Source organism: Pempheris klunzingeri, chromosome 7 (genome assembly GCF_042242105.1).
Source record: "Pempheris klunzingeri isolate RE-2024b chromosome 7, fPemKlu1.hap1, whole genome shotgun sequence".
In the NCBI taxonomy this organism is placed as follows: domain Eukaryota; kingdom Metazoa; phylum Chordata; class Actinopteri; order Acropomatiformes; family Pempheridae; genus Pempheris; species Pempheris klunzingeri.
Window position 1 is genome coordinate 17,325,176 of NC_092018.1, and position 72,089 is coordinate 17,397,264.

At 41.5% G+C, this 72,089-nt stretch overlaps 1 protein-coding gene across 1 annotated transcript; it reads left to right on the forward strand.

Moving 5' to 3' along the window:
• The first annotated feature begins 3,523 nt into the window (after positions 1 to 3,523).
• LOC139204379 (drebrin) lies at positions 3,524 to 34,301 on the forward strand. Its single transcript, XM_070834399.1, has 16 exons — positions 3,524 to 3,831; positions 20,575 to 20,630; positions 20,836 to 20,948; positions 21,908 to 21,982; positions 27,773 to 27,916; positions 28,231 to 28,308; positions 28,493 to 28,644; positions 28,797 to 28,851; positions 29,885 to 29,959; positions 30,097 to 30,205; positions 30,380 to 30,904; positions 31,449 to 31,871; positions 32,009 to 32,092; positions 32,220 to 32,353; positions 32,998 to 33,049; positions 33,164 to 34,301. The coding sequence occupies exons 1-16, from the start codon at positions 3,740 to 3,742 to the stop codon at positions 33,298 to 33,300; spliced, it is 2,304 nt and encodes a 767-aa protein (XP_070690500.1). The 5' UTR covers positions 3,524 to 3,739; the 3' UTR covers positions 33,301 to 34,301.
• The last annotated feature ends 37,788 nt before the right edge of the window (positions 34,302 to 72,089 follow it).

Genomic DNA, 72,089 nt, shown 5'->3' on the forward strand with positions numbered 1-72,089 from the left:
TCCAGATCAGGGCCTCTCAAAGCAAAGTTTATGAATACTTTGTCATCCTGACACCATGGTCTAATTCAAGGGCTATTTTGAAAAGCAAAGCAGACATGGAGCTGCTTTTCTAATAGAGATTTGTGGTCTTTTTTTAAATTCCGCATAAACCTGCCATTTCTTTACGCTTATCGTATTTCTCTGAGGCAAAGCAACCTCAAAAATGATGAGGAAGTATATTTATTCAGATTGAATGAGTAAAAAGGGAGACAAAGTGAAGAAAGAATAGGGCTGCAGTTTGGAAAACCTTGTTTTTCAGTACTTGTGTTTGTGTTTACAGAGATAAGAATGTGATCTAAAATTGCACACAGCACACGGACAGACCCAGAGACTCACACACACACACACACACACACACACACAGACACATGCATGCAAACGCTCTACACTCTGAGGCTCAAGGGGGAGATATCTCAGGGTTGTTGTGAAGGCGCATAGCTGAGCAATGACCTCACCTGGAAGCCCATTGAGAAGACACCCAGATTCAAAGAGAATGTGTGAACCGTCTTTGCTTTTTGTTTCCAACATTGCCACATGTTCTCCTATCACACCTGCATGGCACCTCATTTGACCTCAATTGTCTGCCAAGGCTAAAGACCAGCTGCTGGTATGTTTGTGAGTTCAGCTGTCAGATTAATGTGTGTGCACCACTGGAATATCACTTGTCGCTAGCTAATTTCCACTCAGTTGTATCATCACAGTAGAGAGTTCTCCCACATCCACCTCATTATCTACCTCCAGGAAAGCAATAACATGACTCCTCCACTGAGCTCAGCATTACCATGACAGGAGGAGGTGAGACAGACGTGTCTTCAGTCTGCTGCAGTAAAAACACATTTCCCCTCTCAATGAAACAACAAGTAATATAGGAAATTGAAAAGTGACTTGCCACAGTTAGTTACGTTATTTGTCCAGCCCACATGAACTTAAAAGACAGTAATGTACCTCAGTGGAACTTTGTACGCAGAGATCTTTGACCTTTGATTAAATTCACTGCTGGCTTTCACAAGCTTGCAATGCTTGATAATTTCCATGGGTTGAAATAAATGATACCATGCAAAGCATTCTTACTTGTTGACACAAGCGGCACTTGAAAGGTTGGACACGTTCCGGCAGCTCATACTGTAAAGCTGTAAACTCACAAGCAAAAGGAATAACGTCATTCAACTTTAACAGGCGATCACAACAGTTACAACTGTTCATACACACGCAAATATGACTGAAGCACCCATAAGGAGGTTATGCACATGCAGACAAGAGCAGACAAGAGCAATGAAATACACATTATTAGTGAAGTGCAGGACAAGAGGAAGACAAAGCTCATGCTGTGACCCCTGAACCCAAGCACATCTCTGACCTTTTAACACCACCCATCAGGCCTGTGAACACATAAACCTGCCATTCAAGTCATGATATGCACCAGGAAAACCGGATTTGTACTAATCCATGCCTACAAGGAAGTGGTTTGTTTGGTGGCAGAAGTTTTTAGTGTCAATTCAGTCGGAGATTATGTTTTGTGTGTTACGCAACACCACGGATCATGATGGCGGAGCCCTCACATGTACAAGGACTTGTTAAAAATTAATGAATTATCTCGGAGACTTGTTCATAAATGGAGTTTGCTAAGAGACTGTGAGAGGATGTCCGTGTGACTGGACCACTCAACACTCTGTCACCCACACTCTGAGAGTTTAGACTATGTCAGGAAGGCAGGAAGCTGAACAGAAAGCCTGTAACAATTAGAGAAGGAGTTTCAGTAGATGAGAAGAAAATCCCCATTAACACACACACACACACACACGCACACACACACACACACAAATCCCCACTGGACATACAATCATTCCCACATTTAGACCCCATCTCCAACAACAGCTGTCACCGCACCCCAGCAGAGGAAATGCCAAAGTCCTCTGAAGTGGGGCACAACAGTACTGCAGTTCATATCCACAGTGAAGGGCTGAGAGGCTGGAAGGGCAGGAGAGCCTCTAATAGCAGGAAGTTGTAAGAATAATAGCGGCATGGGGATGTCATGCCCCTTGTCCTTCTGGCATGCAAACTTTGTCCAGAGCAGAGTCTCTGTATGCTGTATGCTTGTTTATACAACTAATGCAGCATTTTTCACACAATTTACAGTCAGGATTTACCAGATATCCTTTAAGTACTAATCTAAGTACTGAATGTGTTGAATTATTATTCTGCTTTGCATTTGCAGTGGAGACCTTTGAATTATTTCCCTGACTCTGGCATCATTGAAAAACAATCCTGACACTGAAAAATGTACCCAAGGAAGGCGAAAAACAAATGTGAAAATGGAAATTCTTTGCCTTAAAAGGAAATGGTTATTCCGTGGGTGATTGTGTCGGGTGACCGTGTCAATCCAGTATTCACCAGAGGATTACTCAGCTAAATCAAATCTTAGCAGTGAAAAGCATGGCACGGTTTACCAAATGTTAGGAAAAGTGATCTGAACTGAAATTTCACGAGGTCAAATCCTACCAGAGCCTGACACCTCAGAAAATAAAAACCTGTGACTTTTATCCTCTACATCTGTCCTGGATTATCTAAGAATGGCTGCTAAGTAAATTACAGAGCTCAGGAACATTCCCATAATCCAAGATCTTAAACCCCCATGCCACTGACCCACAGTCAAATACCAGTGCATGAGTGTGTATGTGTGCGTGTCAGTGTGTGTGTGTTTCCATGTCTGGGGGAGTTTGTCTAGAGTTCACAGCTTGTGAGCATGTGTGGGCCTATGCACGGACGCACGGCAGCATTTGTGTGCGTACGATCGTGTGGTCAGTTTGTGTGTGGGTGTTTGTGTGTGACCCCCAGCCGTTCCTCAACACTGAAACAGCCTCCCCTGCTCTTTTTTTTTAAATGCGCTGCCTGCTTCAGACTCAGTTCCCATGAAATTGGCCCTTCTTTGGCTCGTTCAGAGATTGCCTGCACTGTAAATGGCTTCCCTGGAGTCTGCCAAGGGCCAGTGGGGGCCAATTCAAAGACAAAAAAGAGACAAAGAGAGACTGACAGATCCAAAGCTGCCGCCCTGCCTCTGTAGACCCTCTAAACCACCTCTTACAAGCCTTATTGTGGATCTTTGCTCAAACAAAAAACGCAGCCAACACAATTATTTGATAATAACAGCTTACAAACCAAATAATTTTATTGGATAGATCCATGCTATTGACCCTCAGCCATCATTCATCTGCTAGCAGTATTATGTATATGGTGATGTGGTGCAATAACTCCAGTGCTTTCACACAGCAAAAAGTACTGCTAGAGAGACAGTGTAAAAGCAATTAAAAGAGAGGAAGGACGCATGAAACAGTTATGATCTGTACGTGTAACCGAGCGGTTGCGTTTCTTCCAACTGACCCAGCTAGTGAAGTCATTATGCTTTCCACTCTCTCAACGGGAGGTGTGGCTTTTTAGTGAAAACTTATTCTACCCCGCTGCACAAAGAGCGGTGTGCAGTCGCAGTCTCCTCCACGCTGTGAGTGCGCAGCGCCTGCACTGATCTCTCCAAATTGGAACTTAAGCCCACATTGCATGAACCTGTGTGCCTCTGCTGCTGTTTTCTCGGCCGTGAACGACCAAGAGTGTTCCGCTGTGGCTGTTTTGCAGCAGATACTCCCCGAAAACCGTCGGGACCAGTGAAGAGAGAAGCTGCGGGAGTAGTCTTGAAACTTTTGCCATCATGAGCACGCAGAAGGTCAACCTTGATACCTACAGCCTGTCGCTGCTCACGGCCAAAGAGGACATCCTCAACCCCCGTTCCTCCACCAACTGGTAACACACAGAGCTCTTGAACTAAATTGTATTTGCCTGCCATAGGAGAACCACATTTGTCTGCATCATAACATAGAAGATAAAATGTCATGTATAACGAGGAAAACGAGTAGAATCAGTAACTTTGATCAAAGTTTCATGTTCTTTCGCTGAGTGAGTCGCAGCGGTTTAGTATAACCAGGTTGGCTGTTGCGTAAGAAGCGCCTTGATTTCAATTAATCCAACGAGGAATACGGATGTGGCCACAGGGACGGCATGCAACCTGCACTGCATTTTCCAAGTCCCACAATGACAAATGCGTACATGCAGGTTAAGTGGCAGAGGGATTCACGGACTCTCCCCTCCTCTCGCTGTGCTGATGTGAGGTGTGGATTGCCGTCCATTACGCACGCCAGGCGGCTGGTGTGCGTCTGAGCGCAGCACCTGGCCGGCGGCCCGCTGCCCTCACCGGGGCCTTACGCTCCATGACTTTGCCATTCTCCACCGAGGAGCAGCGAGGCTTCATTCTTCGTGCTGAGGATCATGTTTCTGCTGATGTGCTGATCTCTTGACAGGGGTTGTCTTTCAGGCAGAGGCTCTTTAATTTGACAGATAGCATTGTATGCATGCACGAGTAGACTTCAATTCTTATGACTAGCCAATAGTAATGATGTATATGCTGACAATAATTAAGATGTACGCAATCAATAAAGGTTGAGGAACATTTAGGAGCAAAAATATTAAAGACCAACTGTGCTGATTAATACAGAACCAGTATTCAGACTTCAATTCAAGTACACACGAAAGGGTTTTACCTGAAAAACTGGTACACTGTTTTAAATTGCGAGAATCTTTAACACATGAGAAGTTGATATAATTTATTTCAATCATCCTGCTCTGGCATGTGTGAGACCCTGTCATGCTGTAGGCTAAATAAACCACCTGACACTTTTCTCATTCTGTCCTTTTGTTACAGAGTTTGGCTGGCCTGTCACTATGGCGACCTATCCATCTTTTCCAAACAATCTCCAACTCTGTCTGCGTGTCTCATCCTCTCTCTCCAGTTTCTTCTTTTCTCATAACCCTGTGTGTGTGCCGTTGTCATCTCCAGCTACAGACACGTTGTCAGTGGCTATACTCAGCAAGAACAGGGAGATTTAGATATACTGTGACCCCACTCTATCCGTGTATCCACTCACTTTGATGAAGCTATAGTTTATAGTAGTAGTAGTTTAGTGAAGTAGGTCAAGGCCCAAACCCCACATGTGTTCTCATGTGGAAGAAGAGGACTGTCTCCCTTCTGCTTCCCTGCACACGTTCTCTCTAATGAGATTCAGAACACTACGAGTTAACCCTGACGTGCTGAAATCTGACATATTCATGAATGGGGTGGAAAGAAGTTTCCCATTCAGGCAGAACATGTTCAGTTTCCATTCTTTCTTGCATTTGGAAAATCTCTCAAAGTTTCCATGTATGAGTATCACTATGGAGGTTTTGTCCTATGGTTGCACCTCCATACTGATACTTCACTGATCCAGCAGTTTTTCATTAGAGAGCATTTCCCTAAAGTTTCAGTGAACAACAGATCTGGACTGTGTCTCCTCCAAACTCCTGCCTGTCAAATAGTCACACACACAAATACATACAGATACATCTTTTCACAAAATGAACATTTGGTTGAGCTTACAAGAGAATAAAAAGAAGAAAATATATACACAGAAATCCCCCAGCATTCATTGAGCCTGCTCAGAAGGTTAAAAACTCTGTCTGAATACAGAGGTGGGAGGGGTACACAATGATGTCATGATTCCCACTGTCAAGCCAGACACCGACCTCGTGTGCGTGTCTGTGTGTGTTGAGGGGATTTTATATGCGTGCATGTGAGTTTGCATGTGAATATGCTTATTTCTGGATGTGCATATGCTTCCTGCAGAGACTATTAAAGTGAGTCAGGGGTGTTGAGAAGTTTGCACAGAGAGGGGGAGTAGGCCTGTTTTGTTGAACGATCCCGCCCCCACTGTGTGGCCTTGAGGTCCCCGTGTGTATTATCTAATGACCTTGCATCCTGAATGGGAAACAGACCCTTTGTGGGTGAGACTCTGAAGAAAAGAGGAGCAATTTCAATGCATCCTTCATTCAGACCTCTCTGGTCTGAACACACAGCCTTGGAGGTCCGTCGTCGTTCTCCCAGCCTACTGGGGACTACAAAATGTCCCACTCGTAGGCTGGAAACCTCCGCCGTCCGCATGTGTTTTGTGTTTGCGTGTGCTTTGAGAGACGGGAAGAAAGACAAACAGTGAAAATGCATGTTCCCAAGGACAGTCTGATCCTCTGAACAGGAAATACTTCGGGTTTTTAGCAGCAGAAATCCTGATTTATGTTCAGTTTACACCAAAATAAAGTAATCAAATAGGCACTTCAGGTGAGGTCACTGTCGCTAATGCAGCCATGCATAAGATGGGAATGTTTCTAAGCAACTATTCTTTCACATTTATTGTCTTTTCAACCTAGCACAAACAGGTTTCTTTTTGTTTTTTGATAAAATACCTCAGTCAGTGGTTTGTTCTGCACATTTTACAGATTTTCAACTCAGCCAGAGATACAGTGTAAATAAGAGCAAATTTCCGAAGCAGCATTTATTACCAGAGGTGTCTTCCTGCCAAGTATCAAATAGGGTGCAGAACCAGCTTAGCCAAGTATGTACAAGAAGAGAGGGAATCAGTTCAGAAAAAATGTTTACAGCATTGTTTCAGCCATGCAAAACACATCAGAGGGGAATTCTTATTGAGCTGCAGAATGGTTTGACTTCTATTCATTAGAATTGGGTGTGATCTGTATGCAGACATCTGTGGGCGTTGGTGACCACACACCTTCTTCACTGACTTCTTTCTTGCAGTCTTCACTTTGATACTGTGTGCTGTGCTCGTGTTAAGTGTTTCACTATGTTCTCTTGCAGGGATTATTACAGTCAGCAGGCAGTGACGCATAAAGTAAATATCTGATTTCATTGTAGTAACAGAGTGATTCAGCTTAGACAGAGTATTCAGAGAACAATCAATCTTGATTTTGCCTTGAGTTGAAAGTCTAGTTCTAGATGTGGGGCAGATACTTTATTTACATATATGAATGAAACATGTACTGTAGCCATATTTCCAGAAAGAAAACAAGCTGCTTGGAAAGTGACATTACAGATAATATTATTTAGGTGGTATAAACTGTAGTATAATTTCTGAAACAGCCACACAAAATTCACAAAATCTGTTATAGGGCATTGTTTTACTGGTCCAGATTTTTAATTTACAAGGTAAAGACAGTTCCTCATTGACTGAAAGTGTAGCCCTTTTTTGTCAGAACAGTAGCTGTAAGGTGATCGGTCACCAAATGGTAATGGTCAGTTATTAGGTTTAAGTTTTAGCATTGTTTTGAAATAGAAATTCATTCATTTTTAAAAAAAAAAAGCCTTCACTAAGCCACAAAGCCTAGACTATACAAATGGGAGCCAAGATATTTGCATATTTGTTAGGAAACACTCCTCCAGTAATGTAATACAACATGTTATTTAACCCACTGAATTCATTAATTATCTTGATATGGATAATTCCTTTTTATATTTACTTTCATTTATCTTTTCTTTGATTTTGACAGCCAGTGGGAAAGTTAGGTAATCAATCTTACCCATTTCCATGTAAGAAGCAACACACTACCCTCTCCTTCAGGCCTCTGATCTCTTGAGAAGGGACTCTCCTGTTGATGATAAATGGAGGAGCCTTTATTTCAGCATAGGCCCGGGGTGTTTGTGTTGCTGCTACTTGCCAAAATTTCCACAGGCTCATGCATGATTAACCAAGACCTAAAGAGTCCCTGGTTCTAAAGTTACGCGCTACATGGAATACACCTGTGGGTGCGGGGAGAGGATGGGGGGGAGGAGGGTAAAAAGCAGGGCTGCCTTTGTGTGTAGATGCACCAGCTTAAGTGATTCTGCTTGTGTATAGGTTTACTGTATTTCCTGACTCCAGAGGGAGATCATATTTGCAAGTGAAGCAAGTGAGTATAAGAGTGTGTGAGGCTAACTAATCACTATCATCACAGTGTTTTCAAGAAGTTATTCACTGCCTGGACTTCCACATGCAGGTTCTGCTTTTTATTCAGTTCCTTAATTATCCACAAAGACCAAAGTGTTAAAGAAGACTGAATTACATATTAAATGGTAGCTGTTGTGTAATCCTCATCTATCTTAGTAAAGGTTGTCATAGCTTCTGATACAGAAACTAATCTTTCTGATTACCTGATTGTGAAGTCCCACAGATGAAAAAACAAGCAGTCTGGTTGGCTTCCTCTGGCTGTTCAGGATAAGGCTTCAAAGGCAACACAGAGTCTTGTTATCAGGCCGAATGATAACAGGACATGTTTGATCAATTCATGATATAAAAAGAGATGTACTATGAATAGTAAGTCAAAGAGCAGTTACACTGGACCAATGCCCAGTCCACTCTGTCACTCCCTATATAACTCTGCTTCCTGTACAATACTTTGCAGTAGCTGTAGTAGCCGTCTGTGTGACATAGATCTCCACTGATTTCCAAAGAAGCGTGAATCCTGTCTCTTATCACGCTATGCTGTGAGTACCTCCCAACACTGGGTTTGGTGTGTTTCAGTTGTTATCTGAAATAAAGCATGAGCTCTAAAATCCGGGCTGCCTTTCATACTGTGGAGTGCACAAACTCTGTGAGGGGCAGCCGTAGAAAAAAATGACAAAGGATTCAGAATTAGGAGTAATTTTACCTTAAAGTCACACCACTGTAGCAAGAACTAGCAAGGTGGAACCTTGGCCCGACCAGAGGGTTTTTACTTCTTGGCTGAACATTGGGGCTCTTGAGCACTAATGGCTAACCAGAGTGGTACTTGGTTGATTCAAATACTTCTGATGTGACATTAGGGCAAAAATGAAGGACTCAAGTGTCCAATTAGAGCCTGGAAGAATCCTGATTAAATGAAAGTTTATAAAAGGCTATTGCACACCTCCAACATAGTTCCTGCTTCAGAGATCCAGCACCTGACAACAGCACTGTTTGCTTGCGTCTTCTGCAAAACAGTTCCCTCAGCTTACCGAGCTACTTGTGTGAGCATGTCTGTGGGTGGCATGTTGGAAGATGATGACAATGATGGCTATAATAGCTGTTATCTGTATCTCTGTTTAGATGAACATAGAAAATGATTCTAACAGTGATCACCAAACAACTGGTTACTACTCCCTTAAACATTGTTTAGATTCATCAAAGATAAAACTGCAGGGTAATAACAGGTATCAGGCTTGATGAGATTTGACAGCAAAGGGTTATACTGTATGTGGTTTGTGTGCGTGCCTCTGTATGTTTGGGTTCCTTCACGGGCAAACAGTTGGGTGCACAACCACAAATTGACACCGTGTGACTTGTAATTGCCCCAAAGAAGAAGCTAAAGGTTGGTTATTAATGTTTCATGACTTAGTGGCACTGCAGCACTTTTATTCCTCTGGGTGTCATATTTCAATTGGGAACAAAATAACTTAAAGGTTATTAACACCAAAGAGCTGCTACCTTAAAAAAGACACAGCAGGTGTGGCATCTCTGTCTTTACTGTAGTAAAAGTTTTATATAAAGATCGTCCAGAAAAATAATAAATAAGTATTTTGTCAGTCCTCACACCTGACCTTTCTATCAAGTCCTCCTTTTGTTCGTTCAAGTGCCTCAGAGCAGTTGACCTTAATCCAGATGCCCTCTGCACATTGTTTCCTCTGGAAATCTGTCCTTTTTATGCCCACAGCCGCGAACACAACAAACACGTTATTGTTTCCCTTTGCAGTTCAAGATCAAGGCCGAGGCACTCTGCTGGAAAACTTTGCATCTTTGTGAAAGCAGATGAATTCGTAATTGAAATGCTGTGAGAAATGGAAGCTGGATTGAGGCGAATTGTTTGTGTAATCTAACTAATGGGCCTTGAGTGTAGGAGACAGAGTGGTATTTTATTTCCAAGGGCGTGTCAGATAACTGTCTAAAAACATCTGTATTTTAGCGTTTCTTCAAACACTGGCAAGAAGATGAATATAGTGTGTGCATGTGTGTGTGTGTGTGTGTGTCCTGAGCCCAGCTGAGTCACTTTTAGGGGATGTCTGAGCAACAGTATAATATCACATACTTTTTCTGCTAATGTTTATGTGTCTGAGCTGCCAAAGATATAATCTGTTAAACGTAGCCTTTGGCACTCAGGTACATAGCAGCATATATTCTAGTATTGCGGATGTGAGAGTTACCCTAATGCTTTTTCCATGCTTGGATTGTAAAGTGTTGAAGCAGGAGATAGTGAGAGACACCGGAGTACCTCCCACTCTAATTGTCAAAGAAACTAACTGATAGGAAAGATAGTCTTAGATTTTGGCCAAATGAGGCTAATCTCTCGCAGATTCTGTTGCTTTTCCTTATTCTCAGAAATAAACCAAATATGTGATATTGGGAAAAGCTCTGCTTCTTAGAAAAATTAAGATGTGTTCTAAAGTCCACCTCTTGTTTCTGGCATGTTTAACTGCTGAATTAGCCAGAGCCTGAGCGAATGTTGTGAAAAGAGCAAGTCAAAGTGTTGACAGAAACATTTCGTCATGTTCAGTGTTGCTGTGGCTCGTCTTTTTGTGAGCATGTGCCAAGCACAACACCAATAGTGCCTGACAGCCACAAATCTTTGGACAGATTTACTGCTATTTTGCTCTTAATTACACAGTTATGAAACCATCAGACACAAGCACTGACACTTTCATACATATTTTATGAGAGATGACACATGCAAATTCACACACACACACACACAGACAATGGGTCAAACCAGTTAGGACACCCCACTCTCCCATTCCCATAGCTGCCCCGACACTGTGAGGTATCATCCGCTGTGTTTGCAGAGTAGCTCCCTCTTCACCATGGTAACAAAGGAGCACCATAGTTATAATCATGACAGTCTGAGGGTAAGTCCTGCGGTAAAGTTGGATGCAGGGCCTTGACTGGGAACTCCACTGTCCTTTTTCCTGTCTTATTTGTTCACTTGCTGGTGGAGGGATTGGTCGGGCGGGTGAGGAGAGTATGGGGGGCTCCGTTGTCCTGGCGACCCTGGTGGGAAAGCTAGGTTGTTTGTTAAGAGAGACTGAATGAAGCTGGGGAGATGAGTGAAGAGTGGACTGGGGAGGCAGGGACGGGGTTGCAAATGAATGGGCAAGGACACTAGAAAGAAATATAGAAGAATAATGAGATGAGAAAATACAACACATGAGAGGAAAGAGAAAGAGTTGCAGAGAGTGAAATCAAATTCTGCAGGGTCTTAACAAGAGGCTGTTGAGAGGCAGAAGCAGTGAATGACAGAGCTAAGAGAAGGGAAAGAAGACAGGTGGGGGGGGGGTGAAAGGGAATGAGAGACAGATCAAAGGATTCAGCGAAGCAGCCAAATGAGGTGTATATGTGATACTTGAGAGAGTTTGCTTTGTTTAACTGAAGGAAATGGTTGAAGATAAGATGCCATCATGTTTTTAATGGTACCATAATAACTGTGGTATTGAGACAGGAGGGGAGCATGCACAGGAAATGCCAGAGTGATCCCAGTAGACCATGATATTAAAGGGTTCCTCTCCTCTCCTCTCCTCTCCTCTCCTCTCCTCTCCATGTACTCCTTCCCATGTCAGGTGTAGGAAAATAAATTCTGTTCCCATCCACTCCCCTATAGCTCTCTGAGCAAACCACGCACCTCATTGTAAGAGTCATAACAATTTACCCCTTGGAGATCCACGACAATACCCCGGTAATACTTTCTTCTTGCCCCCAATAACCACATACTCTTCTGCCCCCTTGGAAACCTCCAGTACACTCTGGGTGTTTCCCATAGTATGCCGTTGTTAAATGTGCCCCTCTCAGCCTAACTATTTATACCTATCTACATCCCCTGGTGCTTTTCATCGTTTTCCCTAGCGTGGGCCCTGTCTTTGAGTGACTTTTCTCCAGCCTGAATATACCCCTCCCTCTGATAGACCCTCTCCATGTACCCCATCACTCTTCAGCACACACCCTCATGACACTGAACTTCATCTATCTATCTTCTATTAAAACCTTAAACACTGATTTCAGCACTGTTTTAGCTCCAAGTGCAATTGTATTTTCTTAGCAAGTACAAAAATTGGGCAAGACTGAAAATTCCTCCCTTACTTTAGCTGCATGTTTGGGTAAAAAAGTCTCTTTCACTTCACATACTGAGCTGAGTTAGAGACTTTAAGTTTAAACATACCTGCATGCTCTCTGTTATCACTTCTTACACAACAGGAAAGGTCTAGACTGTTTCCTCTTGCTGAATTGATATGTATCTTTGAAAAGGAAGGATACAGATTCTGTGAATCTCTTTAAATCCAGTGAGACTGAGCTGCCCCAAGCTTTAAAAAATAATGACATGTCCATGACATTTTAAGAAATATTTAGCTCACATTCTTTCTTGAGACAGAATATGCTGAAACAGACACGCACATACCTACTCTGACACGCGCTTGGGTTTTTTAAGGTGCAGATTATATTACACAGAGAGAAATGCACTGGCTAAGTAATTAGCATGTGTGCAGCAGCTCTATTTACACAATGACTGGATAATGTTATCAGTGGATTAACTCATGGCTGTAAGACGAGACCAACTGTTGTCCATGCAGTCTATCGCTACACGCGCTGCCTCACAGTTCACCACCTGACAACATAGTCCTCACTACTGTTCAGCTGTGTCGCCCCAGTTTAAGTGTTAATGATGTGTTTTGTCTGTGTGTTGTAACTTTGGTGTTCTGCGATACAGCAGCATACTTTTTTGTCTCTCTTTGTCTCTTTGTCCATCCCCCGCTCTTTTCCTTCTGCCTCAGCACAGAGAGGGCTGTTTTCTCTCACTGGTCCTTGGCAGTGATTTAATTACTTATTTGTTTGGTTTGTCATATTCTAAACTTCTCTGGCTCTGTGTTTTGCTGAGAACAGACATTTTCCTCCCTCCTCCTCCTGTCAGCATTCCATCCAGTCTCTCCCTCTGCCCCTCACTACCTCGCTCCCCACTGACTGACTGATATGGCACGCACTCTGTTGATTTACTTTTTAATTTTTCCTACATTTAATTAAGCTGCACTCTCTGTTCTTTCGTATGATTTTATTCTCCTTCACCTCTGTCGTTTCTCCCACCATTTAGCATTCTCTCCAGACCAAATAGCTTCAGTGGTCTGTAATGGTCTCCAGGGGAGTCTGCTGTGTCCTCCACCCAGTCAAATACTGTACAGATCAGTCAATGTAACTCAGTGGGTGGATCTGAGCTAGCACTCAAATAAGTCAAATAGGCAGCCAACTCATATTAAATGAGAAGATAAAGTACATGTTACTTTAAGCTGTTCCACTCAGGACATGCATGTAGAAAATGGTCATCTTAGAATTGACTTATGATTCATTTTTGCAAGAATATGCAAAAAAAAAAAGAAAAATGAGAAAGGACAAAACATCTAAGAAAAAATGTTAATAAATGGTTGTGACTTTGAACTAACATGAGTTCACAGTTCCACTTCAGCATGTCTCAACATCCTGCACCCAAACTGTCAAAGTTTTGAGAAGTATTTGAAGCATGCAAAGCGAGCAGTGGTTTTTGCATTACTTTGTTTGCTCTGGAGTCACTTGTAGCTTTCTATTGATACAGTTAAACTTTTAAAGCTATCTTTTTAAAAAGTAAAGAATAAAAAGCTTAAGCAGTTGATGACAGAATGCCTACAGAATGTTATGATTAATGCTGCTATGTTGTAGCTTCAGGCAGTAGCGCTGCCTTAAAGTTTGCCAGTTGTACATTAGCTGAATAGAAGAATGTCACATGAGATTTCTTCATTTGAGTTCTCTCAATTGAAATTATTAATATGGATTCATGCTTGATCCAGCAGCTTTGTGTTGACGGGACTTGTCAAAGCATTAGGTGAAGCTTTTCAACAAGGCCTCTGTTTGTTGCTATTATGGTAACATTACTGCAGGGGGCTGGATAATGAGTTAGTGTTAAAGTGAATCGTCGATGAAGTGTAGTGGGTTCAACACATGCATTGTTCCTTATACTGTGTCATTTTCATTGTTGAACTGGGAAATTCAAGAGTTATTATTTTCAGAGAATATAAACCTTTCATTTTTAGTAACGCTGTTGGAATTTCTTTAACCCTTTAACCTTCTGCTCAAACATATGGTAGAGCACATTTTGACTCACTATATCTTATTGAAAACATGTTTTACTTACGACATCTCAACGGTTTGGTAGAGGCCAATATTTCAAAAAATGTGGGGTCTATTCTTAAAAAATCATTGATTTTTGTGATTAGTGCCCCAAGGAAATAAAATAAATAAAAAAAAGAATACATTTCTTCATTGCTTTTTTCTTGGTGAGGAGGTTAAAGGGTACACCATAACCCCAATGTAGAGTCTCTGTCAGAGGTTTCCGTCAAGTCAGCTTTACTCTAGACACAATGATACAGAATGGAATAGACCAGACGTGATATGCTGGACTGGAGTTTGACAGTATATGTTTTATAATAAAAAGATATGTAGTTTATGTAATTTACTTACTTGAATCTCATGTAAAAGGGAGAGGGGCATGTTAAAATGCCACCAAGGGCTCCTCCCTTCATAAACCATTTACTGCTTGAGGCTGTTTATTTGTGACTTCACACCACTTACTTCATACCCCTTAGCTACTGTCTGCTTTCTGCACATTATTGCAATATTGTTTTCCAATGAGTAATACATTCAAGTGTGAATTTCTGTATTCAATTAATAACCAAGACGCATTTCATTTGTGGCAAGTAGGAGACTATTGCTTCACTAATATAATTTTTAGTTGTTCTGCAGGAGTCTTTCGTGCCATGTTTGTATCCCCTCCTTCTCAGCAGATCTTATTAAGGGGCCTTGTAGCTTGCTCTGTGGGGATTACAGTGGTTAACTGCCCGCTCTCTGCAGGGCACCTGACTGAATCCTCTACAGCAAGCCATGAGTATAAAGACCAATACTATTTTTATTTTTTTTGGCCTACTTTCCCCTTCTCTGTTTTCTTTGCAACTTTTCCACGTTCCTTACCTTGTTTTTGCTAGAGACACTGCCACATTCTTTCTCTTCCTTGCTCCCTCCTAATTCTGTCTGTGATGTTCTTTCTGGCACTTGTTCTCCAAGTGGATCCGGGTCAACGCTGTTGTACGATATTTATTAAGCACAGAGAGGTGTTCACATAAACGTCATCCCTCAGCAGCAGTCTTCATCATTTTGACGCCCATGTTTCATCGCTTAATGACGGGCCAAGGAGAAAAGCACTGATGGGTCACTGCAGTTTTAAGTACTGGGGTGAGTGGGGATGAGTCGGGACAGTCTTCATGCCTTGGATATGTTTTTTTTTTTTTTTTTTAAAACAAACAAATAAAAAAAAACAGAACAATATATAAACTTTCCTTTACTTAAAGTGTATGCTCCCCAGCAACATTTTTTTTCCACATTACAATTCAAACATGCCTGCCATATTTTTCAATCACGATGTTTACAGTGAAGCTTGACAAATGTAGCGCCATTCTCTCTTTTTCCTATTCTCTTCTTTGGCGTTGATGATCTATCAGTCTCATTCTGTCACTTCCCATCTCTTACTCACATTTCTCAACTCTCTACCCATAAACCTCCATATGTCTCTCTGCAGCCCAGACGGACGGAGGAATGCGTGTACCACTGGGGTCGCTGCATGGACACTATATGAGTAACATGCCGGACAAGGGGGGGAAATTACTTTTTCAGCAGTGGAGTCTGGCTGGACTTTTTTTGCCCATGTTTGGCGAGAGGAAATGAGCGCTGTGCGCTGTGGGGACGTCTCTGAGTTCCCCGCTCCAACACAGACAGAGAGGTAGACAGAGAGACAGGCTAAAAATAGCACTTGGAGCCCAGGTCAGCTTTGAGCCGAGTAACAAGTTGGGGGGCTGTGGGGGATGGGAGACAAAAACATATGATGTGAAGTGAAATGGAACAGAAAGAGGCTTGTGGAAAGGGGGATATAATGAAAAATACAAATCTGAAAGAGGTTAGAGGAGAAATAAGCATTCAAAAGACGGCACCGTGAAAAATCACAGGTTTTGACAAATGCCTTGCAGGAGAGTTGGTGGGACCACTGGGGATGTGTGCGCAATATGTGGAAGGGGAAGAGCAAGTGAAAAAGGAGCAGAATAATGATCTGATGGAGAGCTTAATCTGGGCAGTGAATTCTGGTGGGAGCTCCCAGCCTCTCATCCATTTTCTCATATCTTTGCTCTTCATGCGCAGTTTATCATATCGCAACAGCATGCATAACCACAAATCTCTCATATCTCCCCCACTGGCAAAGATGGAATGAATAAATGACCTATGAGCCCCCATGATCTTCCTGTCAGAGAGGCACAGAGGGTAGGAAGTGTGGAGTAGAGGGAGAAAAGATGAGGATGAGATATTGCTTCAGTTTGTGAGAGAGCTATGTTGTGCTTCAGGATATAAAGTAGGCAGGGAACTAAATATGTGTTGTAGGAGATGGGGGTCAGAATAATGAATTTAGAGTAGTAATGGTGGTGAGATATCACCAGATATCAACAGAATATATGAAGAGAGTTGGGGGGGGGGGTGAAATGAACAAGGAATATGAGAGATGGTTATTGGTTATGGGGCCCAAAATGTATACTCATAGGGTTATCTTGCTCATCTTGCATAACAATGCACAAGTACAATGAAATGCATTCCCGTAGAGCATCAAAAGAAAATTGGATGACAATACAATGGAAGAAAATCTCTCTGAGTCTCCAGAAATTATAATACAAGAGTGTACATTGTGTTCAAGTATTTCCTGCATATTACCACATTCAAAATGGTTCATGGTGTAGTGTAACGGCTGGGTAAGTGAAAACAAGGCTTTCTCCAGCACAGCTCACCATCTGCTTCTGTTATGTTCATCTTGAAATAGTAGAGCGTAGCATGTTTGGAGGTATTACAGGGGCTCTGGTAGTCCAAAACAAACCATCCCTATTGTTACTGGCTCAAGCTTATAGTATTATGCGTGTGCATGTGCTTGTGTTTGTGTGCGCATGTCTGTGTTTATGTGCTGTATGTATGCCTTTGTCTTTGTATACTTTGAGATGAATGGCTGTTTATTTGTTTTATAGCTGCGTTTAGTGGCTCGCTGTGGTAATGGTGCGCAGATTTCATTTCTATCGTTAATTACATAATTAAATGTTGACATCATTGTTTTTTCTTTTCTTTTCTTTGCCTCATCCTCTCCCCTTTTCATGCCTGTCACTCCCCCTCAATGATGACCTCTTTCTCTCTTCTCTTCTCTTCTCTTCTCTTCTCTTCTCTTCTCTTCTCTTCTCTTCTCTTCTCTTCTCTTCTCTTCTCTTCTCTTCTCTTCTCCTCTCTTCTCTTCTCTTCTCCACCCTCTTTCCCTCCCTCTCTCCGAGCTGAGGTCATAGCTGGCTGAGTTTGGAGGTGGGCTGGAGTACAGACATAAGAGACTCTGTTTTTCTCATCAGTCAGTGAAGCTCTCAAGAAACCTACATGTGTGAAGGAATGGGGGTCTATCTGCTCTGTTAGCTGAGAAAGATTTTTCTACTTGCTACTACAACTGCATTACAAACAAAGTAACAAAGCTTTTGATGACAAGAAGAAGAATGTGTGATGGACAGGTCTCCATCTATACTCGCTACACTACACAGCTGGTAGTCAATCTGTGGTTTACCACAGGCTTTGACATTGTTCTTTGTCGCAGTAAATAGGGGTGTAGTAGAAGGACCGTTTTAAAGACATATGGTATCCAGAACTGCAAACTTTTGCAGGCCCTCTCTTCAAAGATAATCCATTCATTTCATGTCAGCAACGAGGATTTCTTACATCCTTTGGCATCTTCACTGAACCAAAGAAATAATGTAATCGCAGAATTCATTGAAATTTCAACCATGCAGATAATCTTTTGCTAAAACTATCAGAGGGGTGAACAGGTTTTAAAATGAGACTTTCAGAAAGAGTAAATGTTCAGGATGGTAATTTGATCCCCTCAATAAACTTCAGTGTGCTAGTGCCTTTCAGAATTATGTGTCCTTCCACAAGAGAGACAAGAGGAGAGAGATGGATCTTCCAAATGGTTTGAAATAATAAAGTTTATAAAAGGAATCAGGCCCTGATCTTATTTAGACTTTTTTAAAACAGGTTTCATAGATTTTGACCATTTCGTATTTTGATTACTTTTTGTAAAATAATTGTTTCTGTAGACTCCATGGCCTTATTACTACCCAAGACAGGGATTAAGTAAAGTCCTGAGGACAAAAATGCCTGAAAATAGGATTTTTGCAAACTCCATGTTAGTGAAAGCTCTGTAGAACAAAGAGGCTCCCACAGCGCTCCTCATGTGCAAGCCTGTTCCTCGTGGGTGGAGAATTTGCACATGCAATTAAAACTCCTTCAGAGGACAGTGACCTTTGACCTTGACTGCTCATGAATGGTGACCTTAAGGTATGTCATGAGGACCAAGGATCAGTGAATGTGGATTGGTGTCTAAGCTCTGGGTGCTGGTAAGGCTAATGAGGGAGTGGAGTGTGTTGTTTCTGTAGTTATTGTTCCTTGACTAATCCCTGAAGAGATATGTGAATGATCCGGGACACACAAAGCTGGAGAGCAATGGAGAATGTTTCCATGAAGTGCATTGTAGTCCGACTCAATCTTGTTTATCAATACCTGGCTTTGCTTGATAGATGTATAGTAAATACTTATCAGGATTATCAGCACAGTAAGATTCAATTCAATTCAATTCAATTTTATTTGTATAGCCCAATATCACAACAGAGTGTCTCATAGTGCTTTACAAAGTTCACTGAAATAAACAAGTGTAAGCGAACAAACAATCTAATAAAGAGTCCAGCAGTCGATGAGGCCAGTGGATCAGTCCGATGGATCAGTCCGAGGCATCACCTGCCCTTTATGACCCTCCTTCTTCGGGAAGGAAAAACTCAAAAAACCCAGTGGGAAAAGAGAAACCTCCGGGAGCACCACAGTGAAGGAGAGATCCAGCTCCCAAGGACGGACAGGCTGTAGCCTTGGACAGACGCACATCCATTGGCTGGTGGAGATAATGAAAGAACAGTGAGCCTGCCTCCTCACACATGCAGGGCCAGCATGCAGCTTGCTCAATAGGACGCACAATATGGTTATTGTGTCCTCAGCACACTCACACACATACCGATTTGACTTTTGTTGTTCTTTGTCCTTTGGACAGACAGAGACTTGCTGTATCAGGAAAAAAATACAGAGTGATATAGAAATGCTAACTGAGTTAGTTGGTCTGTTCTGAACCTGCATGCTAAGCTGCCGTGGTTTTCGCTGTAGATTTTGTATAATAGGCCGAAACACTTTACACTAAAACTTTCGCTCTGTTTCTGTGTCTCATTCTCACTGTCTCTCTCTCCCTCCCTCCTCCTGACACACACACACACACATACACACACACACACAGACCTTTGGCCCTTTGTAATAGCTGCTCATGGCCTTATGCTCTTGCTACCCAGCTCCAGATGTTATGGACACACCCCCAGGAGTCCTACAAAGACAAATTTACATGGACACACAGTTAGACACAGACACGTCCACATATTTGCACACACACACACACACACACGCTGTCTTTTAAAGCTTTGACAATTCTTCTCTCTGTGGGTCACCTCGTAAAGTCACTCACACTCACACACACACATTTACGCCCAGTTGTGCTTCAAACACACACATGAATCAGGATTATGTTAGAAGTATGTCACGTCAAATAGTTTATGGGTATGATTTTGGACTCTTAACTAGTGGAATAAATAGCAGCTAGGGTGATGCATTGCACAATAAGTACCCAAGTAAGAATCGCATTTCTCTTTTGGGTTATTTCTGTTTGGTTGATTTTGAAGTCACACATTTCAGCCTAGGAGGTTCTGCAACAAAACTAAAATTCTGTATGTGGTGATCTTTACTGAAACTTAGCCAACAATCACTCTGTCCTTAGTTTGTTCAGCAGTGGAGTTGTACCTCAGTGGCCTCATGGAAACACATCATGATTTGTTGGGTTGCCACAGTGACCTGCAGATTGACTGACTGAAGGGTGTGGTAGGACAGGTTTTCACCTGTAAAATGTCGAAAACCCTGTAGCTGCGAACACTACTGGCTGCGTTTAATTCACATCCAGGAGCCATACACCTATGAGGCAAACACAATGAATGGAGGCTATTGTGCCGCTCAGTGCCTTCATGTTTTACACATGTACTGCAAAGGCCTCTGGGAAGCAAGGGGGATAGAACGGAGAAAAAAAGTGCATGTGTCACATTTGAAGAGAATTCGTTTTTGTTAGTGTATTGTAGGGATGCTTTGTACTGCAGGGAAGCTTCTTTGGGTTTCGACAAAGTATGTGCAGTCAAACATCTGGTTATGCATGTGTTCGTGCCTGTGTGTCCCCTGTGCACAATAAAAGACTGAACATCTGGCATACCCAGACGCCCACATGCTTGTGCAAGTTTTGGATGAGCCTTTATTTTTGGGCATACAGAAATCAAACAAGTGGTTGTTTAGTCCTGAATATTCAACCTGAGTTTTGTTGCCATTTTTTCTAACACTCAACATTATGAATGTGTCTGCCATGTCGTTTTTTGCACACATTTGTCAGTACCTGACCTGTGTATGTGTGTTTGTGTGTCCACAGGGCAATATTCACATATGATGGATTCACCAACAAGCTTAAACTGGCTGACTCAGGAGGTAAGACGGACTGTCACATGTTTCATTTTTGTTAGAAACGCAAATTTAGAATTTGTAAAACCTACGAAGAATGAAACTTGTCAGCTTCTTCACCTGAAATGAATTCACATGTCCTCGTGTGTTTAGAGAATATTGTAACTTTTTTAAATGTGCTTTGTGTGTATAAACAGTAAATGCATAGCTCTGGATGTTTCTTTTCTAATAGCGGGTGGTGTCACAGAGCTGGCAGGGAAGTTTCACATCTCCAAGCCTCAGTATGGCCTCTGCAAAGTGGGAAATATGGAGACAGGAGGCCCCCGGATTGCTATGATCAGCTGGGTGAGTGGCAGACAATCTCATAGGGCTTAGCTCTTGTAAGCCAAGCTTATCATGTTAAAGAAACACACGTACCAGCGCAAATTACACGTAAAACACACGTATGCATTGCGCATGCATATGTGAAGAGCAGGTTCACAAACTAGCTCTGACAGACTTGCATTCAAGATAATGGGTTTAACATCTTAAGTGGCCACACACAGAAAAATCTATGCACTTATTAATCTGTAAAATGCTCTGGAGAAAATCCTAAAGTACTTGGCTTACACACATCGTATGGTCCTGTTTTGACACAGGCTTATTTGCCATCTGACATGTGAGAGTGTGTTATTATGTCACTGCAGAACAAAAGCTTATGAATAACAGGGCAAGCAAAATGTGTAAATACACAAATGATCAATTGGGCAGGTTTGATATTTGTCCGACAGTCATGGAACACTTGACGTGACTCAGTGTTTTTGTACATGGAGATGTTATAAACAGGCTGGTTGCTATTGCCTCTGATTGGTTGAAAATCCACCTCTTCAGTGACGAAGATAGAAGCTCCTATGCAATCACAGAAAGCTGCACACTCATGTTTTGGTCATGAATTTGATCCTCGGAGAAGGTTTACAATGTTGCTGGTCCGCACTCATGGTGGCAGTGTGCAAAGCTGTGACTTTTTGCAGAGGTTACCTCAGAAAATGACATACACATACATATGCATTGTTTGCATTTTAGGTTAATAAACATACAAGATCATGCTGCAAAGTTCTGAGATGTTATGCTGTAATTTGTACTTTGTAATGTTTGAACTCATTCATCTGTCATCTGTCCAAATGGGCAATTTTATCTAACACAGACCAGACTCAAGCAATGTGAATCCTATTGTTCCCTCAGCCCCGCTTCCTCCTCTTTTTTTAGTTCCCTTTGAGAGAGGTATGATATGAATGTAATTGTCTACATCCTGTGTTTGTCCGCAGGTCGGCCAAAATGTGGATGACCACCGAAGGACAGAATGTGCCAGCCACATTCCAGCCATCAAAAACTTCTTCAAGGTGCAGTAGATCAAAAAGTACTGAATCAGTGATCACTAACCTTTGGAACTGAGATATGTTTATGTGCTCTTCATCTAGTCGTTTCTCTGCTTGTTTGGTTTTTCCCCACTGAACTGCGCATTAAAGATGTGTGATGGGAATTTGCATGTCAGAAGACAAAGAAATGTAAATTCACAGTTTGATCCACCAGGGTGTGTCCCGACCAGACCGCAGAAGAAAGAGGTGTTAAAACATTTTGTCTGTCAGGATGCATCCCGGCCAGGTATGAAACAAAAGAGGTGTTAAAGTAGCGTCTGATCAACCGGATGTGTATTCCCTTGCATATCCCAAGTCTACAGGCAGGCACCCAAACGCCTGCAGGTAAACCCCAGTTGACCCACCCCATAAATACCAAGAGACAGAGAAGATCGGGGAACTCTGTTTCAGAACTGTTAGACTGCGTGACTGTCTCTGTAACAGCTGTTCCTTTTTGCAAAAATAAATGTGCACAAGAACTCCATGCAGCAGACTTTATCTCCTAGAAATTTCCACAACAGATGACATCATTCCAGCTGTGACATTTTTAGCATTAAGGAGGGACAGGAGCAGAAAAATGTGTGAAAATATTGTAAACATAATACCTGGTACTCTTTGTTCTCCCAAATTACTGCAACAGAGAAAACCTTTTGTCCTGTTCTGTTCTCTTTATCACTGGACTCTTCACTTTGTAGTCACAAACTCTATATTTACACACAGTAGTTTACTTTGTATTGTTTTGAGTGTTTCCCGTCCTCAGTCTACTTCCTGTTCTATTGCAGAGTTGGTCCTGTGTTAGATTGGTCTGTCTGCCATGTTGCTGCCAGGGTGGGTTGAGTTTTAGGTTGAAAACTCAGTTGTTACATTGTTTGTCACATCGTAAACTGCAAAGTGGTGATGAGGATGAATGAAAGTAGAGGGAATAGAGAACAGACAACTTCTTAATATGACTTCTTTTATGATCCACGTGCAAGTATACATATGTATGTTTCAGGTGCGTCTGTGTGTACAACCTCCCTCCATCACCTCGTTAGCCGTAACTTCTGCCGTCCATCTGTGCCGCTGTTTATTTAGCGTTTCCGTCTAACCAGGAGGAGACGATCAGCTGACCTCTTAGGTTTACTAGTTTCCATATAAAGGCATCTCCGCGTCAACTGCAGAAGCATCCGTGGAATGTTTGTTGTTTTTGTCTTTTTTTAAACAGTCAGTGTTGGTTCAGGGATTTTGTGAGCCACTATATGAAAGGACCCCAACTCCTTTGTGAGACTGTGTGTGTAAGTGTGTGTCTGAGCACTCCTGGGCCTCAGTACATTTTCTTATGGGATTTTTCAAAATTGTAAAGAAATGATTACATTGCCAGTATGGCGTGGAGCTTAGAAAATCATCTCTCCACCAGTGATTTGTGGGAAAATTGTGACCTTTCATCAAACACAAACACAAATACATTAACACCAGATGTGTGTCACAACAAAGAAATTGACCTGTGGCAACTACTGTGACTGCTAACCCACTTCTCTGCGAATACCACAACATTGAACAGACACAATTAATCTTAAATCAAGTCCAAACTATTGTTCTGACGGTTGTTAGCTTAAACTGTATGACTTAGAAAAGGAATGTGAGTCGAATTTTCCATGACTCAGCAGCTCAAATTTAGACTTATTAGTTAGATTCACACTAAAAGAGAAGATACTGCATCACCTTGCACCATGAATGTCATAGCCAAGCATGTGGAACACATTTGCAGAAATTCCCTGAAAAGGAACGGTGATGATACATAACTGTGCTGTCTCGTCCTCTGTTCACTCCGACTTTGCTGGCAGATGTGACATATTTAACACTCTGTTGAGGGCATGTTATTGTTCTTAATCACCGTTCCCATCACATGTGTTGCTCATGAACAAAAAACGATTCTGAAAGAAAACTTGCGTCATATGCTGGCAAACAATAATTCAAACATCATGGGAAGCTTGTAAAACAGCACAACAGTCTGACTCATATGTCTGTCTGGGAAATCATCTGGGATTGGTGTGTGATAGTGTCAGGAAATTATTTCTATAAGACCAGAACTGTATTTTCGCTGTTAGTTCGTACCATTAATTTCCCAACACACAAGATAAACTCTCAGAGACAGAGATCTCAGTTCAAAGTTTTACTTGCAACAAGCAAGGAGTACAGGCAAAGATCTACATCTGCACTCAGCGGTCTCAGTGTCTTTCAAGCATATATAACATGTATAAGCAAAGTTCCTCCTCTCAGCAGTCCTCCGCCGCACCCTGCTCCCTCTCCTCCTTGCAGGGGAGGTTGGTGGGAAACGCAGGTACGCTGACTTCTCACTGTTCAAGGCCTTCTCGAACTCTTCTTTATCTCAAGAATGCAAGCACAGTCTGATACATCCTACGCCAACACACATCTCTTTGATCTGTGTAAAGGTCACAGCAACCATCACACAGTCCAGCATCAGGCTAAAACTTCATGATAATAAAGCATAAATGTACTAACATAAAAATGTATTAGCATAAGCGTGTCTGCACATTTTCTATTTCCTAACAGATAGATTCTTAAAAAAATCATATTTATGATGCTGACAGTTGCCCAGGAATGTGGGATTTCGCTGCCACCGAGCAAAAATTAGCAGTCCGAGAGCTAACATTGTGTAGAATCTAATATTTATTTCAACTCATATCAGTTTTCGCATTTATGGAGACCTTACAAATATCTGATGGTCAAAGGATAACAAGCACCAAATTAAAGCAATGTATTGCTTGTAAATTTAGTGGGTTTTTACATTGAGGGAAGGATACTCAGACTTTTTCCAGCGGTGCTACACATCTTAAAGTGAAATAAAAGAAATGGCCTTACTTAATGCATATTTGATAACTCATAGGTTACCTGCAAAACCTTGCAAGTCAAAGATGCATTTTGTTGTCGTCCACATTTAGTAGAAAATAAGCTGATGATGGAGCCTTAAACAATCTCGATTCTCAGCTGAATTCCTTCTTGACCTCATGATGACCTGAAAACGAAACTAACTGCATCAATTAGCTTGTTTTCGTAGAAACTTGGCTTTCATCGTCGAAGTTTAGAGTTAGTTAGATTTCGCCATGGCACTTTGCTAGTTTGTGTTTTGTTTCTTTTCTTTGTCTCTGCCTTTCTGGCCTGCTATGCTGCATGTCCCAGCTGGCAGTGAGGGTTTTGTCAAGGCGAGTCTGCAGCAGCAGCAGCAGCAGATTTGGGTACATTACATACTGTACTCCAGTGGGGTGTTATGTCATGAATAGGATGCAGATGTTTCCATCATTCTACATTTACATTAAAATTATAGCAGAATAAAGTTGAATCGAAGGGGTTCTGTGTGAGTATGTGAGTGTGTGTGTGTGTGTGTGTGTGTGTGTGTGTGTGTGTGTGTGTGTAGGGGCTGGAGGTGTTGAGAAGGTAGATATGACATATGATATATAGTAACCACATATGAGAATGGGCTGTAGAAATTGAAAGTTGAATCTTTTCTAATTTTGATTTTACAAAATGCATTCTTAATTAATCATATTATAACCATAACCATATTTGGCTGCACGACAGCCTCGTCCAAGGCCAAATGTCTCTTAAGGTGCAGCAGGAGATTTTTCATGCAACAAAGAACAGTACTTCTATTGTGAATAAGGAATAGAGCAACATGTTCAGGTCAAGGCACTAAACCCTGAGGCAATTCAGATCATTCAAATCTGTCATCTCGCTATGACACACACTAGAGGCTTTAGTTTCATGTCAACCAACATAGCCCTTTATTGCTCCTTAGGTATTATTTCAACGGAGGGGCTTTCATTACATATCTAAATGGAATAACTTTTTAGGAACGTAAAATGTGATCAATGCAACAAGAACCTCATCTTATTTGCTTTATTGTCCACATTTTAAGTAAAAGTAAAAGTCTCCCAAAGCAGTGAAAATTTAGCTGAGTGTGCAACAAAATCTAAATTTAGAATTGTACATGCTAATAATACCATTCATCATAACTGACCCATCAGTCAGCTGGGTCAAACTTCAGCTGGGGACACTTGAGTATCCCTACATCCACCTACTGCCTCTCACAGTGTGAACAACTCCTGAGTAGGAGAGTGACTGCATGGAGCAGTTTGGCCCCAGAGCAGACAGCTTGTGCAGAGTTGGGCACAATTATATCCAGCTGGGAACTCTCAACCTGTCACATCACCTCTGGCTCCTTTTCCTCCCAGGGATGTTATATTCTTATACCCAACAGAAAGTTTTCATTGCCAAGGTCACTAATGCCTGAAAAGATGGTTGGCTCACATGCAACACCCCACTTGGCCATTAGACTGAAAGTTTCCCATGAATCTCGGTAATAGGGGTGATTAAGACACATTTGACTAAATAAGCTCATGACTGAACCTGTTTTCGAACTCATACAATAGAGAGCAAAATGCTAAAACTTCCTGACTGGCACTTGCACAAGTTCTTACATTCACTGCAAAACATGTTATGGGGTTGAAACGGGGGTTAAAAGAGGAGGGAAAAGAAAAATGAGGTTGGTCAGAGCCTGAGAGGAGAGTACCTAATTGCTGCTGAAGGACTCTCAACCATGTTATATTATAAAGGAGATAAAAAAGAGGAAGGAACTGAGCGCGAACTGCGCTTTTATCTGTTGTCTGCGAGTCTGCTGAAGACACCTGTCAGAGCCGTGCATGCTCAATAATATACATTTGCCCCGAGTTTATATGAACTACCGTGCAGCACTCGGAGCACATTTATTCTGAGCATGAGTAAGACTTAATGGATTACTGTACGCGGGGATGGAGGGTTGGTGTCAGGAATGGGCAAACATGGTGTTTTTCACTATGCTACTGAGAGCTTTTGCTCTAGATTGTGGTTCTGTTCGCTTCCATGATTTTCCCAGCATCCCTGGCAGCGCCGTGGACTGCTTGTCTGTTCCGTGTGCGTGCAGTTGGCAGTGACAGCTGGAGTGATATGGATTATACGCTGCACTGACATGTATTATAGGGCACAGTGAATGCTCTGTTCAGTGTCAGTGTCAGTGTTGTCACTCAGATAAAGCTGTGGTTTCCTGTTGGAGGCCGACAGACCTGGCCCTCTATCAACAAGCCTGGACCCACTCTCCATGGAAATTATTCTGAGGTCCTGGCCACATACAAATGCCAGCGCTGTATAGATGGATGAGTTCAGCCCATCTTTAACACCTATCTCTCCCATAGACATAGTAGTTTTGGTCTGTGGTTGTTGAATATGATCTGTCAGAAGTTTTTTGTTTTTTTTCATATCTGTAAATCTCTGTTACACTGTGGCATTTTAAGTGTGTCTCTCTCTTTTTTTCTGTGAAGACACATGCTTTTGCACCCTATTTTTCCCACTCTCCCTATCTCACCCCCTATTTTTCTCCCCCCCCCATCTCCCCCTCTGCTGTCTATAACCATCCAAACCAATACATTCTTGTCCTCACACTAAAGCCAGGGAGTATTTTTTGTTCTCTCACAATCCTTATAACCGAAGCAGTTGCACAACTGTTTGGCTCCAAGTTTGCATAACTCCAAGTCAGACCAAGAGAAAACCACCAGTGGGACTTTGTGTGCTTGTGTGTGCAGATTTCGAGCTTTTGTGTGTGTGTGTGTGTGTGTGTGTGTGTGTGTGTGTGTGTGTGTGTGTGTGTGTGGCTGCAGTACAGCATGTAAGGGTGGATTAAATTCACATCTGTCTTACTTTGCTTGCCATCTCTTCTTTATTCCCTGACCTCCATGTTTCAAGGAAGCACATGCATTCATTAGTGCAGAGAAGTTTGATGATGTGACAGAGGAGAAGATAAAAGCTGAGCTCAGCAAGGCCCAGGCACACACTCCAACACAGTGGGTGAGAAGGAGCTCCAGGTCTGTGGACAAGGAGGAATTAGTGGTAAGTCTGCTGCAATACATCATCTGCCCGCCAGATGGAGACAAAGACTTTTAAATAAACATTGAGACACAATTTAAAGCAGAATCTCAGTTTTGCAATCCTTCTCAATCCATCAGTGTTTTACTTCTACTTCTAGTTAGTTTATGCGAACTGTGAAATGATATAGTGGTTGAAAAGGTTTTAAGTATAGTTACTGAAAATGATACAATATAATACAGTATATAATACATACATAAAAATGCCTGTGTGTGCCTTATTGCAGAGTTTAGGAATCTCTGGCTCAGTATTCACTACTTTTTTTGTTCTTCTTAAAGGGCACAAACTACAGAAAAACTAATGCTGCAATGGAGATGAGACTAATAAACCGAGACTCCTTCTGGGCACGTGCAGAGGTATGCCAAAGTAGACTTCCCTTTTTTTTGGGCCACATTTCTATAATGTAGTTCACGTGATAGTTTACGGCCATTCACATTTGCAAAGCTGTTGAATTGAACAACTTTTTTTTCTTTTTTCTTTTGAAAGTGAAATAAAACTATAACATATTCTCCCCCAATTGTTTCCCGCTGTGTGTGTCAGCGTGAAGAGGAAGAAAGGAAAGAGGAGGAGAGGAGACGAGCAGGAGAGGAGAGACGTCGCCTTGAAAAAGAAAGAATTTTAAAGGAACGGAGGGACGCGGAAGAGAGAGACAGAAAGATGAACGAGAAACTGCAGATGATTGAGGAGCAGAGGTAAGAACAATGTCAATAGTGCCCTCCAGTGGCTGTATTTTGTATAGATTGGATGAATGTACTAGATTTATGAACACAGCAAGAGAGACTAGGTTTTGGATAATGATTTTTGGATGACATTAATAAGTTTTATTTGTTTTTCTGTCATCCAGAAGAAAACAGGCAGAGCAAGAAGAACAGCTGCGCAGACAGGAGAAATTAACATGGGTGGGTGGAAAGATGTGTATATCTTCCTTGAATTTCATAGTAAACACGGTCAAGCCATGTTTTCATGGACACCTGCTCTGCTGGCGTCTGGCGTTGGAGTTTGGTCAGATGACCTTTGGCTGTGTGAGGTCAGATTGTGTAATTATTTCAGAGGACATTATGACTGACCTATTGATATAAGGGCCACTGTTGTCTGCCACAACCTCTGCTGATGTGCGGACACTCCTGGATTCAAAGCTACAAAAGCAAAGACAACAGTGGACTGATTTTTACAGAAAATTAACAGGGAAAAGTGCTGATAATTCAATTTATAATGAGACATTTAAGAGACTATATAATTAATGAGAATCATTTTAATCCTAAAGTTAAACAAATTAACCTGTCACTGAATCCTTGTCACACTCTATGAATGCTTGTTATGCACATAAAGAGCCTAAAATAGACATACAGACTTCTTGACATGTTAACAGGTAGTTATACAGAATGGCAAAAACAATCCTGTGTTGTGTCTACAGTGTTCAAACTGTGCAACACTTAAAGACACATGCTGTGTTTTTAAATGTCAGCTAATAAATCAGACAGTCTTGTAAATGAGAGCAAGAAAAAAAAATCTCTGTTTTAGAGGTGTACTGTATGTACGGCTATGGTTTGGAGGAGGTTTCCTCACTTGATTTACCAAGTTTCCTCCGGCCTCTACTTGAGGCAGTCTCAGAGCTGGGTTATGGGTGCAGACTGCTTACACTATGTTTATATCTGTGAGAGGTTAGGGGAAGGGTGGCTACACTTGCAGATGTCAAAGATAAGCTAAAAACCACTTGCAATGTATTGCTGTGTATCAGCAGTTACTAGCGGTTCACCAGATTCTGAGTGAGCACTCATTTGTGTGTCAGTAATTAGGGCTAAATGTCAAAACACTCAAGTTTCACAAGTCTCAAGTGTTGTGCCACCTCCCTTTTCAAATAGTTGACAATGAAATAAACTCTGTGTGTGTGAATATGTGAATATGATTGCTGCTGTGTTTCTGCACTGACAGGATCAACAGCAAAAGGAGCACGAGGAATTTATGAGGGCTCGTCTCAGAAGGAGCGAGTCCATAGAGAAAGCGGCAGTAAGTACAGCTAACTTTACTTAATATTGCTTTAAACTGGCACTTTGTCAAAGGCCTCAATGAGCCACGCATATGTCCTTTGAACGTTGCACTTTTGTGAAACCAGCGCCAGAACCTTAACTAGCTATGTCTGTTAGGAGGCAGCAGCATTAGTGTCCCAACGCTCTATGAACCCTAGAGAGTTCTTCAGGCAGCTGTCATCATCATCATCACAAAGTCCCACCAGCCCTGGATCCTCCCGCACTGGTATGTACGCAGCGTGTGAGCTTGCACAGAGAGCTGCTACCTTGTATTCACTTTAAGGTCCAGGCGAGCGCATTGAAAAACAAAGATCAGCCCCAGATTGCAGCGCTGCAGTTTGAAGTTTTTGAGTACGCTGTGTGTGCTGAACTACTCACAAGCTGTTTTCTTTCTCTCCAGGCAAGCCATTCAGACGGTACCAGCGCAGCCTGACAGACACAGCCTTCATCTTTGCTAAAGCAGAAGAAAGCACGACATCCTCCCCTCGCAATTCTCCCCTTGTCTCTCCCTTCTCCCGGGCTCCTACCTCCCCCTTCTACCGCGCCCTGTCTCCCCCTATGAGCCTTGATTTCCGCCCTGTCGTCTCTCCAGAAAGGCCTACAGCCCCTGTGTCACCGCCCACATCACCTTTTCGCTCTCCCCCTCCGGTCTCAGCCCTGCCCAGCGTTCTACAAACTATCAGCCAAGTTCAGGCTGATGTTGAGCCCACAGAACCTTCCGCACCTCCGGCCTCCCCTACTCTCTTGGCGTCCTTGTCCCCTGATTTAATAAAAAAGAACCCCTCTCAACCACATCCAGAGGCCCTGCCTGCCTCACCCCCAAATACCCCAAACCAGCCGGAGCACCCAACTTTCTGCTTTGAGACTAGTCTATCTCCACAGGCTCCAACAGCTCCTCTCCCAGAGAGACCACAGTCAAACACAGGTAACGTTTAACAAGACACAAAGAATTATATTGGGATTTGCTTATATAATGTTATCATATTTTTCGCAAAAATGTATTGCTAAAACAGCACAATGCCCATTCAGAACGATACAGCAATGTAAGGAAGAGCATACTACTCTGAATATTGCTCATTTGTTTGCCAAGGACATTCATCGTTTGACATTAAATATTGGTTGTTCACTATTTTATTACAGGCTAAAGTGAGTCAGATGCTTTTGCCAAAAACTACTCCCCATTCTCCAGACTGTGCAAAGCAGGCCAGGGACTATGAATCAGTGGCCTGTTATACAGAAATGACAGAGCTCAGATTATTTTTATGATCCAGTCACAATTAAATATCCCTAAAGTAGCCGCATATACTCTTAGTCATGCCAAGCTTAACTGTAACATGCACCCAGAGAAGCTGGCTTTCTTTGTAGTTCAGTTTTTCTACGACAGGCATACACACAGTCTGCATGGGCACGAGTGGGAGCTAATCAAATGCACAGTTGTCTTTTTAATGACATAATTTTCTAATCAACAGACCCCAACATAGCCAGTCACGTGCACACTGAGCTGGTCTCGGATGCTGGCTACAAAGTACAGGCTGTGCTGGTGGAGGAGGATGAGGAAGAGGCTGTGGAGGAGTACGAGGAAGATATGACTAAAACGCAACCGCAGCCTTGTGCTGTCGCCACAGAACCAGTCCAGACTGAACCAGAGGAGCAGGAGCAAGAGGAGGGGGAGAGGAAGGAGAAGACGAAGGAGCAGGGGCGAGAGGTGGACAAGGAGGAAGAAATGTATGAATTAGGAGAAGTTGCTGAGCCTGCATCACTAGAGGAGCTGCTGCAGGTGGTGCAGGAGGAAGAGGGGGCAAAGGAAGATGAAGAGCAGACTGACCAATCAGAAAACAGCCCTGCTAAGCCTGCAGAGCTTTCAGAAAAAGAGGAAGAGTCAGAAGTCACAGGTAGCCCATGTGTTGTTATCATTTGTTACACTGTCACAAGCAATTTTATATAATTCTTCTTCATGAACTATAGCTCTCTGAAAGTTAAAATGGCATTTGATAATATGTCACAGTAACAAAAGATGTCATTATTTCAGATGCCGAAATTAACCACGAGACTGTCGTCCTGTCAACCAATGGGATGACAAATGGAGAAGACATACAGGAACTGAATGGCATAGGTTTGGCAGCAAATCAGTGTTATACAGCATCATACAGTGGAGGATTATTCAGTCACTTTACATGAACACATTCATCCTCTGTGTCGCTTGGGTTGTGATGAATGCCTTTCACACTGGTCTTCCTCAGAGCGATCTTTGAGTCCATCTGACACAGAACTCAGCTCACCGGAGTTGGCTATGTGCTACGAACTTCATGGCACGGCAGAGGATGATGACGTCCTTGGGGATAAGGACCAGGAGATCTCAGAAAATGGACAAGAGGTATGTTTCTACAAAGCCTGGTGGTCCAGAAATGGAAATCTGTACTTAATTAAAACATTTATTGTTGAATGTTTGGTTGGATCCAGGGGCCATCGAATCATCATAATTTCCTCATTGTCAACAAATCCCACAAGAAGGCCGAAACCAACAATGTGTTAGTCTGTCTCTTAGTCCTCAATAATGACTTCCCTACCCTGTCAGTGGCACTCAGCCCCAAGTCCACTGGTTCATAATGAAGATGTAGCTCTTAAAATGGGTTATAAACATACTATTTCAGTTTACTAGTGAGTATTTACAGCAGCAGGACCCTGTATTTGGGATTTAAAATAAACTACCCATGTTTATAGTATTATAAGAACATTTCTGTGGTGTGTTTTTGGACAACAATTGATGTTGTTTTTGGCACAGAGAAATATGATGTATCAGCCTTTTGGCCAGGATTTTTAGTAAGATCAATAAGATCAACAGTGTTTTCATGGGCTTTGTAGACATAAGAAAAGATTCAGAATATTGCCAGCCTTATCCTGTGAAAGTAAAGTTCATATGAAATAGTTGTCATGACAGTGATTTCTTGTGAATTTTAATCAAACAGATGTGCATTCCATGATTACAGCTTTTCTCTGGCATCATTTTTCTCACTTCAGGTTTTAGTCGAGCGACAAATGTGCGTCCGAGCTCTTTATGACTACCAAGCAGGTAAGCTGCCATTTAGGGGATAATCTGCACGCATGTGCACATAAAGTGCCTCCACTTACGGTAATTACACTGTGATTAGTGGGTCTTCACCGTGTTATCTTGCGGTTCCCACAGAGGATGAATCTGAGATCTCCTTTGAACCCGGTGACATCATCAGGGACGTGGAAACGGTGGACAAAGCCTGGTGGAGGGGGTGGAGCAAAGATGGCCGTCAAGGCTTGTTCCCTGCCAATTATGTGGAGACCTTATAGGCAGACAGACACACACACTCACACACACACACACACACACGCACACACACTCACACACACTCACACACATACAGTACATACGCACACTCAGGGACACCATTTCCCCTCATGTTTGCTCATGTTTTTACCTTAATCCTCCCACTGAAACTTTGTGCTCTCTATTTTCTAGGAATGAAAAAGAAAAATGTGACTCCCTATTTTGATGTTTTTTGAGAAAAACTAAATATTCTCACAAGAATGCAGAAATTATCCAGCCTCATTTGCTTGGATAAAATAGCAGAGTCCTTTTCCTGGACCAAAATAACTTATTTCCTTTTGAGATACAGCAGGAATGTTGGTGGGAGGGATCAGATCACGGTGACAAATGATCACAAACTTGCTTTTCTTGTAAGAAACACAAACAGATTTTTATAGTGTATAGTCATCTTTTGATCCACACATATAACAAGCATTCCATTCTGCTCACCGTTTGCTTTGAGTGTTACATTGCTAAAAAATAATTTACTGCTCTGGTATATATAATCAAGATACATGTATCAGACATCATCTTATAATCATCTTCCTGTATTTCCTGAGTTATTTTGTAGTTTTTCTTACTCCCAGTCTGGCTGCATATTTTAATTAACCAAACCAGAACAGTAGCATAACAAAAGATAAATAAGTAGAGGGAAAAGGCACTGTATCGACACCTGAACATCTCACCACTCTTTAAGATGGGCAGTGTTTTGTTCATATGGTGATGTCCTTCCATACATTCTGCAATTACGACTCATCTTGATTTTTCTTAGAGTTTAAGAAAAAAAAGCATTATGTCAACACACAGAATCACCCAACTTTGATATTCTGTAATATCTTAATCCTCTACACTGTATATAAGAATGTATAAAAAACATAAAAGATCCTCTCTTTTTTCTATGCTTGGCTTGTATGTTTGTATGATGGTATGTATGTTCTTTGTATTCACTCCAAACTTACAAATATATAGCATCTACAAACTCAAATGTCTCAGGCTTTCTTCTTCACGTTGACAGTTCAAACAGCCAAACAGAAACTGTACTGGATATTTTATCATGATTGTCAACTGTTTTTTGAGTCAATGTAGTTGTCGTCCTTTTCAGGGAGGCACAGTGGTCCTAAATAAAAAGCAAAAACAAATGTCCCTTCAGACATTTTGCTGTTATTCTAATATGATTGGTACATGAGATTTTTAGTACTTTTAAATAAAGCAAAAAATAGCCAGTATTGCTACAAACACAATTTCTGACTCATAAATTTAATAACTTAAACCGTGAAATGATCATGAGCAGGTGATTTCTGGATTTCTGGATTTAGTCACTCGAAAGAAGAAGACAGATGGATCTTTAAATAGATTATTTATTCCTTGATGAGAGCAGAACATCAAATGAAGTTTGGATTTTCACGTCATTATCTTGTAATATTCATGTTTTCCATGAGTAAAGTTGATTTCACAACAATATTTTCTTATATTACTTAACTTGTACATTGGTTTAAAAGCATTGGGTTAAAGAAAAAAAGCTGAATTTTAATTGTAGTCCTGTATTTGCACCTATAGGTGGAGACATTGCCTTTTCCAATTTGTCAGTGACGACATTATTGAGCGAGAGCTCACTGAAATGAACAGATTCCTCAGGACAAAAGGCAAAATATTTTGACAAGCAGAGAGGAGGCTCATTGTAGCGCACATTTTAGAAGCGGGATATCCAGACATTTCCAAAGCTAAAAATTGCTAATGCTGCTACACCTCAAACAGGATTTTCCCCTAGGGTAATAATGATTGATTGAATATGACATTAATATTTCTTAAGCATACACCTTTAACATTTATTGGAGGGGGGCTAGGTTACGGTCTTGGAGTGCCAGTTCAATAACAGTGTTTGGCAGATGTGCCTCTGTTCTGAAATAGAGAGGTAATGTTTGACATGGGTCTCATCCTGCCTGAACTGATGCCTGTTGACAGACTGACTAAATCTATCCAGGAGACTATTCTGTTGAGGTTATCCCAGAAGGCTAATCACCAGTGATATGTGTGAAAAGGTGATGAGCCTCTTATGAAATACTAATTGGGTTGCAAGGGGAAGACTGTGAAAAGCTCAAATGAACAAGATTTGAAGATTGAGAAAAAAAACTTTTTTTAAACAGAACAGAAAAAGAGGACAACTAAACATTAATCTTACAACGCCAATGTATGTAATTTTAGGTCGGTTTGCATGAGAAAGATAAACGGCCATAGAGTGAGGTATAAATTGAGAGGGAGAGGACAACTGTGCCCAGAGAATGTGAAGCCAAATTGGTCTCGACAGTCGTGTCCCCCTTTCTCTCGCTTCACCATATCCCCATTCCCATGGTCATCCCCACAACTCAAGAGATCCCTTGTCTTTTCAGATTAAGCAGAGTGATAGGGAGACACTGGCTAATGTGCCAGTCAACTTTTCTTCCCCTGCCCCTTTGTCTTTAGGCTGTTCCTTCCTTCTGTGACCCTCATCAGTAACAAAAACCCTTCGACTGGGGTGCTAAACTAACAGAGAAAACCCCCCTCCCCCTCTCCCCCTCCCTCCCGGCTCTCCCGTTATCTCTTATTTAACTGACAGACTCTATCTGACCGGTGGAGGACTGACAAGTGTGGGACGGCCGAGGTGAAGTGGCGGTAGGGAAGTGCCACTCATTGTAGTGTTATCAGCACAAAGGCCAACGACAGACACCTAATCTGACCTGGCTGCTGATAGCTCGTGGCTCATTGGCTGGGTTTCTGCTCGGAAGCAGATTCTGGCAAACCCAGAGATACTTGGAGGGGAGGATAAGCGCAGAGACACACAAATGCATGCACATGGGCACAGATACACGCATGAAACACACATACATGTGCACACAACCGCACACGCCCACTACTCTAAGCCCCTATTTTGGAAGCAACTTCCTTCGACTTGCCACTCCTCAACCCCTGCCTGTCACTGCCTTACTAATAGTTTGCTGCAACTTTTTGTGATTAATTATGTGTTTGGGAGAGGTGTCAGTTAACAGGAGACAAAAATCTTAGCACAGCACTCTCATAACGCCGTGTTCAGCCTTCCTTCTTTACTGTATTGTAGCTGCAAGCACCTGTGTGCAAGTGAGCGGATGGGACTTTCATTCTGGTTTGTTCTGCAGAAGGAAACATGAAGGCCAGGGTCACCCTGTCTGTCCTCAAGGCTCGAGGTTATGTTACCAATATTTGTGCCAGAGGACCATCCCGCTTGGATCCTTTCCACTCCAAACTGCTATAAAGCTTAGAGTACCCACAATGCTCTGCTTTCGTAAAGGTTTGGCACAGCTCAGGCGTGTAGTGTTATTCTTAAAATACTTAGAAGCTCCTGTTTTGTGCTTCCCTTGCTGAAATAAAGATCAGTGTTTGTAAGCACCTGTATGTAAGAGCACTCACTGAGAAAATGGTTCTCATTTTCTTCTTGGCTCTGGTTCTGCAGGGGCAACAGTTACCACGGGCAACATTTCATCCACTGGATCAAACATTACCCATCGGCAATACAAATTCCAATACAAACCCTTTTCGACGTATCAAAATGTGAATCCTGCACTGATGCTGTTTGCTTGCAAGAAGATCTTGGGCTACAACTATTATCTGGGAAGAATTTCTCTAAACTATAATGCTTCCTCAACATAAATCAGCTTTAGCTTGGTGATAATTCCATCTGGTGTAAGTCTTGATTAAACCTTGCTTTTAGACATCTCTCTTGTTCTTGACATTGTCATTTTCTGTTTTCACTTTAAAGATAATCTTCAAAACCGCTGAAGTAGATAACGCCTCGGAAGCTCCTGATGGCTCCAGCCAAGATTTTACTGTCAGCATAGAAACTGGCCCATTAACTTCTGAAGCCCTCTTTGGCAAAGCTCCCTTTCCCCTCCATTGCCATCAAAAAGCTATTTCCCTCGGCCAGTCCCCCACAACCCTAACAATGAACAGAGGATTAGAACGTCTCTCTGTCTTGAAGCAAAAAAAGTAAAAATGGATTTAAAAAAAAAAAAAATCTCTTTTTACCAGTCATTGATGAAGACTAGTTGGCAGCATTTCTTCCGCAGGATTTTTCTGACATGATTTCCAAGACGCGCTTTTTGCTTTTACGATACAATTCCTGCGCTCACGATCAGCCAACATGTGGCATTGTGATCCAATCACAGAGATTTTTTCCCCCCTTCAGTTCATAAATGGTTAAGTCTCTCAGTCTATTGTGAAGGAATCTTCAAAGTGGTTGGAAACCTCAGGGGAACATTGGAAGTTGTTAATTAATGCAACAAACTGTGCGAATGCTTTATTTTTCTGAATTCCTAAGATGAAAAAAAAAATAAAATCACGCTTTGATTCTAGCAACAGGCACGTCCAAATCTGTTACCTCATCTTCAAGCCGTTATCCTGGACAATGAAATGCTGTTGTTTCTCTGAAAACCATAAGGGATTTTTATTAACTCTGCTGTGGTTCCAGAAGAAATATATCTCTCTCTGGTTTTAGGTTTATTGGATTTTTGTTCATACCGATCATTTATGTTTCCATTCAGCAAATTGACATAAAATGTGTTTTGCTAAAATGATAATTTCTGGTCTTTATGAAAGTCATTGAATTTGAAAGAAATGGGAAACATGGCAGAGGCTGTGGTAACCACTGAAAGGCAACCAAAGCAAAATTGGCCAAGATAAATGACAGATAATAGGGTTTAATCTTAAGATTTTCTAAATTGCTTTAAATCCAGTAAATTACTTTAAATGTTTTGGATTGCTTTTGATTGTGTGTTTTTTTTTTTTATAAACAGCAATATTAAAAATTATATGAAGAAAAGAGAAGTATTGTCAAAGTGAATTATGACCCTAAAATGAAAACTAAATTGTTTTCAGAAGTCGGTCAACATGTAAACATAGTTAAGCTCCTGGTGGTCAATGATGGGGTGAGCTGTCCCTTACCCCAAAGACTAGCGGGGTTGAAAGCCCCTGTCCTCCTGGTGACTCATACACCCACACACACACGCACAGCCGCACTAGGTTTCACACTCTGCGTTGCCTGTGGCACAACAATCACTGCCAGATGCTGTGACTTTCTCTCAAACAATTCATTTCACAAGTATCTCTGAAGGAGCGATGCCGATGGTGGCATTTGAGGGAGACAAATGTACATAAGCATGTGTGTGTTATTGAGTGATGGGGATATGCCGGTGGCAATGTGTGAAAAGGACACATATGAGATCAGATAGAGTTGAGACTAATTCACAGCATGGCCTGAGGACATTAAGCAGGATAAAGTGAGACATCTTTTCTCACACCATTTAGGCTAGGCCTATGGGGACACATTGTTTATTTCTTAGCTGAACTACATGATTTCAGGCTGTAAGTGTGTTCTTTAAGCACAGAAAAAAACACGGCACCATTTTGTGTTGTTGCATAAAGCCTATCGCAACAAGGCAAAAAATGTTTGTTTTAATGCAAATCAAAATTGCACCAACGTAGCCAATTCGCATTTTTATACCCTGCAATAAGACGTGTACAACGACTTGGTGCAACACACTGTCACAGTCCAATGATTGTGATGTTAACAGGGCAAATTTATAGTGAATGAGACACCAGAGCCAGCCCTTGGCAGCCCAGGCACGGTGCCCGCCCCAGGGGAGAGGGATGATGGAGAGCAAACTGCTAATAATTAATACCATGATTACACAGGCTGCAACAACACAGGGAGACAAACCTTAACACACCCAGGTGGGGACCTGACCAAGACTGATAGCACAGGAGCACGCAAGTACACACACAGATGCACAAATATACAGACACAGGCATGCACAAACTGTATCTGTCACACACACATACTAACAGCAATTAATACCCCAGCGTCTAACATCTCTTTGTTCTCACAAAGATCAATTAGAAAATGTGAAAGCCACACTGGAGCAGTAGACAAATAAAAAACAGTAGTTTCATACTTCTGTTAAGATTTGACAAGGCCTGTGCAGCACTGAAATTAAACCTCATCCTCTATTCTATTCTATTCTATTCTATTCTATTCTATTCCGCTTTACTCAGGTGAACCACTGGTGTTTGCTGTTTCACTGTAAACAGAGCACCAATCCCACTGTGTCAGTTTGGCTGCTGTGAGACATTTAAAGTAAATAAATCCAGCTTGCTAACCAACCACTAAACCCTACCTGCCATGTGTAGAGCTGATACTATAATTCAAAGACTAAAAAGACCATAAAAATGTGTTTCGGCTGTAACAATACTGCCTGGACCCCCATGTGCGTGTGTGGATGAAACCTCCCATCCTATACAACCATTACCTAAGCCACACAGTGGGATAACGACATAAAAACGTCACAGTCACCCTCATTAGCAGTTGGGCTGGAGTTCCTTTGATTTGTACATGCATGCACACAGTCTGCGATGACTTCCATATGGGCACCCCTTCATTTTTTAATATAACCAGCATCACGTTACTCCGAGATGAGGTGATCCCAATTTCTCCAAAACCTCAAGTATTTTTCTAAATGTGCTCGACATGTCCAGGATTTCCTTCCATTTGATGGGATGCAGGGGCGTTGTGTGTTTTCACTACAGTGCGGCTTGCCGAACTCCCTCGTAATGGTGTATATGTGTGTGTCAAATCCAGAGAGGGAGAGAAAGACAGGTTGTGTGTAGGAATGTGCATGTGTGTGAGTAAAGAGATGCCAACCATGGAGGGGCCACGCAGGGCCCAGGGCCCACAGCTCTTGGCCACCACTTCCTCCCCCTCCGTGCCACATTGACTCTGTTTCCATTACCACAGTGGAAGGAACAATAAAGGGCTGATGTGTGGATGTGTGGTCTACTAGCACAGCAGAGGCCTGGACAGATTGGACTAAGCTAGTGAGACCTGGACAGCTTTGTGTGTGTGTGTGTGTGTGTGTGTGCATACTGTATGTGCTCTACCTGACGACAGCTTGTCAGACACAGGAGAGTAGAGTAGAGGATTACTGCAGTAATCTTATGTGTTTTTGCCCCAATCTAATTTTAACACCTCAGCCTGCTCAAATCAAATAGTAATTGAGCTGCAGTCCTCAGTAGTGACCCATCTACTGTTAGAGTTTTCCTTGATTTCACCCAGATATGGGTCCAAATCCATTTGCTCATAATGTTGAGCCCTTTTGCAAAACTTCACCTTGAGATAGTTCCACATAATAAGTTCCAATAATACAACATTCTTAAAAATGAACAAATTTAAAACGTTTATCGTGAATGGCTTCCCCACAATCACCTGTAGAGCCAAATCATTGTTGAATCCAACTATAATTAAATTAAATGAAACCACAAACCTCGCTGTTATATTACTGACAAAAATTAGCTTATGGTAAAGAAAACAGTTTCTCATCTCTTTGTTTCTTTGTTCGAGGAGATGATGACACATTTGATCCTGTCTCACAGTGTCACATGTCAACCTCCTCATGCCCTGTCACTCTGACAGCTCACAGCCCGCGAGGCAAAGGATCATGGGTGCTGTGTCAGACACAGCGGGGAGGTTGGAGGAAGGCAAGCTAAATGCACGATGTGTGTTTCCGTGTGCGAGTGTGCGCTTGTGTATGACTGTGTGTATGACTGTGTGTGTGACTGTGTGTGTGTGTGTGTGTGTGTGTTTGCATGTGTGTCAGTCTGAAGGGATGGATGCATGCCAAAGGCGAGAGCAACACCATGTCAGAGTGCTAGCAGACGATGCCCATTTCAGATACACTAATTCAAACAGTCAGCTCAGCCATGAAACCATTTCCTCCCATGATTCCTCCACTCCCTTCCTCTGTGCTCCATATGCGTCAGCAGGGTATTGCAAGGTGTAGCAACAGTCACACCTTAGTCTAAATGAATCCAAATTTTGTTATCTTAAGATTATCAGGTTGTAACTGCCTTCAGGAAAGCAGGTATTGAGCTTCTAAGTTTTCATCATTCTTGATAAAAAAGAAGTTAAAAAGTTTAAAGAACGTAGCACGCACGCACACACACACACACACACACACACACAAGCACGCACAAAATATATATCAGAAAAACTTGCTGTGTAATCACAATGACTCTGTGCTCACAGTGGAGGAGATTACAGGACAAAGGCATCTTCTAAACAGTGTGCATCTGTGCAGAAATGTTTGGCAACTCGAGTCAAATAGTTTGTTGCATAACCAAATAATGTCTTGTCAGTCAACAGTGAATGCGACTGAGTGTCCTCAGAAATGTAGTCAACATGAGTAAGTTTTGAACATTTTTCGTCAATTAATTTTAATAGCTTAGAGTTTTGGGGCCTACTGCTGTATCTCTGACTCTGCAGCTCCCCAGGCTTATCAGCGATGTGAGAGCCCACTCAGTGGATAACCTATCAAAGCCACTGGTCATGGCACTCTGAAGTTGATTAGGGTGAGTGTGGGGACATTGAATTTCTTGGGTTCGTTTGTATATGTACTGTACCCTGCAGAAGGCTTTTTCCATACATCAAAGAGGGCTCTTTGTAGATAATAGTTTTTCACATAATAATTGATGGATGTATAAATCAAATAACTGCCTGTAATACCTTTAAGTAATCTAGCAGATGTACTGTATATACAGTAAGTGTGAAAATGTATTTATTATACTAATATACTGTATATATTATGCTATATTATACAAATATACTATCATACTATTTAAACATGCTAAACTGCATGTAATATAGTAATTAACTGCACTAAATTTCAAATCCACACCTGTGCAGATTTGCTATTGAATCAGATGTCACTTTGCTTCTGCGTGTGTTGTTTTGCTGCTGTTGCTCAAACTCAGGTCCAGTTCTCAACTCATAACACCATAACTGTCACCTCGACTAACTAGCTCCTTACATGCCACACAGTGGCTATTTCACCATAGCCATCTATCAAAACATCTTGGCATATTTCTGTTGGCTTAACATTATCTTTCCTCCTCCACACGCGCACAAACAGACCTGGAAAAAGAAATGAATTCATTGAGTTTTTTTTAACTCGATGACTTAGCTTACATGTGGAAAAGTGTCTTCCTTTGTTTACATGATGATTCCTTACTTAGTGCATCAGTGACAAAAGTCTGTCTGCGGATGTGGAGATTCAGGAAATAAAATGAAAGGCAAGATGACAGCATGTTAGTACGAATGAGACAAACGTCATTGCCATGGTAGCGACTGTATTAAATAAATAAATGACCGGACCTACAGTGTAATTGCCCATCAGAGCCTGGAAAATTGCACGATTATGAGATCTGTCCAACAAAGACTATTCTGTAGTTTAAACCAGAAAGCAATCATATTACATACATAGCTAGTATGGAAATTATGAGGGCCTCATGCAAAGATATGAATAGTAGGCTCATAATAGTTGTGGCTTTGCCTGAATGATCCCTTTTGAACCAACAGTTGGTTATAGCATTGCCTTCAAATCGCTTTAGCTGCCACTGTCAGACAGAAAGAGAACCATTTCAGTGTTTTGGTCAAGACATAATGTGTTTCACAGGTGTAGGAGTCCTGGGGTAATTGGTAATGGGCAGCGGCAACTGAGGCCCCTGTGTGCCACCTGGAGAATCACACCACCCCCACCAACCACCAACCGTTTACTCCCCCAGCACCCACCTCGAGTTACACACACACACACACACACACACACACACATGCACACAGAGCAGTCACAGAAGGATGTTCCTTGAAAGCAGAGAGAGCGAAAACTGGCTCTCAATGTGGATGTATAAATAGTCCTCACACTGCACAACATGTTCTGTTTTGATGTAATTATGGTGCAGGAAGAGCCTGGTTTAGCAGGGAACACTTTTGGGCAACCGTTGTGGGGTCTTTAACAAGGGATTTGGTGAGAGAAACGGTTGCACCTGGCTGAGCCCGCTGTGTTTTGGAATAGGGAGAAAAAGGAAAGAAAAGACAGAAACGAAAGAGCGAGAGAGAAAGAGATAGACGCAGAGCGTGAGGAGGTGAGAGACTGAGACACTCTCTCCAACACACACACACACACACAGTCGCACTGTTGCAGGAACACCTGGACTTGATGAGTTAGACCTGTTGTAAAGTGGAATACAAAGAAGACTGGGGGCTAACGCAAGCCGTGGCATGAAAGAGACACTTTATAATCTCATTCAAATGGATCATTTAGGCCCCCCCACGCTAGTTGTGGTACTTGCCAACATGTTGGATTGATTCAATTTACACAAATCCCCTGAGAACGATCGGCTTGTTAACGAAAGTTGAGGACATAGACATTTCATTGGCAGACTTTGCCTCTTTTTTCAGCCAGGCGAATGGAGGATAAAATGAGGTAATGCTCACTGCGCTAAGAAGAAAGGAAGAGACTAGATATGATGAAACTTTATACAGGTATCCATAGTGACAGAGCGCAATATCATTTTAATATGACCTAAAGTTACACTTTCCCACAGAGTATGATAATAGTTTATGAAACCAGATTGAGATAGGATTAGAAGCAGAGGTATGTGTGCTGAACACAAGGGGGAGCACTTATCCTTTCCCTGTGTTTCCCAGGCCGACCAGCCTGCCATCACTTCAGAGCGAAGCAATCTTTTCCAGTCCATTGTTCCCTCTTATAAATCATGAAGTCCTGAGTGTGTGTGCTTGTGTGTGTGCGTGTGTGAAAATATACTGAACGTATCCTATCAGTCTAATCAACCTAATCACACCCACCCACACACACAGCGTAAATATGGAAATCAAAAAAAAAAAAAAAGCATCATTGTACCTTTACAAACTCGAACTTTTCCAAAAACTGAGTACTCAACCTGAATACCGAAGAAAATGCATTTATAAAAAACAAACACAACTCAAACACTGAAGTGAAAGCTGTAACCTTTTCAGGGCATGTAAGGCAACTGTAGTAATTCCAAAACACAAAGGAGCTCAACACGCTCCCTCTTAACACTTGTTCAGGCCTGTGGCATTGAATGATTTGAATTCTTACTCTGGTGAGTTTCCCCCCTCCGTGAATTAATTAGTCTTTGCCAAAGCGGGCCACATTTGTCATTCGAATTTATGCTAATGAGTGCCGAGGTCTCGTGGAGGAGCTGATAGGCCGGAGCAGCTGCTCTGTCCTTGCGGGGCCTAACTGTCTCCCCCTTTTTAACTGCTCCATCTCTCTGTCTACTCCTCTGTCTGGCTCCTCATCCCATTTCTCTCTTTCAGATTTTGTCTGCCTCTCTGCCTCTCTGCCCCTCCCCCTCTCCCCTGTTCTCTCTCCCCTCAGCTCCTTCTCCCTCTCCCTCCCTCTCTCTCTCTCTCTCTCCTCCTTGTCTCTCCTCCTGTGGCCTTATCATCCCACCTCCTCCTTTTCTCCAACCTCCCGCTGGTCCTGGGCTCCATGACCTGTCAGTGGAGAAGAGACTGCCCGTGTCCCAGGCTGATAAGGCAGCTAATTATCCAACACTTCACACACCAGGGGAAGTAGATAGGCAAACAGACAGCCACACACATTCAGAACTATATGGGCTGCAAAAACACTGTGAGACATATGCATACACTGCTAGGATACAACACAAGTTATAACAGACAGACAGATAGATAGATAGATAGATAGATAGATAGATAGATAGATAGATAGATAGATAGATAGATAGATAGATAGATAGATAGATAGATAGATAGATAGATAGATAGATAGATTGATAGCTTCACAACTTGAAAAACACAATATAAATAAGTATTTACTATCTCTTGTCTCATGTCTGTTTCGAGTCCAGTGTCACACTATTTATATTTTCACACACACACACCCATTAATAAATTGAAAAATGAATCATAAAACAAAACAGTAAAACACATGAAATTGGTCATGGCTTAATAAAAAGAATGTACAGGCGGAAAAAAACACAGTTGAAAATAAAATGTTTTTTGAAAAATAGAGAAAGAACAGAGAGGCCTCTCCTCTCCACTCTTGTATTATACTGTTGTAACTGAAAGCTGGTTGAAAAGTCAGTGGCATATCTTGGCAGCAATTTTAGAAGCTGAGCATTCCAATTCAGTCTCCCAGGCTCCCCATTTGATGGAGTAGAAATAAGCACTTTGGTGCTCTTTCTGCAATGTTCAAATGCACTACTGGGGGAGGGAGAGGTCCACATTCTGTAATGCTCTGTTTTGAAGTTTGCTTCAAGTAGTGGCCAAATGGTTGAGACAGTGTGTTGGAGGACAATCCAACCAGGCAGTATTATGCATTTTCCTTTTGAGTCCTTTTACGTAGCCAATAAAACACTGCTTTCTGTCCTGATCTTTCACCATGGTGGTTATGGTTGATGGGGTACATTATAGAAGACATACATAGCATACGAATGGGATTCTATAATAATAACCCATTTCATGCTAGAGTGGTTTCAAGGCATCTTCTTAATAAATTGTAGTGACCAACAGAGGATGATGCGAAATTTAACATAGTAAATGCTCATCATTTCATAAGATACCTTTTGACTGCTGAGGAACTCAAGTTAAAACTACCACATGAACCAAAATGCATTTACTGTAGAGTTTCTAATTGGCTTAGCATGGAATGCTGAGCAGACGCCATATTTATACTTTTTAGACTTAATCAAATTACATTGGGAACTTTATGTGTTTATCACATCGTTCCCAACACCCTAGAGTGTCTTCAGTAATTTGGCTCAGATACATTCCACCTACTCAAAGAGGAGAGTGAGGACTAATGTCATTTCGAGGGGATTATTGTGATCTTTCAACACATCTTTGGGGGGTTAAGCATGTTGTTAAAGAGAGGAAGGGAAGCGCAAGAAAAGTGATAAAACCCACCATAGAGCCTCTGTTTTAACTTTCACATTCTCTCCCCTCTCTCTCCTCCGATCTCTCTCATTTTCTCCCTCACAGCACCAAAAGCCATATTATGTGCTTGTCAAGATGGATAAACCCCTCAGCCAAACGTTCAGATGAAAACAAATAAGTAGGAGACGTTCATGTAATCGCTTCTGCCAGAGAAAGGCTTTAAGAAGAACATAAACACTTTCTGGAAATGTGCCTCGCATGTACTAATTCCCTCACGCTTTTGTTTGAGTCTCATTCAACTTCAGGACCATTTCATACTGCGCCATGATGAGATGTCACCATTGGAGACACGCTTAAAACTACTTTGCAACACGGTTAGCAGCACCGAACAAAAATATGAGATCATATTACCTTGCTGCTTGTAAAACTGTCATGATTATATTCTGGGAATTAAGAAAAGAATTCTTTAATTAACCTGGCTGCGATTACGAATGTCGAGACGACGAAAAAAAAAAACTGGTGAGCTGCCACTACTTTTTAAAATGATCAAACTCCGAGTGCCTTATTATCAGGTCACGGATGCTCTTTGTTTGTAGTGCTGTGTTTTTCTATTGGACGTCTGGGCCCTTTCACATGAGAAAAGTCCCCCAACTGTCACTTCGCTCCCACAATCTTTCCAGCCAACCGCTCTAGTAAAGTTCCCATGGTGGTCCTTGGACAGCTCACAGACCAGCGCTCCAACTGCCTCAGTCACACACAGTTTGCTTGGGACTTTGTGGTGGCGGACCATGAAGATTAGAATAACTGACCCACTGTATGTAAACTAAAATGGCAAGTACAGATTACAAATATTACTGCAGTAAAGACTAAATAAGCACATTTGGGTATCAATTAAAAAAGCACATCTGTTAAAACATATCAGATCTGCATGAGCAGCCAGGGGTTCAGTAACTTATTTAAGATGCATACCTTTATCTTTGGTCCCTTTTACCCTGTGTCTGATGCAAGGCTTGTCTTGTGCAGTAAAGGTAATACAGAAATAGCAGGCATTGAGAGAGAGAGGATGATGGAGAGAGAGACAGAGAGGGAGGGAGAGATTCAGATAGAGAGAGAGAGAGAGAGAGAGAGAAGATGGCTTGGTGAGATGAGAAAAAAATACAGTGACCAAAAGGATGCTGAAAAGTTTCAGAGAAAAAGCTCTCGTCTTGTTAAATATTAAAGTGATAGGACATGCAACTTTCCTAACAACTTCCCTGAGTTTCTTAAACTCACTCAGTGTACGTGCAGTACATAAAAGGTCTGTATCTTTGCCTTGCCTCAGTGCTCACAATTAAAGCTTTAAAGCAATGTCTGTTTCAGCTAAATGTCACATCTATATCAACAAATCAAACAAACCTTACATGACTTTTAACGCTAAATCTACAATCATTTTGTGTTTGTATAGTGAAATGGAGCAGCTCGAGAATCGATTTTTTCTCAGGAGTCACACATCTAAAAAGAAAAATACTTCCGTATGATGTGGTCGGAATTTTAAGGAAAACCGTAAAGCTTGGCACTGGGTTAATCCCAAAAACTAACACTCAGCTTGTTAAAAGGGAGCATTGAGAAGTCAATGCCTGATTTCAAAGTGATGTAATACACACAGAGCGCAAATAGCAACTGGATGAAGGGCTGTGGCCGTGACCTCTGTGTCTAGGGAACTCATTTTCATAGTAACTAAACACCAATGAAATGTCCTCCCTGGGATGAGCCAAGCCAGAGCACCGACCATCCAATAAAAGGGATAGGGATATGTAAATATGCTGAACAGGAAATAATATTGAGGATGTAAAATGAAACTGCACAAACCGGTACTGATGACCTCTTTAATTTCCTCTGAACTACATTTCATCTGTCCCAAACTAATGTATTGAGAATATTCTGAAGGAGGCATTCCTTGAAATAGAAAACATACACTCTGCCTCTGCTCTGGGAATCAGCTCAGCGTTTTGAGCATTCATTTTGTAGTACAGAGAAACTGCATTTAACGTATTGAATCTCGGATTACCTGCGGTTAATGAGATAAAATACTCTGTTTCTCCAAAAAATAACATCAAATATAATGAAAGCATTCTCACAAAGTGTATATTTACTATGATTTAATTCTGTTCAGTTACTCAATAAGAATTGAGCCAAAAGAATTGAGCTGTGGACAGCCATTTAAATCTGGTTTTAGGCCTGTGGCGTGTTAACTAAAAAGCAGACAGAGCATGTCAAGCCTGTGGGCCAGCTGGCAGGGCTCTAGTGTTTGTGTTGTGCTAGTTGGGATGTCAGGGCTAGAGTGGGCTGAAGGGGGCTGGAGGGGCTACAGGAGGACCAGGCCTCCTCCAGACTTGGCTGCTCTGACTAAATGGACCAGATCAATCACATTGGACGGCCCTGTGACAGTGAGTTAAGGTTCTGCGGCACGGCACAGTGTTTTTGGACACAACGGCCCTCAGCAAGGCTAGCTGGCTGCCTGGCAGACTCACGCAAGCCTTCCTCTCACTTTCCTTGGGCTCACCAAGCAGATGGCGATGGCAAGGACGGAGGCGACAAGCCTGCCGTCAATCCCAAGCCCCCATCCATCCAGAGACAAGTGATGAGAGAGATTAGCGTGTGGGAGATGTGGAAAAGGATGGAGTGGATGGAGGTCTGGGCTGGATCACACACAGCTGGGCAGGGCTGGCCTTTCCTGAGGCTGGATCTATGAGGCGTGGCGCTGGATAGTGGTTTTGGGATACAGTGGCAATGGAGGTCCCAGACAGCGGTGCAGTATGGTAACATGTCTGAGGTCTGCCTGGCACCGTTTCTGTCGGAATGTGTGTGTGTTTTTGTGTGTGAATGTGTGCGTGTGTGTGTGTGTTTGTGTCCCTAGAGGTTGTGCCAGCTCTGTGTTTGGTGGCATCCAGAGATGGGGCAGGGCAAGCCTCATGATGAGACACTCAAGAGACAGAGTTGGAGGAAAATGTGACCTACATTGACATGAGGGAGGCAGGATGCTTAGCTTTCACAATGTACACAGGAGCAAACTGAGTAGTTGTGTACAGTAACTATACAGCATGCCCACATTCATCTCAAAGACATCTCTCTGTATAAATTCTAGAGCAGCCTACATTTCTCCATAAAATATAGTCTAAAAATGACTTATTTCTGCACAGTTGTAAACCATATTTCTGTTTTTTATTTTGTTCATTTGTCCCTTGGTAAGTAGTGCACTCTATACAGTCTGAAGGTGCGTGTAAAATGCCATAGGCATTTTAGTCTTAATCCAGATTTGATCTGATTCTTTAGTGTGTTACAAAAACTGTGTGTGTGTGTGTCCGGGGGGTGGGGGTGTTTGGGTGGAAGGGGTATTGGCTTGTCACACTGCTTTGTTTACTTGCTGACAATAAATCCTCCCACTTATTTCTATGCAAGTGGGAAACATTTTTTTCCCCCGAGAAGCCAAATTTCAAAGCTCCCACATTACAGGGGTTTCTTTGAAAATCTGCAATATATTCACTATACAAGAGGCTTTTCTGTATTCATTGATTTTTCTATAATAATGTTGTCTGAATTGACTTTAATTATTATTCAATCCGTGTGTATCAAGAGAATCTAATCCAGCTATTGAGCATCTATCATTTCTTTCAATGTGCAGTACATGTGTTTGAAATCATTAAATGGACCAAAATGAATGCTGTTGCAAAATGATTTTAAACCATGCACAGTGGTTATAATATTGAATCCTGGTAATAGCTCTGGCCCTGCAAAATAAAAATAGAAATTGGCATTTCTGATCTATTCCCTTATTATCTGCATGACAGATAGAGGCAGCAAAGAAGGAAAAAAGGTGATTTTAAATGTGCAGACAATGTAAAGGAACAACATAATAGCACTTACTGTACATAGACTGTACATTATACAAAGCTCTTTTAGACTAAGCCTGTATTGGTTTTACACATTTTCCTCCTCTGTAGTAGCTGAGACCCTATGGAAAAGTATTCAACTTATCTCCCCCAATAACCTTGGATGATAACCAGCACAAACCATCAGGTTCTAAGTCGCATTACAAATATTTATCAGCACCGTCACAGCCGCCTGTGTCTCACCATGCTCTGGACACTGTAACTAATTGGGGATCCTTTTTTGTTATCACTCCTCTCTTGGTGGTTGAAATGTAAACAGGGTGTTATGAAAGTGCCCTTATGGCGTGGAGGGAAGCGAGCGAGGCCACTCTGGCACTTACACGGCATGCCTTATAAATAAGTAATGGTACTGGACGTGTAGCGGTTAGTCATAGAGGAGGAAGGTCTGCGCATCAACCCCACCTCTGTTTGCCTTGTACATATTTCATAAGATGCTGGGGTGGAGGGAAGTGGGTGGCTGTGGGGCATATGGGAGGGTGGTTGAAATAAAAGGCAGCTCACACAGGCTCCTCTCTGTTCACTGTCATGAGTCTGTTACTATTAATAATACCAAGTGTCCTCTCTCTTTCTACTGATACAAGTTCATGGTGTTTTTCTCCTCCCTGCCTTCCTGTATTTGACAACAAAATAGAGCCAGCTGCCATTGTGCCCACTGTAACCCAGGGAGAACACAGTACAGGTTGCACAGTGTTAGTTTTAACAATTAAGACAAAGTTTCCTTTACAGACTCCAGATGACTGTTTCCTCAAGGGTTCTGATCAAAGTTGGCGTGGAAAAGTACACACAAGCTTTCATACCTCAGACTGAGAAATTAAACAGTCCACGTCATACAGCCATAAATGTGCTGCACGATATCTGCATTTTTTGAGGAAGTGTCAGTCAGCATGTTCAGTCTGTTCGTCTATCATTTGTATTCATTTATAAAAATGAGCTTCAGAACCATTTTTATTCGTTAAGTAAGCTGTGGTTACAGTGGCATGTTTTGATTAGAAACTGTAGGCGCTAATTGATCTTCTTACCTCTCCATTCGCAATCATGTTGCCTATTAAATGGAGATGAATCAGCTTGAAAGTTGCTAATGATTCCCTACCAGTCAATTACCTTCATGTCTTCATGATAACATAATGGAGGTCGTGTTATCTGAAAGGATCAGGATCCTGTTTACTGTTTACTCACTGCTCAAAAACCACCTTGAATTATTGATTGAAAGGAAGGAAGAAGGCCTTCACAACAATATAATCCAAATAATGTTTAACAGAAGACCACATGCACAAATACGCAAAAGCAGTACCTCATTAATTAAGTGCACTCTCTGTGTATTAACTATGTGCCATTAATTTACACTCTTTGGAATCTTTATGTTCACATAATCACCTCTGTCACACTGATTAAATAAGATAAGATATTTATATTTTATATATAGCGATATATATATATATATATGTGTCTGTGTGTGTGGATGGATGGATGTGTGTGTGTATATAGCATGTATTATATTGTATATGTATATATAGTAGAGCATGTGTTCCATATTACCAAGAACAAAAAAGACTTCCCCTTCTCCTCCCAGTCTCCAACTCCAGTGCTCTCATGCTGTACCTACCAGTATGATAAATGGCCATGCTACCGATCAATCCCAGACAAAAGCATGCTCTCACACAAATGTTGATCTTGAATAATGTTAAGGATAGTATTTCCACCAGAGGAGTGGAGCAGGGGGAGGACGGACACAACACACATCTGAAAGCCCACTCTAGGTAAAAGTGCTCATCTAGGCCACAGCTTCAATGTCACAGGCTGCATTTGTTCATGCAAGAACCCAAGATTCCTCTTTCCTTCTCCCTTCTCCGCAAATATATTGACCATATATACGTACATATATTTATAATTTTTATATATAAAGGCACACAATTGGTGATGAGTATCTAACCTGTTGCCAGGTTACTGCTAGCCTGCAAGCACTGCCTCTCAGTGTGGACCAAAGACTGAACAGAAAGCTAGCAAAGCCTCAACAGCACACCTCTAAATATAAAGTCTTCAGCTCTTGTCTGTTTGCAGTTCTCTCCCCCCTCTTTGGAGGAGGTTAATGGGAGGCGATGGTCGTGCGCTGTTGCCAAGGGCAAGTAAGCCTCAGGCCACCACATGTCTGACTGCCCTTTGTGTGTGTGTCTGGGTATGTGTAATTGACCAGTATATGGCCAATGAGGGACTTAAATCCTCACTGAGAACAAAAATGCCCATTTACTCAACTGCTAGAGACCAACTAACACTTACAAAGCTGCAAGCTACTTCACAAATTACACAGATGCTGCACAAAAGCAGGGATTGTTTCTGTCTTTTAATGTCCTCATAAGTTCAGGGGGCATGTGAGGACAGCCTATTCAAGCATGCAATTCAGCTACTACCTGCTTAGGTAGTCCCACATCATTTTGTTTTGTACAATGTTCAATTAGAATAGAACAATAGATTATTTCAGTGTATCGAAGCTGTTCAATGAGGACATAATGTCACTAGAAGTGTTAGTTTAGAAAAGAAAAAAAGAAAAGTGTTGTGAAACTTAATGTATGCTCATACTGTACTGTACCTATTGTTGAGTTATGTGGGTCAGACATTGTGCTCCTGGGGGCCAATTCCAGCCTGCAGCTGAGGGACTTGGCTGAGTCAGCATCTCCAGTCCACTCTCTGGGACCAGGATGCAGCGCTGTGTTCCGCTGTGACTAGGCAACCAGCTTCAGTGTTATGTGCACACATGCAACTGCTGTGCCTCTCTCTAATTTAAGTCTGGCTGTGTCCCACTTTTGCCTCACGCAGTCAGGACAATGCAGCTATACTTCATAGTACCAGTCTACAAAGGTGACTTATGAAAAGAAAACAACAGTGCATCCAGTTTCACTCCTTGATCCAATTTTTAGTTGCTGCAGTCCTGTCAGACTACCCTCTCGGGATTTATGTAAAAGTTTAATTAAAGTCTTCTTCAGAATCACGTGTTTTCTTTATTTGATCAGTCACTGTAGACAGAATATAGGAAATACATGGCTTAAATGGTGCCACACATATTCTGAAGAACATAATCACATTTTGTATGTTACATTTTCAAATGATCAAACTGAGAATGATGGAGAAACTGATGGAGACTTCAAAAATATGTATTTAATTTCTGTGGAGGCTAAAATCATCTCTCTCTTTTTTTGTCTAACTAGATGCCTGATTCACGTCAATCATTAATCATTATGTTAAATTATGTTTTTGCAGTCAAACCATTAGATAAGGTGAATTATAAACTTGTGTTTTTGCAGTAGATACCACACACACACACACACACACACACAAAGGCCAAATCAAATAAAGAGTGTTGTCTTGAGGATACAGAGATTTGAACGCGGCTGACCAGGGCTGATATGAGGAGCTCAATTCTTAATGCTGGGGATGACAGAGGGCTCAGTTGTTACGGTGATCCAAATGGATATATTGTGTTCAGTAGTTCATCCTGCCATCCTTGTGATGAATAATAAAGTTTTATTCATTTTCTCCATCTCTGGTTCCATGTGATGAAGCCTCATACTGACGTTTCCCCATTTCTTCTTCATGATAGGATACATGCAGGTGTCAAGGAGGTGCAGAAAAAAGGGGGCTATTTCTTGGGTACTAACAACGTAGATGTAGGGGAAAGTTGCACAAAAATCCAAGTACCTGTGTGACAGACCAGAGGCATGCAGCAACATTTCCATAAAGCCAGCTGAGAGGCTCTCTCAGCTTGTCAGAAACCATATTGAAACTGACTTAATATTGTAGATATCCAGGCATCTTGGAGACAATACTCCGTATTAAAATTGTAAACATAAATACACTTATTAAAACCAATAATAGCAGCCTTACTTCAACTACTTCCATGACGTTCTCTTGGTCACAAAGATGTTGGACATCTTCTCTGCTCTCTCTACTCTCTCTGCCTCTCTGATCAAATGGGGCTATTCTACACAGATATTACTTTCCTTCAGAAAGGTTACCGTGGATACAAGGCTGTTACTTAATCGCTCAGCTTGTGGCATTTTGAGCCACCACTGGCTGGCCCTCTAATTACGCAATTCTAACAATTCAATCCATTGCTCTTGTTCAGCTGTGATTTGAATAATTGTACAGTGAACCATTTCTGAGCCCAGTGGAGTGCCTTGGATACTATTATGGGTCATTGTGATTAAGAGGTAGTGAGTAATTGTGGGAGCTTTTGGAGTCAATTGATGTTGATAGCATTGGCCATCACTGGCCATCTGTCTCTCACTTGCTGAATCAACACATTTTATGGCTATCGTGGACATCAGGGAATCATAGAGTCGTATTGTATGGTTAGTCTGTGGCACTTATTTGGATTGAGCAATTTAATTCTATTTAATAGAGGCACTGTGGTGCTATTACTGTGTGGGGAGAACAACTATTCTGGTCCAGTTGCAGACTTTTTCACACATGTCCACAGTCATATTCGAAACCCTGTACTTGACAATTATGTCAGCATTTTGAATGCAATAACCACCAACTCTCTCTCTCTCTCTCTCTCTTGCTTGCAGTACACACATTTACACATATGCACACACAGATGAAAGAAAAAGAAAACTATATAGATTTGTCAGCTGGGGTGGTTGTCTCATGAAGTCTTAGATCACAATGCGATGAAGTGAATCAAGACAACACCAAGCAGCAGCATTTCATTACATTTCATTTACAAGTGCTGCTCCATCAGCCTGCCTTTATGAGCCCCGTAACTCTTTTTTTTTTGTGTGTGGCTTTGCTATTACATACTTTTTTGTGTGTGCATGTGAGTGTGTCAGCAGCTCACATTTCAGAGGCCGCCTGCTTTTACAGTAAGTCCTGATGACAATGGCGTGGTACACAAATTACATACGGATTTTTTTCAAGCCCTCCCCACAGGAATAACAATTTGTTTCGCCCAACATAAACACAATGCCATAATAAGGGCTCATTATGAGGCGACCAGATTCATTTTGTCTGTAACAGGAGAAAACGCTCGGGAGATTTACCATGACAGCTCCTTTACAAGGATAAACATTTTCCTTTGATGCATTGCTGAATGTTCACATGTGTTATGCTCCAATATCAATAGCATTTCGCTGAATTATTGGGCGATAAAAAAATATGTATATACCTCTCCTTTGATGAGAGATGAGAGTCATTAAGCACTTGATTCAGTTCCTATGGTTACATCTTGGATCAGTCTTACACAGGCTGATGTAGTGAACCAAGTCAATTGGTGACATGTTTTTTCTTCCTATATGATCTGTATGTATAACTGCTATGTTATGAGAGGACTGTAATGTGACAACATAGAATCCAAGTAACCCAGATATAGTGAGTGTTAAATGATGTCAGTAGACTTGAACGTCTTTAGTCGAGGAAAATCAAAGGAACTGGTGCTTTTCTTTTGCACCCCCTCTGTGCCTTTGTCTTCCTCTAAGCCCTTGGTAGTCCTCAGCAGACAAGAGCAAGAGGCCGCGTGCTGTTAATGCTCTTCAGTGGAGAATTTATTTTAGCAGGGATACAGTGCATCATGCCAAAGGGAAGACTTCCTGACCCACAATCCGCTTAAGCCCCGACCAAGGGCACAGTGAGTTACGGCTCCCCACAGCATAGTGTCATGGAGAGAAGCATGGAGGAGCAGAGGTCTGGGGAACAGCGAGGCGCGTGGCAATCGATTTCTCCTTGGGGGAATTCAACACAGACACTGTTGTCGCCGTACTGATTCCACTCTTCCACCTGTCTCTGCCCTCTATCTTTCTCTCTTTCTCCTGACTCTCAATCTATTTATTCATCCTCTCTGTCGTTTCTCTTTCTGACTCTTTCTCACCTTACTCAGGCCCACCTGCCAGTCTTAGATCTACAGGGGTTGCTTCACAGTATTTGCTTCCTTGAATCCAACAGCCTGAGCCCTGTGACTCTAGCCTGACCCAGCCCTAATTAAACACAATTAGATAAATCCCATGGACTCCGGCGTAATCCTCTGGACTGCAGCAGGAGCAAGACAGAGCACAAGCAGGAGAGATAGTCGAGGGAAGAAGGGAGACTTGGCAGGAGAAGGGACAGTACAATCCTGCAGAACAAAGCCAAGCACAGCGTCTAATGTATCAAACACATGGATTAGCGGTTAGCTGGGAGAGCTGGAGCTGGGAGAGGGAGCCTGCGGTTTCCAGCTTTCTTGGAGGCTGACTTGGCCCAGTGAGAGACTGGGGGCCCCCGTTAGTCTTGTGGGAGGCCGAAAATCCATTTCTGAATGTGTAAATTGACAACTGCATAAAGATAAGTAAATATATCATAACTCTGTCCAGGAGGATTTATTTTTGTTTGAAAAGACAGGTGCCGTGATTATTAGTTCTCCATGTTCATGTAACCAGAAGCCCATGATGAAACATGGAAAAAAAGGAAAGACTGAGAAATAAGGGAGGACTGCAGATTTACTCATGCCATACTGAACAGAGGCACACTTGCAGTGAAAAATAATATCAAAACATTTCCTCTTTTTCAAGAAGGCTTAACGAGACTTAGTTTGGATAGATAAAATATTATCTCTTTACAATGCACGGCTCAACAGGGCTCAAGCAGAGACACTTTTAGACAGGCATTTCAGAAACAACTACTCAGAACAATTTGATAACAAATTGTTCACACAGAAGAGTAACTATGAGCCTGCTTCTTACAATCATCTTCTCACCTCTCCTATTGTGTTACGAAGGCTGCAATATTTTCATAACTGTGGAAAGATAATCTCGCACTTGACTCCCGGTATTGAGTCATTTCACCAGACCCACTTTTGGCCATGTATTATTCACGGGTATTCAAGCCCCACTCTGGCCCTGGGAGGAAGTGCTCTCTCCCAGTCTCCGTCACAGGATATCAGCCTCTAATTCATTATTCAACATGCTGGAGCAAGGCCACTCAGTCTAACTCACTGAGCTGCTGCCTGGACAGGAGGGGATGGTGTGGGACTGCAGAGGCTGGTCTGAGGCCTCCAGTGTTTTCCCTCTCTCTTTTAGAGATGGACGAATAGATGGATGAAATTGCATTCTATCTGGGTTTCAGATCTAGTTACAGAATTTAGGCTGTGTGGTGCCCAGCAATCACAGTTGTTTACTCACCTTATGAAGACAATGATGATGCCATTATTGACTCTGATGATAATGATGCAGCTGTGGCTGCTGCTAAAAATGATAGCGATGATAGCAATGACAATAATACTAATGACAGCAATGTAAAGCAGTGTAAAATGCTATGATTAATATATACAAGGTTTTTCATCTTTCTGTCGTGTTTTTACTTCTTGTGCATCTGCAAAATCATGTATCAGTGTGAACTCAGTTATAAGTACTAAAGTAGACAGGAGTAAAGGCAGCTAGATTATGTAATGTCTTTGTTTTAATTACTTTAACCAAAGTTTGAATCTTTAACATTTTCTTTAACTTTAACATTTGTTTTACATTTTCTCAAAAAGTCTCCTTTATGTTGGTTTTGTTCATACACAAATCAACGCATCGTGTTTTCCTTATTCAGATTCTTCCAAACTCAAATTGTGATGGGTTCAGCAATAACAATAAAGTGCAAATTAACAGGCTTTGCTGCTGAACCACACATCAATCGCACAGAGGAGGTGACAACTAACAAGTCTTGTGAAGTAGAAAAGAGCAGAAAATTCTAATAATGCACTGTGATTTCATTATGTTTGTGCAACGAGAAGAGAAAGCTAAAATTCTCATATTTACTGTACTGATCATCAAAGTACCATCAGATACATCTTGTACACTGTATGGCACAAATTCTTCAGAAAAGTAAACACAACATTTTCCTTTAAAAAAAAAGGCTATAACAGCAATTCCTGAGATACAGTGCCTCTTTTCAGCACATTTAACCTTGTTAAACAATAACACTGCCTGATCTCACAGTGGATTTTCTAAACACTGCCGTTCTCTTTTCTGTATCTTTCTACTCTTTTGATATTAAACTGCTTGCTCACTGTCAAGCAAAAGCCCCATGAAAAAGCAATAATACAATAAATACACGGTAATCAGATGGACTTGTTGGCAAATCCATGCATACTTTTCTACATATATACAATTTGCATCTAAATAAATAATAGGCACAACAAATCAATTAAAACATTAACATCCTCAAAAATTAAAGTTTCCAGTCCAAATTTGTAGTTGTCAGAAAAGTGTCTGAGAGATCACATTTGAGGCCTTGGAAGAAGATCAATCGGTGTAAATCAGGTCAGTGCCATAGAGGTCTCGGGAGGTGGACGACAGCGGGAGAGTTTCTGGTTTTGGGTCATCTGTGCCCCTGACAGAGCTAGCTGTAGACCAGTGGGCGAACAACAGACCACCATCCATTTCCATGCTTCCGTCCTGAGATTTTCCTCTCTGGGTTTCTTTTATAGAGCTTTGCTCCAGTGCATCACCATCATCCTTCATTCATCCTTGGTATCTCTCACTTCCCTTTCTCATTTCCCTTTCTGCCCTATTATAATCACCCTCTCCATATTTTAATCACTCTCCACTAAAACCATTAAACCTCCTTTGTCCTTTGTTGGAACAGTAAATTAAGTAAATTAAAAAATACATCCATCCATTTCATTCATTTTTAGACACATTTCCAGGTCTGAGTCACGGTGGGGTAGCCTGAATGTTTTTCTCAGCTATGCTCTTAGCTCCTCCTGGGGCCTGCTGGAGTGTGCCTAAAATGGGTATACAAGAATAATAAAGGAAGAAAAACACTTCAACTAAAAAAGCAGTGGGACATAATTGGTTGCATGATAGTTAGCAGCAGAAAGGGCAGCTGAAACATGAATTCTCCGCACATTTTTGGAAAATTATGATGATACTGTAGCTGTTATGCATATTTCCCCATTTTTCAAAAGAGGATGAAACCATGTAGCCCAGGGGTGTCCAAACTACGGCCCGCAGGAAATTCTAAAAATGTATTGCAACACGGCCCACACATGGAACCTGCACTGGACTGTATTGTACTTCTTAGTCTCACCGCTAGGGGGAGTAACTGTCTTGAATGAGGCAGCTTCTCCTTAAAATGAGTAATAGAAGAAGAAATGTGCTACAGGTGACCCAAAATGGCGGAATTAAGGAAACGTAAGACAGCAAGTGAGTGTAGAAAGTTTCAGACGCGGTGTGCGATGAGAGCACAGCTAATTACTAATGACGATCACTTTTGCATTACGGAGGAGCTGCTTGATGTTAGCAGTCTACAGAGCACCACCACGGGTGAGGATGTTTTTGAAGCTGTGCCAGGTGCAGTTGGCATGATGGGACTTAAATGGGACGAGCTGTGTGGAGGTACGACGGATGGGGCTCCAGCTGGGACATGTGAGCGCAAAGGAATCTACGGTGTCCGCCGAGGGGCAAGAAAGTGGAGGTAAGGCTGTTGATTCGACAGAGCTCTAGCACAGACTATTCCAAGCTTCCCTCTCTGAAGCTGATGCTGTGGGGGGCTGGCTACATCGTGGCTCTGTGCTGCAGCGGTTTTATTCCCTGAGATCAGAAATGGACCAGTTTTGAAGAGAGAAGGACCTCTTCGTGAGCTCAGTGACCCTCTCTGGTTGGCATTTTTAGTGGATCTCACTGATCACCTGAACACACTGAACAAGAGCCTACAAGGCAAAGACCAGCTCGTACCACAACTAATAAATGAAAGCCCACTAACGGAAAGGCTGTTTTTTTTTCTTGAATCACATTCAGTTATCAAGCAGAATTTACCTACATTTGATTAATTTTGCCAACTTTAATCCACTAGAGGTGAGGCAATATACATCACCTCTAGTGGATTAAAGTTAGCGATATAGCTCACTTCTAGTGAGTGGCTCAGCCCTTTGTATGTTTTTCTGTATGTGGCCCTCAGTGAAAAAAGTTTGGACACCCCTGATGTAGCCTATCGACACATTTATGGAAACAGTGTCGAAGCCTAAGGATGTTCACTTCTGTTGGCAGCTGTTAACTGACATTTGAGAGCCAGTGTTGCTCCAAGAGGAACTTTCCTTGCTGAACTACAGACTCGTCATAGCCCTGTATAGCCTGCGAATGTTAATGCAAAACTGCCCCTGCTACCCTTTTTTGACAAGCCAACATTGGTTGTGTAAAAATGGACGACGTCTACCTTGTTATGACAGTCAGCATTTGGAAAAATCCAGTACAGTAAAGTTCTCATTCAGATGAGATAGAGTGTAACTAAGCGTAATCTATCATGCTAGGCTAACTACGCTGTTGCCCATAAAGTTGGAATAGTTGTTCAATACCCCCAATTTTGTTAAAGCCTGAATACACAGTTTGCAAAGGTTAATTGTTTTAAGTTTCACTGTGATATGTTTGGAAGAGTTTGATCAATAAAGTTGAGAAGAGATACACTTTATTTATCAAGAATAAATCACATTGTCACAATCATTTCACGAGAAGAGGTAAAAAACATTTTATTCCATATTTATGGGCAACAGTGTAGTTTAGACTGGGAAAATGAGAACTTAGCTCATTTATTAGAGCAGTTTCATCATATTATCACGGACGCTGTATATTTTTTAGGTTATAAATATACATTATATTTAAGTGGCTAAACAGTATGTGGGTTAGTGGTCTGATAAAGTACCAACAAGAATGTCTTACTAAGCAGCTGTCTTTAACTCTATTGGACTGTTGAATTGCATGTACACTAATGAAAGAAAAGCCACACTTTTCTTGGCCCCACATTGACAATCATGAAAGATAAGTTAGATGGAGATAACATCACGTAAGGTAAATGTTACATGAAATATGCACCGACCAAATTACACCAGTGTGTTAGGAATGTTAACAGCCTATATGAGTAGAATAAAATAGTGTGAACTGCATAAACATCAGCTGGTTAACACAAAGCAGTGATAAATAGTTTATATAATCAATTAAATGAGACAAATCTGGCTCTCCTACTGGATGCAAAAAGTTGGAGTCACGACGCAGGAACAAATGCAGCCACCTGCTTGGCTGTATCACACTTATAACCGGACCATAGCTGTGGACAGCCATTGGCCAACTTTTGGCAAAGGGCGGGAGAGAGAGGGAGCATTTGTGTGTGAATAAAGACTTATTTGTTTGTGGATGGCAAAGGAGCAGAAAGCATGTCTTAAAATTACATCATGGTAAGAGAGAATGCATGTGTGTATTGGTTGATTCACAAATGCAGTTTCAGCACTTTGCACGCAGAACTAAGGATTTACAAATGGCATGTCATAACAAATGCACACAAAAAGTATAAAGCGTGTTTACAAACTACAAACGATATTAAAAATCACATCTATTTAATTGCCAACTTACAAGTCACACGTAAGAAATTTTGTATTTGTGAATATCAAAACATATTTTTAATTGTGGAATATCATGCAATGTATAGATCATTTTTAGATCTTTCTCTCTCCATATAATTGCAACATGGTTGCTGCTTCATAGGCTATAGCTCTTTCAACAGAATCCTCACCACTGCCCAGATTCATTGATTCAAATAACAGCCTTTCCACTGAATCTATCTGTGTACACATTTACTATAAATGGTTAGCTATTAAATGCCTGTGACTGAAATTCTCCAGTTTACAGTGTAAAGAAAGTAAAAGATATGTGTGGTATGAATTACTGTCTATGTGGTTACAAATTACATTAAAAGAATTATTCTGCATTTTAGGAAATATCCTTATTCACTCTCTTGCCAGGAGTAAGAGGGGGGGGGGGAGCAATATTGCTGTCATGTCCATTCATTAAGTTTGTAGGAGGTAACAAAGATTATAAGCAGGGAAGTTACAGAACACAAAAGAAATGTTCTCCCTGTACAAACCACAACTTGTTATTTTTCTATTTTCTGTTTGTGCATGTATTAAACACGGATATAGCCAGGCTAAGTGACTAAGTGAAGCTAATCACCTTCTGGCTCTAGCTTAATTCTTAGCACTGACAGAACATTTGTTTCAGTTTCTCTCTCTCTAAAAAAAAAAAGGGTATTTCTCAAAATGTGGAGCTATTTAAGAGTTTAACAGTTTTATATATGCAGAAAATCAGGCAGAAAACATTTAAACATCAAGTGTACAATAAATTAGGTCTTGGTCTACTTCTCTTATATTGTGCAATAGATGAACATCAGATGGGTACAAATGGCAAGGTTGAGGTTGTGATGTGCTTCACAACTGTCCCTGAGCATCTAAAGCACAGGTGCAGCAGGGAGGGGGGCAGGTACCAGATGTGTCCCAACCACAGCCTATCTCTGAACAGATAGGGCAGGCATCTCCACTTGCCTCTCATATCATTCATGGCTCATTAGGTCCACACTGTACACTGGACATCTGCTCTGCATTTGTGTGTGAACGTGTTTTCACTGCCTGGATTTTTTACACACTATATACTGTATACTATTTCATCTCCTCTCTCTAAAACACAGAAAAATGCTGTCTCTCATCGCATTTTTGCCCACTGGGGTATTTCATGCATTTCCTCAGCCAGGCATCAGTGCACATGACTGGCCTAAAAACTGTAGGCGGCCCAAATAATTAGACCTTTACTTGGGTTTTAATGATCCATGTCCTAAGTAAGAAAGATCTTGAGAAGATCTTAAGAAGTGCTCGAGTCTCTGTTGAAAAAGACCTCTCTTTGACACAGTGCAAGCATGTCTCTTACAAGTATTTGTTTCAGTCCACCAAGTTTTACATCTTACATTCTTTTAATCGCAGAGAGGTGGTCAGAATGAATGATGAGTAAACTAACTGCAGGGCATTGACACCAGAGACCAGGAATTGCGTATTGTTAGGTTAAGTATTTTGAACCGCCTTAACGTAACCATTAAAATGTCTATCCGTAAGCAGATTCTGTAGAAAAACAAATACAATATGTTGACAGTGAAGATTTGTCGATATGTGATTTATTCAGATTTTGCTACTCTGTAGATATGTTCACAAAAAACTAGTAGTATATAAAAACTTTTTTTTAGGAGATAAATGTTATTTACGCTAAGGTTAGTTTATTTTGCAGCAAGTGAAGGAAAACTATTCAAAGTGGGTAGGGTTAGGGCTACTTTTTTATCCATAGCATGTGATTTCTGCACAAAGTAAGTAGTTGCAGTGTGTCCCCCTGTTATCCACTGATGTTTATGGGGCCCCAGTTGTCACATTATGTGTTCAATTTGCGTCATGACATTCGGGTCACAACTAATTGTCAAACCAGCAGAGAAGCAACCAATTAATTATTTAGTTTTTTTGAAGGTCACTGGTTTTTAAAAACATGGAAGATATGATCTAGATCACTTCAAGGAGCTGTACTATGATTCTATGATTATTGGCATCACTGGAATAGTACAGCATTTGTAATGGCAATAATTGCTCATCTATTTGATCGTGTAGACAAGCTATAGAGTACTAAGGGACAGCCTCTTCCAGCAAAAACAAGCACTGTCTCACTCAAACACAGATTCTGGCTTGTTCAGCCATTTTACATATTTAAACATTTTAAAATGTTCTACATACTGGCATTAAAATGCGATGCAGCAGGAAACACTAAAACACAAACTGACTGACAATATATGGAGGAAAGCGTTAAAATAAATGATTAAAGTAACAAATACAAACATATTTGATGGTCCGACTGGGTTTATTTTAAATAACGCTGATGGCTGGTGAAGTGAAAACAATTAATGACAAAAAATAATTCACTTTTCACTTCTTCACTTCACGTCAAGTACATGAAACAAAAAGCTCAAATATGTTGTCATGTCTTCACAAATAAACTCAGAGTGACAGAAATCCATTACTATAAACTTTTTAAACTTCCCAGCGCTCATTAAATAATCCATGCTGTGATATTTCTTACAAGCAACATGTTCAATTAAGTGCAAATAGACTGTGAATTCATAAATATTTGGTCTTTTTCAAACACATGATAATTAGATACATCAGCCATACATTAATAAATTGTTTACTTGCCTTAGCAGGTTCCTTATTGCGCTAATAGGGCATGACAGATTTTGCTTGTTAATAATTCTGCCTGTTGCCTGCTAGAGATGATGGATGGGGTGCAAACAGCTGTGGTATCAACATGCATTTCATGTAAAACAGGGACATGAAGACATTTGGTGTGTATGTGTACGTGTGTGTGAGTACGTGTGTGTGTTTGCACTATGCGTTGTTTGGCACATTTTCACGGAGGGGTGTGTGTTATCCTTGTCTTTTGGAGTCAGACCCGAGGCTATGTCTAATTGGAGTCTTCACACTTTCAGGCTTGACTCACACTGACACGCTCGACCTTGGCTCTCCTCCCTTTGCCATGAAAAGGGAAAACAGTGACACAGAAACATGCCTTCTTCTTGGCTGAGAAGAGAAACTTTGCCGCTACTTATTTCTTTTTTTCCTTCTCTGTGCCTTTCTTCTGCTCTTGTTGTCTGCTTCAAGAGACTTCTACAGTCTTTTCTCCATTTGAAGAGATGAACTTTTCAACCACAGAAGCATGATCTAGGTGACACGCAGGAAGGTCAGAACTGTCTCTCACCCCCATGTTGCAGCTGGACACATTCTTTATCTTAATTACATGTAATATAGCACATCACTTGTGCCCATGTATTTGCCGGCACAAAAAGATCCTTGCACAGGTATACAGCACATGCACATTACGATGGGGGAAAGTGCTATAGGGTCAAACACTTCTACTTCTCGGAATTTAGCCATCAATATTCTTTTCACCATACATTTCAATGCTCTGTCCCTCAGGTCTAACTCCCCTTTTAGCATCCAAGGGCCTGTTTATGGGTTTGATTTACCTTTCCCATCAGGCGGCATTGATCAAACAGCACACTTAGGGTTTTTCAAGGTGGACATTACTACTGATGGCAACCAGTAGTGGTAGCTACAGTGTAAAAACTACGGCCATTATTCACCTGATTGGCCTCTCCTCTCCGTCTCTCAGTGGTAGGCATTTCATGATTTAGCAGGTATTTATATCCCCACAGGACCGAATCCCCCTCACAATGTCAGCGGTGAAGTGCATGCTTTCTGGTGGTATCAATTTAGTTGTTTAGTAGTGTGGAAGGTGGGTAGATGATTGTAATGATGTGTTATAACTCAGCCTGGAAATACAATTTACTGGTTGGATTGTCTGTCTACCTACCAAGCGTTGCATTTTACTTTTTAAATTCACAAGTAAGTAGAATTAAACAATGCTTTAATATACAATAATGATGAAGAATGGTTCACCTTTTAAAAAGATATGCTGTGGCATTTCTTGGAGCACAAGGGTGGTTTGATTGAAGCAATAAGTTATTATAACTAATAAAAAGCTGAAAAGGGACTTCTGTTAATAAAATTGCAGGTCTTTTGTCTACAATTTTATTCAGATTTCCAAAAGGGTAGAAGTGAGAACTCAAGCTATTGTTAAAAAGTAAAACCTGCCAATAATTTAATACTACCAAATACTTGTTTAATGTGCCATAACCACATGTGGCTTTCTGATGTTCATCAATGCCAATTATCCTCATGCAATCCTCCATCCCGGCAGGAATACATGCTGTACTGCTCGTTCACATGTTTGCATCGTTGATGTAATTGTGTTGATAATTTCACTGATTAAAGCGATTTAAATAGTTGAGATTGGGCTTTGGAGAAAGCATGTTGTTACCAAGGAGACTGTGACTTTTAAATTCCTCCCCTTGTCAGTGGCAGTAAGTCTGTCTCTGAGCAGGAAAACAACATTCCCTTGCACCCCGTGCCTGCTCTTACTGTAGTCCCATTGGGCAGACACACTTGGTCTGCGTGGGCAGATGCACTCTGTAAATAAAGGAGCAACATACAGATGTAAAAGTCTTCAGATTTGAAATACAGAAGCAGCAGTGGAAGTAGTAGCACAACAACAATTGTGTGTTTCTTTTGTGCCCCCCAGGCCGGCAGCTTAACATCACAGTCCAGACATCATGTGTGAAAGAGCTTGACAGACAAGCAGCTTCAAACCAGCAGCTGCCTCCTCAAGCCGTTCACATGCATACGCCATGTGAGGTATGCAACCCCCCCTTGAAAGAAAACAGTCAGGATTTCTCTCTTTTAATCTAAAGTACACCATAGAGAGATTATGTAGAAAAGCAAAAGTCGTAATTCTGTACTTCCTCTCTTCTCCGTGTTCACACTTTTTACTAAATAATCCCTGTGTTTTAAGAATCAGACTGTAGTGGATGAGAGGCCAAACATTATAGCTAGTGGGTGCTGATGTCCGTTGCGAAGGGTCACTCATGCCCCTTGTGTGTACTTGCGAGTGACACTCTCATTAGCCCTAAATGGAGATCTTGTGCTAGTTGATGGACATGTGTTCAGTTAGAAGTGGCGGAAAAAGGAGGACACAGAGTCAAAAATAACACCTTTTCGCTCTCACACTCTCTGCCAGCCATTCAGAATGACTTGATTCTTTCCAAGCAGACAGCCGTGTCCCTAAATGTGTCCATGTAACCAGGAGTTGGCATAATAGACCTGCCTCATTTGTTTCCTGGGCTTACAGTGACATGGTTCACCATGACCTCAGCCTTGACAATATGTGCTGGTGCCATGAACTGTCCTTTGTGCTTTTGAAGGGTGCCCAATCTTTTCAGAGGGCATTGTGACACAGATTAACATTGTGATTCTTTGTAAGTGTGTGTGTGTGTGTGTGTGTGTGTGTGTGTGCATGACTTGCAGAGAAAGCTGTGTATGTTCCAAGATATATTACAGGATACAGTGAGATATTCGTTCAGTTGGGTTTTTTTTGTTTTTTCATTTTTCATCAATCACAGTCAAATTTTTATTGAAATCTGATTGAAATGAGAAGAAGAAAGAAAGCTGTGTAAATGTCACGGCATCTGTGCAGCAACCAATGGTTGCGGTAAACACCCCTTTGATACGTTGAAAGACAGAAAGCACAGTCATTTGACTGTCTTCACCTTCGTTAGATACATCCACTTATTGATCTACTGTATGAGCAAATACAAACGCACCCACACACAAACAAAACACACACTCGTACAGTACACACACACATTCACAGGGACAAACTCACTTGTGCTTCATTGTCAAGATTGTATAACATATTTATTTAAAGTATAAAACACAGCACAAACACACTAATACTATACTCAGTATATGTTATATATATACTGTATGCTTGTGTGTGTTAGTAAAACAAAGTAACCTTGCTAAAAGGCCATTACCACATCTTATTATAAATGCGACATTATAAGTGCCAAAGTCACATTTGTCCACCCGCATCAGATTCCAGACAAGGGAATTAAAGAGTAGTGATGTTCTGCAGTCCCACGGAAAAGCCTTTTTTCATTTCCTCTGAAAATGGTGAAAATTGAGTTAACAATGTCTCATTACATTTCCAACTAAAGCAAGGGACCTTTGGGGTCTGATCCATAGATGAGGATGAGTACTCTTGTTCTGTCGTGTCTCACAGAAATGCACAGAGAAAAGGTCCTTAAGAATATCTTCCTCGCACTTGGACAGGACGCGCAATTATGCCTGCCACGATTTCAGCAGAGACGCACAGATACCCGTCATGTTGAGTGGGTTTGCAGGCTGTGGGCGGCGTGCCAGGGGAAGGTCAGAGTGCCCATCTTGTATCCAGATTTGTCTGCTCCTCTCCTACATGTGTTTTGTCAGTGCTGTACGGTCCAGAGAAATCCTGAAATAAGAGTGCTGATTGCTTTGATTGCTGCACTGCCGCACACCCAGTGTAGTATTTCTCAAGAGATGTGGAGGTAGAGTATCTTTCTTTAATGTTTTTTGAATTGAGTTGCATTTTTTAATAGAGATCTAAATAACGTCATGCAACAATGACATATGCAGTTATACAGACAAATACTTTCCAGTTTGAACGAACAGCATCACAGGCCAACTTTCTTCTGTAAAATATACTGAAATAAGCTGATGCACACAGAAATGCTAACTACTCTATCTCAATGTTACTACATAGGACATAACACACTTTGTATTCAGAGCTTTACACAATCAGTCTCTGAGTCTGTTCATAATTCATACAGAGTAGGGCACTAAACACACCATGAAAGTGGGTGCCAGAATAAGGAGGGTGCTCCCAGGGGAGTTCCTGTTCCTGCATTTGTACCTTATCCATACCTTTTCTCAGGTCCCATCTGTTTGCCTGCTCAAATCCCCCTGGCCTGTGCTAAACACAGTGCTGTGCACTCCTCTGCGATTGGAGAGGGAGAAACGAATGGGCAATATTTGGTATTTAAATGTGGTCTCTGTGATGCATGGTATTGCTCTTATGAAGCTATATCCCCAGAGTAACATTTAGCTACTGCTGAGCAGGTTACACATGCGGCTGGGTGAGTTAGCGGCACCCACACACTGTAAGTTGAACAGACTGGAAAATGAATAGCAGAGGAAGTTGAGAGGGAATAAGTAATGCTTCACCAGCAGCCTCTAGTTGTTGTGTATATGAGTTACTTTGTAAGACAGATTTTTCTCTGAGGATGCTCATTTCCTCATGACTCAGTTCACTTTGTGAGGCAATTACCCTACCAAAACCCCAAGCACCCAATCTCTTCAGCTTCAACACAACACAACACAGGGGCAAAAAAACAGTGCTTCTGTCAGGTTGAACGACTGATTATAGATCTGAAACGGAAGCCATGATGATTACTGTACATGTACACCTCAGGAGAGGGGCGTTCTCTTGTGTTACGAGTGTGACACCGTCAAACCACCTCCCTGCAGTGCCTGACAGGTGCAGGGAGTTGGGGACTTCTGGTTCCTCAGCAGGGGCATTGGACAGGATATCACGCCCTCTGATCCCACACACTGTCCCCTACCGATCGGGAAGACGCCTGCCTTTTGTTTCTAACCCACTGTTGACAAGTACCTCTTACTCCCATGTGGTCTCCTGGGGCAGCTGTCATGGCGAACAGAGCCCCCCCCCATCACTGACTACACCTTATTAATACCTACAACTCATTTTACACCCATTAATAACACAGGGAACTTGTTCCCAGAGGATGTGTTCATAGCTATAGCAGCCAAGATCAATTTAAACATGACAAATACATTCAAAAGGAGGTTCATTATGTGACCAATTAGAGAACCAGGGCTTATCTCTGTTCTCTTAGTTGTATTGAGAGCTTGGCCATTTGGTTGGACTGAAGATATGTGGAAAAAAATATGAATTTGGCCTTTTGTATCAGGTCTTGAATTATACTTGTAAATTGTTAGCTGCAGCCAATACCAAGATATGTCAGAGGAATAAAATCAATATGTGTGTGTAAATGTTTGGAAGCATTCTGAAAAAAAAACTACTGAATAAATAGGATTCCCAGAACAAAGCGGGACTGATATATATCACAGCCTATCAGAGGAACTATTTCTCTAGTGTCTCTCTCTTAGCTGATTCCCAGTGATGCATTTATGTGGGCTGTTCCCAGTTATTGGAGGCTAATGAGGAGGAGAAATGCGGTTTCTGCCCATCTCTTCTATCTGCCTGCCTGCCTGTCTCGGCTGCTCAGGGTTGTCACGGTGCTCTGAGCTCCTGATGTGGCGTATTAGGCAGGACAATCGTTATTAAGCACATTTCAGGCTCAATTACCACTCAAATGCACAGCCATCAAGGCTCCACTACGGGCTCCCAACAGATGGTTGCGGGTGTCAGATAGACAGGATTGGTGATATCTTCGTCAGACTAGGTGCTGTTGTGTAAAAAGGGGACCATATTGACACCAAAACAAACTCATAGCAATACTGTGGTCTTCAAAGCTTACATCTATGCAGTGTGTCTATCATGTGCTTCACCTCTGAATAACTAGATTCATTAGATGTACAGGTTGACAGATACATTTCTTTCACATGATGTCTCTCTCAAGATGCCTGTTTTGCTCAACCTATTTCCGTTGTTTCAAAATAGAGGATGGTTGCGTATTATCACAGGTAAGGCATGTGCTTATAGAAATAGTATTTTCCCTGGAAATCATCAAAAGTAAACAGTTTTCCTAGTGTGTGTATGTATGTATGTATATATATATATATATATATGTATACATATGTTGTGTTGAAATGCAAGTGTTCTATGTTGAAGTATTTAAAAGTAAGTATGCAAAACAACAGTGAAATAAGCAATGATGACCTTTGATTTGATTTAATGTAAAATAAGAATTTTTCCTTATGAAAATTGGATTTCACAAGTGAGGAGCAAAATCTTCACTTATGGTTTCTGAATTCAAGAGGGTCAAATAATCAACCATGGCAAAACTGAGTCGTACAATCAAAAAAAATTGCACCTTGAAAATGGCACAAAATCAGGATCGGTGAGACAGACAGTAAAGATTTAGAAGAAAGGTTTAATGAAAGCTTGATATTTTTTAATGAAGAATAATGCTGCTTTGTCGCTCCTGGCTTGAGAACAAAACAGTGTACCATCCTTTAATTTTGATAAATCAATAATACAATGGGTATTATTTTCAAAATACAGTAGAGTCTAGAAGACTGGGTTTTAAAAGTCATAAATCTCATTGTCAGCCAAAGTAATCACAGAGTCATTGGTACTGATATACTGAAATATTACCATACGTATTAGACATGGCAAACCTCTTTAGGAAGCCCTTTATTTTTATCAGTATAAAAGTCTTACTTTTATACTTTGTATTGAATATTTTAACATTGCTTGCCATTTGCTAAAATCCTATGTAGAAGAAATACATAATGTTTCACCATTTTTCCATTTGAAATTAATGTTGGTCACAAGGCATCATCTCTTTACTGGAGCTTCACTTAAGAGAACACTGTCGGTCCAAGGTAAAAGTCCAGCCAAGGCTTTGTGTGTTGTGTGGTTTAGAAAAGAGACGTTACATAGCCCACAGATAGTGACTCACACTCTGCTTTACAGACAGCCAAATTATATAAAGATAATCACGTTCAAAGATAAGCCAGTTGCAGTTTCCCCCAGTGCATCCAATGTTACTTAGTCACTTTAGCCTGTCAGGGAGAATTACCCATGGTAGAAAAATCTAAATCTATAACTTAGGGCAGAATTTAAAACCTCTCCACTGAGAGGAAAGAGCCTCGTTGTCTATCAGCATTTGATTCGTGTGCCCACAGCAAAAAGTTATCATATCTATGATTTAAATTTGATATACCTCAAGACCATAAGATCATGTTTAACTTTTATCTTTATAAAAGTCTAGGTCTAAATCTCATCATAACCAAAACATAGCCGCCACTTATCTGATGATGTCTCTACTTTGTATACGATTTTATTTGGGTTCATTTTTAATAATCTCAGCATGTTTTGAAGCATGTAAAGTAGCTTTACAGCCTCCACACTGATTCAAAACATCTAATAAAATCAAATATTCAATTTATACACACCCATTTCAAAACACTTTCTTGTGATGCGGCAAATATGAAAATAACTCAGAGAGCTGCATGGTTTGGATGATTATGATAATGCTGATCTGCTAATGTCATTTTGACTCTGAGGCTGAGGGAGCTATCATAGTAAGTAACAGTCATCCTAGCAAATCAAATCAAGAGCTTTGGTTTGTCTCCAAAACAACCTAGAGATATAACAGCGACGATCTTTGAACTGTAAATCACATTTGAAAGCTGTTCACGTCTCCAATTTGCTGTGTTTTAGCTACTTATCAGAATATCTCCCGTGTGAAAGTGAGTGCGTTGGAGAAGCTACAGTTAGCCTATTTAACCACCCACCTGGGCCCATACCACCCACCTTAGCATCTGAGTCACACTCTCCCTTCTCTCTCAGATGGGCTGAGCAGGAGAATTAACAGCGCAGCACAGGACAGCTCAGCTCAGCTCAGCTCAGCGTACGTGTGTGGGTGGAACAGCCTTATGGCTTCAGTCATTCAACCAACTATGAGGGCATCAAAGAGACGCAAGCAGAGAGAGAGAGAGAGAGAGGTAGAGGAAGGGTGAGAAAGAGGGGAGAGAGAGAGGAGAGAGAAACAACAACTCAAAACGAGATGTCAAACAAAGAATATGAGAATATGAGGGGGAGGTGAGGATCCACAGAAAGTGAAA

What these genes read in the sequence shown, in the direction of transcription:
- LOC139204379 (XM_070834399.1), top strand. Translation starts at nt 3,740, where the DNA reads ATGAGCACGCAGAAGGTCAACCTTGATACCTACAGCCTGTCGCTGCTC. An exon ending in TAAACTGGCTGACTCAGGAG is followed by an intron (nt 20,631 to 20,835) that starts GTAAGACGGACT and finishes CTTTTCTAATAG; the next exon opens with CGGGTGGTGTCACAGAGCTG. An exon ending in CCTTCTGGGCACGTGCAGAG is followed by an intron (nt 28,309 to 28,492) that starts GTATGCCAAAGT and finishes TGTGTGTGTCAG; the next exon opens with CGTGAAGAGGAAGAAAGGAA.